Source organism: Geotrypetes seraphini, chromosome 9 (genome assembly GCF_902459505.1).
Source record: "Geotrypetes seraphini chromosome 9, aGeoSer1.1, whole genome shotgun sequence".
NCBI lineage: Eukaryota > Metazoa > Chordata > Amphibia > Gymnophiona > Dermophiidae > Geotrypetes > Geotrypetes seraphini.
In genome coordinates, this window is record NC_047092.1 from 133,814,460 (window position 1) to 133,886,548 (window position 72,089).

The window sequence follows — 72,089 nt, forward strand, 5'->3', positions numbered from 1 at the left end:
AGGACCACCAGCGTATCAGACGGGAACCGGCAGCTGGAGGTCAGGAACCAACAAACACCATGGGAGTGGGACCTAGCGTAGGGTCTGAAAATGCAGATGATGGTACCCAACAGGACCTGGCGGAAGGACCAGCGGAGATCCAGCAGAGCCCGGAGGACACGGACCTGAGACCAGAGAGACATCTGAGGAAGGGGAAATCTGCTGTTGTAGTAGGAGACTCAATCCTGCGAGAAGTGGACAGTCACATTGCCGGAGGAAGGGAGGACCGACTAGTGACATGTCTCCCGGGGGCAAGAACAACGGACGTCATCAGCAGAATTGATAGAATCCTGGAGGGAGCCGAGACAGAGGAGACGGCAGTTGTAATCCACATTGGAACCAACGACGTCAGCAGGAAAAATTTCAACCGGACTACACTGACTGAGCAGTTCAGGATCCTGGGGCGGAAACTGAAGCTGAGATCAAATAGGATAGCCTTCTCGGAGATCCTACCAGTACCGAGAGCAGACACAAGAAGACAGAGCGAACTACAAGTAATGAACGGATGGCTGAGGAGATGGTGCGAGGAGGAGGGATTCCACTTTGTTCGAAACTGGACGACCTTCTTGGGGAAGAACAAGCTCTACAAGAGAGATGGACTGCACCTGAGCACAGCTGGGACGAGGCAGCTGGCAAGAAACATCCAAAACGCCATAGACCTAGCTTTAAACTGAAGAGAAGGGGAAAGCCGGAAGTCGATCTGGCCTCGACACACCGGACATTGGTATCAAAAAATGATACCGAACAAGGACATTGCAAAAGAGAGCTTGGGACCGAGTGGGATCTTTTGGACAAAGGGACTGAGAGAAAATTCTTGGGCAAAGGGACTATGAGAGGCTTCTTGGATAAAGGGACTGAGGGGACACTTTTGGGCAAAGGGACCGAGTGGGAACTCTTGGACAAAGGGGCTGAGAGGGACTTTTTGTACAAAGGGACTGAGGAGACACTTTTGGGCAAAGGGACCGAGTGGGAACTCTTGGACAAAGGGGCTGAGAGGGACTTTTTGGACAAAGGGACTGGGAGGGAACTTTTAAACAAAAGGGTTGAGTGGAAATCTTCAGAAAAAAGGCCCACAGATGCAATGCAGGGGCCCAGTGCACAAACGAGCCTAACAGGCATGGTTGAAAGAGAACAATGGGAGCAAGAGGACCATCCAAAAAAGGAGATACTGGATGGGGGCAAAACGGACATGCCACGGGAGGTGGATGACCGAGTAAAGGCAAGCCAGGTGGGAGCGCCGAGCCATGGAAAGAAAACAGCAGGGCGGGCGACAAATCAGGACCTATATTGCCTCTACACAAATGCGAGGAGCCTCAGGGCCAAAATGGGAGAGCTGGAAATTATAGCCAGTCAAAAAGCCCTGGACATAATTGGAATCACAGAAACGTGGTGGGCTGATGATAATAAATGGGATGTGGTCATACCAGGGTACAAACTTTACAGGAGAGACAGGACACACAAGAAGGGTGGAGGAATAGCGCTATACATAAAAGACTCCATACCCTCAACCAAAATGGAAACAGCAGTAAGGTCGGAAGGCTTGGAATCAATATGGGTTAAGCTACCAGGAGGATCTGGAGCAGACATCAAATTGGGTCTATACTATCGTCCGCCTGGCCAATCGGAAGAAATCGACCGGGACCTGGAGACGGAACTGCGGCAGGTATGTAAGAATGGAAGTGTGGTGGTGATGGGAGACTTCAACTACCCTGGGATAGACTGGAGTATCGGGCACTCAAGTTGCGAGAGAGAGACCAAATTCCTGGAAGCCACGAGGGACTGCTTCCTGGAACAGCTGGTCATGGAACCTACACGAGGAGAAGCTACTCTTGATCTAATCTTCAGTGGATTGGGGGGACCTGCAAAGGAAGTAGCGGTATTAGACCCACTGGGAAACAGCGATCACAACATGATCCAGTGCAGACTAGAACTGGGATCATCCAGGGTGAAAAGAACCACAACAACAGCGCTCAACTTCAGAAAAGGGAATTATGATGCAATGAGGAATATGGTGGGGAAGAAACTCAACGGCAGCACAAGGAAGGTAGAGTCCGTAGAAAGCGCCTGGACCCTGCTCAAGCGTACGGTGCACGAAGCACAGAACCTGTACGTCCCCAGGTTCAGAAAAGAGTGCAAGAAAAATCGAATAAAGAACCCAGCATGGATAACGGCAGCTGTAAAAAAGGCGATCAGTAACAAGAAAGCATCGTTCAAAAAATGGAAACAGGATCAAACGCAGGCCAACCAAAAGGAACACAAGGAAAGCCAGAAGGAGTGCCACCGAGTGGTTAGGAGAGCAAAGAGGGAATATGAAGAGAGACTAGCGGGAGAGGCAAAAAATTTCAAATCATTCTTCAGGTACGTAAAGGGGAAGCAACCAGCGAGGGAGGAAGTGGGGCCCTTGGATGATGGGGATAGAAAGGGAGTAGTGAGGGAGGAAAAAGAAATAGCTGACAAGTTAAATGACTTCTTTACGTCGGTCTTCACGAGGGAGGACACATCCAACATTCCGGAACCAGAGGAAATAGAAAATGGAGATCAAGATAACAAGCTGGTCAAATTAGAGGTGAGCCAGGAGGATGTCCTCAGGCAGATAGACAAGCTAAAGAGCGACAAGTCGCCAGGTCCGGATAGCATTCACCCAAGGGTGCTCAAGGAATTAAGGAATGAAATAGCAGAGACACTTCAGCAAATATGCAACCTATCCCTAAAAACTGGAGAGATCCCGGAGGACTGGAAAATAGCTAATGTCACGCCCATCTTCAAGAAGGGTTCGAGGGGCGACCCGGGAAACTATAGGCCGGTAAGCCTCACATCGGTCCCGGGAAAGATGATGGAGGCACTGATTAAGGACAGCATCTGTGACCATATCGAAAAAAATGGACAGCTAAGGTCGAGCCAGCATGGGTTCTGCAAGGGTAGGTCGTGCCTCACAAACTTGTTGTACTTCTTTGAGGGGGTAAACAACCAGGTGGACAAAGGAGAACCCATAGACATAATTTACCTAGACTTCCAGAAAGCCTTCGATAAGGTACCACATGAGCGGTTGCTCAGGAAGCTATGGAACCATGGGGTGCACGGGGAGGTCCACCGATGGATCAAAAACTGGCTGGCAGACAGGAAGCAGAGGGTTGGTGTAAAGGGCCATTACTCGGACTGGCAAGGGGTCACGAGCGGGGTTCCTCAAGGATCGGTGCTGGGACCGCTCCTGTTTAACATATTCATTGACGACCTGGAGGCGGGAACAAAATGCGAGGTCATCAAATTTGCAGATGACACCAAACTATTCAGCAAGGTTGAAACCACGGTTGACTGCGAGAATCTCCAAAGGGATCTTACGACATTGGAAGAATGGGCGAAAAAGTGGCAAATGAGCTTCAATGTAGGGAAATGCAAGGTCATGCATATAGGGAGAAGGAACCCGATGTTCACTTACAAAATGGGGGGATCAATGCTAGGGGTCAGTAATCTGGAAAGAGACTTGGGAGTGATGGTAGACACGACATTGAAGGCGTCGGCACAATGCGCCACAGCCTCGAGGAAAGCAAACCAAATGTTAGGTATCATTAAGAAGGGTATCTCGACCAGAACGAAGGAAGTCATCCTGCCACTGTACCGGGCTATGGTGCGCCCGCATCTGGAATACTGTGTACAGTACTGGTCACCGTACCTCAAAAAGGACATGGCAATGCTTGAGGGAGTCCAGAGAAGAGCAACTAAACTGATTAAGGGTATGGAAAACCTTACATACACTGACAGACTGAAGAAGCTGGGGCTGTTCTCCCTGGAAAAGCGGAGACTCAGAGGAGATATGATAGAGACCTTCAAGATCCTGAGGGGCATCGAAAAGGTTGACAAAGACAGATTTTTCAATTTGAAAGAAACCACAAGAACAAGGGGTCACTCGATGAAATTGAAGGGGGACAGGTTTAAAACAAACGCAAGGAAGTACTTTTTCACACAGAGGGTGGTGGACACATGGAACACCCTTCCGGAGGCCGTGATAAGAAATAGCACAGTACAGGGTTTCAAGGATGACCTGGATAGGTTCCTGGAAGACAAAGGGATTGAGGGGTACAGATAAGAGCAGTGGAAGGTTTAGAGATAACTGTAGAGGTAGGCAATAAAATTAGTCAGGGACCGCTGACCAGGCAATATGCCTGGTGGGCCGCCGCGTGAGCGGACCGCTGGGCTGGATGGACCTCTGGTCTGCCCCGGCGGAGGCGACTACTTATGTACTTATGTACTTATATGACATAACAATCTAGTGTTGTCAGCTCCAAAGCGACCTTTCAGAAAACCTACTTGGTCTCTATGGATCAGACAAGGCAGAACTTTCTCCAGACGGAACACTAAAATTTTTGCGAAGATTTTATAGTCCAGATTCAATAAAGAAATAGGGTGATAATTTTTCACAAGTTGAGGGTCCCTGTTCGGTTTTGGGAGGACAATAATGTTCGCCTCAAGAAAACGATGGAGTCCATGAGGGTTAGACAGTAAGCCCTGGAAGTAAGAAAGGAGGTGTGGAGTCAGAAGATCTGTGAATGCTTTGAAGAATTCTGAAGTTAAGCCATCAGGACCCGGCGCTTTAGCTGATGGTAGAGAGGAGATGGCAGATGTGATTTCCTCTGCAGAGAGCGGCTGTTGTAAAGAGTGCTGTTGAGAGGCAGTGAGAGAAGGTAGATCCAGTGTTTGAAAAAAATCAGGGATAGAATTGTCTGTTGCAGAAGTCTCAGATGAATAGAGGTCTTCGTAGAAGGTGTGGAATTCTTCCAGAATATCTTTAGTGGAAGTATGAAGGAGACCAGTGGAAGATTTGATGGGGGTGATTCTGTGCTTGGAGTATTTTCCCTTTAGGTATGACGCCAGCAGATGACCAGATTTGTTAGCAGAGGAATAATATGTAGCCGATCATCGAAAAATGGATGCTGAGGCAAGCGAATTGAAAATTTCATTATACTGGAATTTGAGAAGTTGCAATTTTTTGTATATGGATGGGTCATGGCGATGGTAGAGCATAGTTTCATACGAGTGTATGTCTGTTTCTAGTTGAGACAAAGTAGATTTGCGTTTTTTGAGCTGGAAGGCAGCGTAACTGATAACTTCACCTCTTAGCCAAGCTTTGTATGATTCCCACACAATAGAGAAGTCGGAGACTGAGGTAATGTTAGTGTCGAAGAAGGATCGAGATTCCTTTTTGATGTGTGAAAGGAAATCATCATCATGGAGGAGGAAGTTGTTCAGTCTCCAATGTCGAGAGGAGGAAGGTGAAGACCAGTGAAATGTACAAGAAACAGCTGCGTGATCTGAAATTGTAATATCATGGATCTGGGATGATGAGACAAGGTTCAATACATCCTTAGAACCTAAAATATAGTCAATCCTGGAGTGGGATTGATGAGGGGCAGAGAAAAAAGTGTAGTCTTTAGTTGATGGGTGGAAAATTCTCCAGATGTCAACCCACCCATAAAGGTCCATGAGTTTGAGAACAGCAGAACGAACACCTAGCTTAGCTGGACGGCAATTGGAGGATCTGTCGATGAACGGGTCAATGGGAAAGTTGAAATCTCCGGCGAAGATGGTGTGCGATGCCAGGGAGGTTGTACTCACAGTCTGGAAAGATCTGGAGAAAGAGGGATCATCAGCGTTGGGAGCGTAGATGTTGAAGATGTTCAGGGGCTGGCCCGCTATAGAACCCTCTACCAGTGAGTCCGTTAGGATCAAATTTGTGAGAGACGAGCTGGAAATTAAGGGATCTCTTCATCAGGGTAATAACTCCATTTTTCTTACCCTGAGCAGGAGCGGCGAAGCAATGTTGGACCCAGCCTCCAGAAAGTTTCGAAGCTTCTTCTAAGGAGAGGTGAGTTTCCTGGAGGAGACAAATGTCCGCATTCAAGTGTTTGAAATAATGTAGGATCTTTTTCCTCTTTATGGGATTATTTATCCCTTTAACATTCAAGGAAACAAGATGGATCTTAACCATACGGGAAGGCGTGGTATGATGAAATCCAGGTGTGACTGAAGACAATCAGTAGAGATAGCTGAGGTGGAAAGGGAGGGTGACCACTCTGTAGAAAGAGAACAAAAAAGAAAAGACGGAGAGAAACAGCAATTTCATGCTTAAAGTGAACTAGAATAAGATAACAAATGAAGCTCCTGAGATGGGGTCGCATGTTAACAAGAGGAGCTCAGCAAGTCACTCCGCAGCCCACCTTTGTTAGATGCGGAGATATGTGGAACACAGCCCTTCAATGTAGAATAAAGAAAATGATGAGATTGAAGATTCATGTCATAGCACCCACAGAATCATCCAAGTATTTTTGAAGGTCTGCAGGGGTGTCAAAATTTTTTGTAACATTATGGTAGGTCACCCTCATTCGGGCAGGGTAAAAAAGCCCGTATTGCGCTCCAATACTTTTGAGCTGAGCGTGCATTGAGAGAAAAGCTTTTCTTTTTTGCGCTGTTGCTTTTGAAACATCAGGAACAAACATGATCCGCTTGCCATCTACTTTTAAATCAGAGATAGATTTCGCTGATTGCAGGATTTGGATGGCTTGTGGATAGCGTAGGAGTTTCATGACGATGGGTCTCGGTGGCTTTGACGGAGATGGTAGGCCAGAGGGGACCCTGTGCGCACGCTCAATCTCCAATGGAGGGGAGAATTGGATGTTTAATATTGTAGGAATAAAGGAATGCAAAAACACTGACATGTAAGATCCTTCTGAAGATTCAGGGAGACCAATAAGGCGTACATTGCTTCTACGCATGCGGTTGGAAATGTCCTCCAGTTCAGACTGCAGTGAGGAAATTTTGAGATCACCCTGAACCATTAGGTATTGGGAGTCATGAGTATCCATGCGCTCCTCCATGAGGTCAATTCGGGCATTGTGCTGCTTTAATTGAACTATAATATTGCTCATCTCATTCTTGATGTCGGCGGTGGCAGCGAGGTTTTCCTGCATGAGCTCCCTCAGAATGTGCAGGTCGTGCGAGATAGAGAGGTTGTTTTCAGCAGTGCTGGCGGCAGAGGCTTTAGCCGGTGATGGCGGCTCATGTTTGGAGCGTTTGGACGCTGAATGAGGGGAGACCGAGTTCGCGGCAGAGGCGGGATCCGACTTACTAGGTTTGCCAGACATTCTTAGCGAGGTAGGCAGCGAACCGCGATCCCAACTCCCGTGTAATAGGGCTGTGTAGGCGATATTTAGGCTGGGCAGGAACGGAGCAGAAAAGCTAAGCAGCCATCTTGTTTAAAGGCACGTGACGCCCCCCCCCCTCGATTAAAGTTTTCTAACTGCTCCACTTTTCTATTCAACTGAGTTTTATCCCTTATGAGTCCTGAAAATAACTTGAAGATTTTCTACTTTTTCAGAAATCTGTTTCAAGTTGTTAGTAAATTCTTCTTTAGTCCCTTCTAGTTTAGTCCCAAGACGTCAACTGTACTTACTAGGACTGCAACCTCTTGAGAAGGCCTGGACACGGTATCGTTCAGCCTGGAGAGAGCTTCTCAGATACTCTCCAGTGTCACCACTGGAGGCTTAACCAAGTAAGAGCTGACTTTCACGCTGGCTTCCAAGTCTCCCTTCCTTGTTATCACGGCTTCTGCCTCTCGAACTAGGGTTTCCCCTGGTGATTTACTTCAGCAGGGCTCTCCAGTCATAGCCATAATTGAAGCAGGGCATGGTGGTGGATCAGCTTCCGGGGGAGATCATAAAATCTTCAAGACCAAATCCTCCACTTCTCCTCGAGCGGGGAATAGCACCATCTTTACCCCGGTTACCTCCACAGGATTCGAAGTGGTCGCAAACTTCCAAATCGACCTCTGCATTGGGGAGGAAGTTCTCGATATCGAGTGATCCATCTGAACTGTCCCCTTTCGTTTGGCATGTGGCATCTCGGCAAACAGAGGAAAAGTTTGCTGCTTAATCCCAGGTCAGTTCAGGAGCACAAGCACAAAGCTGCCGCAATCTTGATTCTTCTTCCTTTCCCCTGCAAAGTAAACTTTTAGCTTGAATTTGAATACTGCTAGTGATGGAGCTTGACGTAATGACTCTGGCAGTCTGTTCCAGACATATGGTGCAGCAAGATAGAAGGGATGGAGTCTGGAGTTGGCAGTGGGGGAAAAAGATATGGATAGGCGGGACTTACCTGATGAATGAAGTTGATGAGGGAACATAGGGGGCGATAAGTGAGGAGAAATATTGCAGGGTTGCCGAGTGAATTAACTTGTAGGTCAGTAAGAGGAGTTTGAACTGTATTTGGAAGTGAATGGGGAGCCAACTGTATGATGGAGAGGGGTAATGTGAGTACGGCAGCTCTTTTGGAATATAAGTTGTGCAGCAGAATTTTGGACTTGAGAGAAGTAAGTTGCAATAATCTATGCGAGAGGTGATGATAAGGGTTTTGGTAGTGTGCTCAGAGAGGAGAGGTTGGATTTTGGTAATATGATAGAAGAAGAAGCGACAGGCTTTAGCAGTTTGTTGTATCTGAGAGGAGAAGGAGAGAGAGGTGTCAAAGATGACATCGAGGTTGCGGGCAGAAAAGACAAGGAAGATAAGAGTGCTGTCTACAGAATAGAGAATGGGGGATTAGGGGCAGTGGGTTTAGGTGGAAAGATAAGAAGCTCAGTCTTAGCCATATTCAGTTTTAGGTTACGGTGGCTCTTCTGTGAGGTCTTTTGAAGTCTGCTGTGCACAGAAACCTGCCACCTATCCACTGTCTTCCAGCCATCATACTCCCTTTTTAGAAGAGGTTACGGTGGCTCTTCTGTGAGGTCTTTTGAAGTCTGCTGTGCACAGAAACCTGCCACCTATCCACTGTCTTCCAGCCATCATACTCCCTTTTTAGAAGAGCAAATATTAAGACAAACATAACTATCTACGCAGCAAAAAAAAAAAAAAGGAAGACCCAACAATCCACGGTAAAATTGATCCAACGCAAAACAAAAACAGACTATGGATAAGATGTCCTGAAAATGATTTATTTTTCCTTACAACAAAATCATAATGACATGGGTCTAAGAAAGAAGGAAACAGAGCCCTTAAAGAAACTGATGCCAACTCATTTGCAAACTGGGGAATTGCCTGCAGGGAAAGATCTATAGCAGGGGGTGCCTACACTTTTTTGGCTTGCGAGATACTTTTAAAATGACCAAGTCAAAATGATCTACCAACAATAAAATTTACAAAAACACAAAGCACACTGTACGCAGAGAAAATGTTAATTATCATTTGTATTTGGGGTTTTTATCAGAGGTCAAGGCAGATGACTTTAAAATATGCAATGTCACCTCAGTAACAACTATACTGTAAGGTGCTCCATATGGCCAATAAGATACTATTGTCCTTATAAATTCTGGGTAATTTGATACTCACCATATGACATAATCTTAATGGGTTGATACAACAAAACAATACAAACTTCAAATGGTATTATATTCACAAAATATACAAATATTGGAAACCATTTGCACAATATCAAAAATGGACACTGCTTCTATATTCCAACTTTTAATTGAATTTACTTCTTAAATAATTGGATTTAATAGTTTAACTATTAGCTTTTAATCATATTAAGTTAATTAGCTTCTAGTGGGGACAAGCCTCAGACTTAGGGAAAATTGTTTCCCAAAATGGGATTACTTAAAGAGAGAAATACATTGCTCTCTTATCTCCTAGCTGGTGATGTTATAAGGAGATAAGAGAGCAATGTATTTCTCTCTTTAAGTAATCCCATTGTGGGGAAACATTTTTTCCTGAGGCTTGTCCCCACTAGAAGTTAATTAGCTTAATGCGATTAAAAGTTAATAGTTAAACTATTAAATCCAATTATTTAAGTAGTAAATTCAATTAAAAGTTGGAATATAGAAGCAGTGTCCATTTTTGATATTGTCCAAATGGTTTTCAATATTTGGATAATCTTAACGGGGACATAAGCTGCCATTCTAAGTAAAGCCAATCAGCGAGATGTTCCATGAGCCCAGGAAGGATCCAATATATACCCTGGTACCTATAAAAATTTTGGAAATTTAACCTACTCACCGCAATTGGTTTTTGTAAAGATACTAAAGCAATTCTAGCAGTTTTACCCAGCCAAATAAACTTAGTAAGAATTCTATTTAATTTCTTATAAAAGGACCCCTGAAAATAAACTAGCAACATACCCATTTGGTAGCAAACTATAGGCAAAATCATCATCTTGACAGTTTGGACTATCCCCCACCAAGAAAGATGTAAGGGGTTTCATTGCTCACACATTTCTGTAACCTTTAGCAATAAAGATTTTTCATTCAAGTTTCAAGTTTATTCAAAATTTGTTGAATCGCTTATTTAAATTTACTAAGCGATTTACAAAAACAAGAAAAATAATACAAATACGGGGTTAGTTAAAATTTAATACAATGTTAAAAACATAAAGTTAAAATTATACAGACTAACGGACATATAAGGAAAGAAGGGTAAAATTACATATTAAAAAAAACAAAAAGGTGTAAGGTAAAAAACAAGAGGTAAGGGAAGGTAATGTATCTTCCAGCGTTTTTTAAATCCAAATACCTAAATATTTTATACCCTCTTCCTTCCAAAGGAAAGGAAATGTATCAAATAATCCTTTTATACAGTATACATTTAGTGGAAGAACCTCCAATTTACTCCAATTCATTTTATATCCAAATCAGTCAATTAGATCTAGTAAATGTGGAATGGTAGATTCAGGATTCTTCAAATGAAGCAAAATATCATCTGCACAAGCAGAGACCTTATATTCCCAACTTGCATAAGGAATACCCTGTATCTCCTTTGCCTGTTGAATAGCCAATAACAAGGGTTCCAGAACAATATCAAAAAGCAATGGAGATAAGGAACATCCTTGTCTAACTCCTCTCCCCAGTCAAAAACATTCATAAAATGTATCATTAATATATAGCCTGGCTGAAAAGGATATTTCAAAAGAGTGCCCATTAATAGAATGCTCCTTTATGGGTGGATACAGCAACTCAGGTGCTCCAGAAGAAAGGGGCTCAACTGCTCTACAAAAAAGAGGGGTACAGGTGGCAGGAAGGATCTTAATTGTGTTACTCAATACTGGGAACAATCAGTCCCTGATATCAGGCCCACTAGCTAGGAAATTAGGAATTGGGAAGACAGAGGGACTTTCCATGGGACAGTCCTAGTTCACTGTGCCCATGGAAACGTGAAGCTCGAAGTTACATATGAAGTACCAATCACTGAGAAAGGGAAAATCAGGCCTCTAATGATTGTAGTGGTAGAGGAAATCCCCTTCCCTTTAATTTTAGGTAGGGACTGGGAGGGTATGCAGGATATCCTGCCTTCCAAAGTGGTTGGAGCTTCTACCAGCGTAAAAGACTACTTGATCAATAATCCAGAAGCCCTTCAGCTGGGAGATATTTTTCCCTTTTCCCATCTCAAAGTGATAGATGAACCTGAAAAAGATAGTAAGTCCAAAACCTGCCAAAGGGAGGAAAAGTAGAAGGGATTGATTCCCAAATAAGACGAAACTTTAGAAAATAAAATGAATTCACCCAGGACCCTGCCTTGCAAAAATACTGGAAAAAAGCCAAGAGACTTCAAGACATGGGGGGGAGGGGGGATGAACTACTCTTTATTTTTAGTTAAACATAATATGCTATATAGAGTGCATCAAGGGGCAGACCAGCAGGAAAAACATCAGTCATTGGTCCCTAGCCTCTTTAAGCAACCCCTATTAAAGCTAGCCCATGCCTTTGGCTGGACACTTGGCGGAAAAAGCAACATTCATTCAGCTAGCTCCCTGCTTCTTCTAGTCAGGGGTCCATCAAGATGTCAAAAATTACTGTCAGTCCTGCCCTGCCTGTCAAAAAGTACTAGAACAAACTCCCCAAAAAAGCCCCATTAATTCCTCTTCTAAGTATGAGCCAAGCACTTGAAAGAATAGAGATGGATTTCATCAGACTTCTAGAGCCCATGCTAGTGGATGCTGCTATCTCCTGGTAATCGTGGACTATGCTACCAGATACCCTTGGGCTATACCCATGAAGAAAACATACCCCGAACATAGCCCGGGAGTTGCTGAATATATTTTGTCAAGGTGGATTTCCGTGAGATATACTGACTGATAGAGGAACAAATTTCATGTCTGGGATGTTGAATCACATCTGGAAAACCTTTGGAATTAAGCACATCTGACTGGAAGCTTACCGTTCTCAGACCAATGGTATTATAGAGCGGTTCAACCAGACAATTATATGAATGATAAAAAATGTCTTGGTAAGGAGATAACAGACTGAGATAAGGCCATACCTTATCTTCTCTTTGCCTACAGAAAGTACCCTCAGACATCATTGGGATTCTCGCCTTTCAAATTAATATTCAGGAGGCAGCCAAGAAACATGTTGGAAAGAGACCTGGGTGGATCTGAAAAGAACTGGACTGCAATACCAACTTATGCCAACAATTGGGAAATAGACTAACAAAGATTCAGGAAGTGGCAAAAATGAATCTTGAAAGGTCCCGAGAAAAACAGAAATCTTACTATGATAGGAAGTCCTGAGAAAAAGGATTCTACTCTCATGACTGAGTTTTGATAATGATGCCTACCTCAACCAACAAGTTAAGGACCCAGTGAAAAAGCTCTTTTGAAATAACCAGACAGTTAGGCCCAGGAGATTAGAACCTAGGAGATTAGAACAAAACTTCAGAGTGCCTGGCAGAAGCTCTGTCCACTTCTTAGTTTCTACCCTGAAATCCAGTGTGTCTAACCCCAGGTTAGCACATGAAGCAGGAGCTCATTTCCTGGGGCTCAACTCACCCACATTGACTCATCCAGACTTTGGTTAGCTATTTTCTCAGAAAAGCCACAAGGGAAAAAGCATTCTTGCATAGAGATAAATGAACTAATTGTTTCCTCTTAAGAGAAAACATGACATCTGGCAAAATGCAACTTTATTTCTCCAACAAAACTTTTAGTCTTGTATAGTTACTGGAATACAGGCTCCTACCTTTAGGATTTTTAAACTTTTTCTTGAATGACCATGTATGAATGAATAAAAATGTATAAGGCTTTTTTCTCCTTCTGTGTCTTTGAGAACAACACTTAAAAGAATCATGCACACAGTCTCTCATACTGTTGCATCAACAAATAAATAAAATGATGACTTTTTTTTAGAGTCCTGTGACTTTCTGACTCAAGAGCAGACACAAAACAAATTCTATACCCATTTGTTGCAATTCAACATTTTGGGCTCCTTTTACAAAGGCGCGCTAGTGGTTTAACGCGTGTAATAGTGCGCGCTAAACCGCTGGATGCACTAGCCGCTACCGCCTCCTCTTGAGCAGGCGGTAGTTTTTGGCCAGCACATGATGAAAAGTCACATGGGTTAACCCCGCTAGCGCGGCTTAGTGAAAGGAGCCCTTTAAAAATAGAAAAAAAATGAGATCTCAAAATAATGTAACCCTACAATCTGCCACAAGATGATACTCTTTGCCTTGATAAATTTATAGTAACTAATTACCAACATGCCAAAGGCTTACGTATGCAATTAATTCAATGCAGTATTGAACTTACTTCTTCTTTGATCTAGTCTCTATTTTCTCTCCCTATTCTTCCAAGAATAACTTCTTAGAAAAGTCAATGTTCCTTGGTTGCCAAGTACTAAAAATAATCTCTCCACCAAAAATAAAGCTATTAGTAAGTCAAGCATTGTTATAAATATAGTATTTAAAGGATGATCATTTAATGTTAAATTTAATTAAAAGATTCATTTTCTTGGTAAAATAAGCTTCAAGTCTATAAGTCAAATACACTAAAGTCCACCAGTTATCGTAATTAACTTTTGTCAGGTCTGTCCATGAATTCACAACAATCGTTACAGCCAGAGAAAGCAATGTATCTAGAAAAGAACAAAGACATTTATGGAACATAAGAATAGCCCAGTAGCCCCTTCTCATGGTGGCCAATCCAGGTCCCTAGTATCTGGCAAAAACCCAAGGAGTAGCAGAAAGGACTACAGGGTGAAACTGAAAGAAGCCAAGAGAGAGATACGTCTAGCGAAAGCATAGGCGGAAGAACAAATGGCTAAAAATGTAAAAAAGGGAGACAAAAATTTTTTCAGATATATTAGTGAAAGGAGGAAGATGAAAAATGGAATTGCTAGGCTAAAAGATGCTGAGAACCAATATGTGGAGAGTGATGAGGAGAAAGCAAAACAAATACTTCTGTTCTGTGTTCACAGAAGAAAATCCTGGAGAAGGACCGAGATTGTCTGGCAAAGTTACACGAGAAAATGGAGTAGATTCTGCGTCGTTTACGGAGGAGGGTGTTAATGAGCAACTTGAAAAACTGAAGGTGGACAAAGTGATGGGACCAGATGGGATCCATCCCAGGATACTAAGGGAGCTCAGAGAGGTTCTGGCGAGTCCTATTAAAGACTTGTTCAACAAATCTCTGGAGTCGGGAGTGATTCCTGGGGATTGGAGGAGAGCAGATGTGGTCCCTATTCATAAAAATGGTCACAGGGATGAAGCAGGAAACTACAGGCCGGTGAGCCTCACTTCAGTTGTTGGAAAAATAATGGAATGTTGCTGAAAGAAAGGATAGTGTACTTCCTTGAATCTAATGGGTTACAGGATCCGAGGCAACATGGCTTTACAAAAGGTAAATCGTGCCAAACGAACCTGATTGAATTTTTTGATTGGGTGACCACAGAGCTGGATCGAGGACATATGCTAGATGTAATTTACTTGGATTTCAGCAAAGCCTTTGATACAGTTCCACATAGGAGGCTGTTGAACAAACTTGAAGGGCTGAAGTTAGGGCCCAAAGTGGTGAACTGGGTCAGAAACTGGCTGTCGGACAGACGCCAGAGAGTGGTGGTTAATGGAAGTCGCTCGAAGGAAGGAAAGGTGAGTAGTGGAGTCCCTCAGGGTTCGGTGCTGGGGCCAATCCTGTTCAATATGTTTGTATGTGACATTGCTGAAGGGTTAGAAGGAAAAGTGTGCCTTTTTGCAGATGATACCAAGATTTCTAACAGAGTAGACACTGAAGAGGGAGTGGAAAATATGAAAAAGGATCTGCAAAAGTTACAGGAATGGTCTAATGCCTAGTAACTAAAATTCAATGCAAAGAAATGCAGAGTAATGCATTTGGGGATTAATAATAGGAAGGAACCGTATATGCTGGGAGGAGAGAAGCTGATATGCACGGACGGGGAGAGGGACCTTGGGGTGATAGTGTCCGAAGATCTAAAGGCGAAAAAACAGTGTGACAAGGCAGTGGCTGCTGCCAGAAGGATGCTGGGCTGTATAAAGAGAGGCGTAGTCAGTAGAAGGAAGAAGGTGTACAGGTCATTGGTAAGGCCTCACTTGGAGTATTGTGTTCAGTTTTGGAGACCGTATCTGGCGAAGGACATAAGAAGACTTGTGGCGGTCCAGAGGAGGGCGACGAAAATGATAGGAGGCTTGCGCCAGAAGACGTATGAGAAGAGACTAGAAGCCCTGAATATGTATACCCTAGAGGAAAGGAGAGATAGGGGAGATATGATTCAGACGTTCAAATACTTGAAGGGTATTAACGTAGAACAAAATCTTTTCCAGAGAAAGGAAAATGGTAAAACCAGAGGACATAATTTGAGGTTGAGGGGTGGTAGATTCAGGGGCAATGTTAGGAAATTCTACTTTACGGAGAGGGTAGTGGATGCCTGGAATGCGCTCCCGAGAGAGGTGGTGGAGAGTAAAATTGTGACTGAGTTCAAAGAAGCGTGGGATGAACACAGAGGATTTAGAATCAGAAAATAATATTAAATATTGAACTAAGGCCAGTACTGAGCAGACTTGCACGATCTGTATCTGTATATGGCCATTTGGTGGAGGATGGGCTGGGGAGGGCTTCAATGGCTGGGAGGGTGTAGATGGGCTGGAGTAAATCTTAACAGAGATTTTGGTAGTTGGAACCCAAGCACAGTACCGGTTAAAGCTTTGGATTCTTGCCCAGAAATAGCTAAGAAGAAAAAATTAAAAAATTAAAATTGAATCAGGTTGGGCAGACTGGATGGACCATTTGGGTCTTTATATGCCGTCATCTACTATGTTACTATGTTACTATGCTACCGATCCAGGGCAAGCAGTGGCTTCCCATGTCTTTCTCAATAACAGACTTTTCCTTCAGGAAATTGTCCAAACCTTTCTTAAAACACATTATGATAACCTAAAAGATAAACCTAGACAAAAATAAATAAAGCCATTGGTAAACTGAATTGCACTGAAAATTTCTCTCCAGGATTTTTAAAGACTAATTGTGGAAAATGTATTTCCAGGGAAGGTTTTGAGTGAAATTCCAAATTAGTGAATATAAACTAAATATTCAAATCTATATACATTATTTTCTAACACAATTTGGCTATGCTCAAATCAGGTAAATGTCTCCATGACAATTTGTAAAGAGAAAGCCTGTGCATAATCTGTTCATGCTACAATGTATTTCTATACACATATATGATTTTGTATTTGTGTTATGGATTATATGGTAAGTCACTTTGATGTATTTATTAAAGCATGAGGCATCAAAGGGAAATTTTATAACTGGGCACCACCATTTAAGTGCCAAAATTAAGCTGATAGTATGGCTAATCTATTATGGCAATGATGCATGTAATTTTCAAAAGTCAGCATCAATGCACCTATATTTAAGCATGCAATTTACAATAGTCTATAAGGTACACACTTAAATGTCAGCCTCACCTATGTCCTTCCCATGCCCCTCCCCTGTAAATGCAACCTAACAATTATAGACTAAGCCATTTCAGCATATAATCATAGAATAGCACTTAAGGCCTGATTGTATATATCATGACTAAAAAATTGGTGCCAACTAGTGCAATGCTAAGCACAGTTCTATTCATGTTAGCGCAGTGCATAGAATTACATTTAGTGCTGGTTATATACATCATAACTTTTAGGTGCGTTTATTTAGGCCAAGGAAAACCTGAACTCAGTAGCGTAGTAAGGGGAGGACAGGGGCTGGTCCGCACAGGGTGCCGTCTTGCCGGAGGCACTGGCACCCATCCTCCTCTCCACCCCCACTCCTTCCTGACCCCCTCTGCTATGCACATGCACCCCCTTCTCTTTCCTTCCCTCATACCTCTTTATTTTTCCCGGTTCGAGCATCATCATGAACTGTATCGGTTTTGGCTCTCTCTGACATCATTTTCAAGCCCCACGCCTAGGAAGTGACATCAGAGGGAGAGCAGACACGACACATGCAGCAAGCTCATGATGCTGCTCACGCCAGGAAAATTAAAGAGGTATGGAGGAAGGGAAGGGGAATGCATGCGTGACACGGGGTTGGGAAGGAGCGGGGGCAGAGAAGATGGCGCGGAAAGGGCACTACGCCACTGTCTGACCTAAAGGCCTGCACCTAAGTTGTGTAAACATCGGTGCATAAGATAAAACCTTGCACATAACTTAACATATCCTTCTGTTATGAGGATTACTTACAATAATAAAGCTTCACACTATGACAATTTTGAAAGTCTGCAGGATTTTATTAACCAGCATCAACATAACATGGAATAGAACACTAAACCCAGTTCTCAACTGTCATCTTGCTGGAGATTCCATAACAGTTTCCTTTAAAGTGCTACAAGTGATTAATGGTGTTGGAATAGAATGTCTAACCTTTCTGAAAGATGTCATCTTAAACAGAAACAGTGTTTCCTGATCCCTTTGGTCATGATGGGAGCCTTTTCCTTACCTTTTTGGTAGATTAGATAAGAAACACATTTAACTTGGTAACTACCGTATTTTCACGCATATAACGCGCGCGTTATACGCGTTTTTACCTACCGCGCATACCCCTCGCGCGTTATATGCGTGAGCGCGGTATACGAAAGTTTTCAAACATAGTTCCCACCCCGCCCGACGCCCGATTCACCCCCCCAGCAGGACCACTCGCACCCCCACCCCGAACGACCACTCGCACGCGCTCCCACCCGCACCCGCATCCACGATCGGAGCAAGAGGGAGCCCAAGCCCTCTTGCCCGGCCGACTCCCCGACGTCCGATACATCCCCCCCCCGGCAGGACCACTCGCACCCCCACCCCGAAGGACCGCCGACTTCCCGACAATATCGGGCCAGAAGGGAGCCCAAACCCTCCTGGCCACGGCGACCCCCTAACCCCACCCCGCACTACATTACGGGCAGGAGGGATCCCAGGCCCTCCTGCCCTCGACGCAAACCCCCCTCCCCCCCAACGACCGTCCCCCCCCCAAGAACCTCCGACCGCCCCCCCAGCCGACCCGCGACCCCCCTGGCCGACCCCCACGACCCCCCCACCCCCCTTCCCCGTACCTTTGGAAGTTGGCCGGACAGACGGGAGCCAAACCCGCCTGTCCGGCAGGCAGCCAACGAAGGAATGAGGCCGGATTGGCCCATCCGTCCTAAAGCTCCGCCTACTGGTGGGGCCTAAGGCGCGTGGGCCAATCAGAATAGGCCCTGGAGCCTTAGGTCCCACCTGGGGGCGCGGCCTGAGGCACATGGTCGGGTTGGGCCCATGTGCCTCAGGCCGCGCCCCCAGGTGGGACCTAAGGCTCCAGGGCCTATTCTGATTGGCCCACACGCCTTAGGCCCCACCAGTAGGCGGAGCTTTAGGACGGATGGGCCAATCCGGCCTCATTCCTTCGTTGGCTGCCTGCCGGACAGGCGGGTTTGGCTCCCGTCTGTCCGGCCAACTACCAAAGGTACGGGGAAGGGGGGTGGGGGGGTCGTGGGGGTCGCCAGGGGGGTCGCGGGTCGGCTGGGGGAGCGGTCGGAGGTTCTTGGGGGGGGCGGTCGTTGGGGGGGAGGGGGGTTTGCGTCGAGGGCAGGAGGACCTGGGATCCCTCCTGCCCGTAATGTAGTGCGGGGTGGGGTTAGGGGGTCGCCGTGGCCAGGAGGGTTTGGGCTCCCTTCTGGCCCAACTACCAAAGGTACGGGGAAGGGGGGTGGGGGGGTCGTGGGGGTCGCCAGGGGGGGTCGCGGGTCGGCTGGGGGAGCGGTCGGAGGTTCTTGGGGGGGGCGGTCGTTGGGGGGGGAGGGGGGTTTGCGTCGAGGGCAGGAGGGCCTGGGATCCCTCCTGCCCGTAATGTAGTGCGGGGTGGGGGTAGGGGGTCGCCGTGGCCAGGAGGGTTTGGGCTCCCTCCTGGCCCGATATTGTCGGGGAGTCGGCGGTCCTTCGGGGTGGGGGTGCGAATGGTCCTGCCGGGGGGGGGGGATGAATCGGACGTCGGGGGGGGGGGGGGGTGAACGGAGAGTCGTGACAGCGCACGGAGAGGCGGGGCAGTGCACGGAAGTCAGGGGGGTGAACGGAGAGTCGGGACAGCGCACGGAAAGTCAGGGCAGTGCACGGAAGTCAGGGGGGGTGAACGGAGAGTCGGGACAGCGCACGGAGAGGCGGGGCAGTGCACGGAAGTCAGGGGGGGTGAACGGAGAGTCGGGACAGCGCACGGAGAGGCGGGGCAGTGCACGGAAGTCAGGGGGGTGAACGGAGAGTCGGGACAGCGCACGGAAAGTCAGGGCAGTGCACGGAAGTCAGGGGGGGTGAACGGAGAGTCGGGACAGCGCACGGAAAGTCAGGGCAGTGCATGGAAGTCAGGGGGGGGTGAACGGAGAGTCGGGACAGCGCACGGAGAGGCGGGGCAGTGCACGGAAGTCAGGGGGGGTGAACGGAGAGGCGGGACAGCGCACGGAGAGGCGGGGCAGTGCACGGAAGTCAGGGGGGTGAACGGAGAGTCGGGCAGCATGCGCGGTATAATCGTGAGCGCGTTATACCAAAGTTTTTGTGCTTATCATCGTGATTTCTGCGCGCTATATACGTGTGCGCGTTTTATACGGGTGCGTGTTATTTGCGTGAAAATACGGTACTGTGGGAGTGATTTTCATGTGAAATTTCAGTGCCATCTGGTGGATTGACTGATGTATTAAACTGCTAAAGTGCTTTATCAGGAATTCATTTTCCTTTATTATATCTGTCTGTTTTATAAGGAAACTAGCTGATTACCCGGCGTTGCCCGGATATTTATTTATCCCAAAATGTCCAACCCCCTACATGTCCCACCCCCCTATGTCCCACATGTCCCACCACCCACGTTACCCCCCCCCCACACACACACATGTCCCATATGCCTCACCCCCATGTCCCAACCCCCTACCCTCCACATGTCCCAAAGGAATGTCCCTCTCTATGAGGCTGAACTTAGACTTAAACGGCATCGGGAGTGTGGGTATTCATCTCTGCGAGCCCGAAAACTATGGGTTGGACATTAATATCAGTCGCTTTTGATAATTTTAACATATCACCCCCTTCCAACCCCCACAGTATTTTACCCCGTCCCACCTGCACAATATTTTTCACCAGATAGTAAGTCATATGTTTACCAAGTTTGGTTGAAATCTCTCCATGTGTTTCAGAGTTATGCTGAGTATTCATCTGTGAGCCCGAAAACTAGGTCCTTTAAGGTTTTTATGTGGATTACTTTACTTTTATGTGGAAGATTTTATTTTATGTGGATGATATACCTTTGGAACTTTGACATTTTCAAATAAAGTCCATTTAGGAACATCGTCATTCCACAGAGTCTCTTTTGGTTTCCAAAGGTTTATTTGACCCATTCCCTTTCATTTGGAAGGATGAGTGAATAAAATATTTGAGTATTATGATTCAAAGAACTTTGGAAGACACAATGACTGTAAATGAAAAGTCTTTATTGTTGAAAGTCAAAGAAATGTGTGAGCATTGAGCCCAAGACCTCCTGGCCCAGCGACACCCTCTAACCCCCACCCTCCACTAAAATACGGGCAGGAGGGATCCCAGGCCCACCGCCCCTCGAACCCTGATTGGCCCCCCCGCCAACCCATGACCCCCGCCGACCCCATGACCCCCCAACCCCCTTCCCTGTACCTTAAAACTTGTTGGTCGGACGGACGGGTGCCAAGCCCGTCCATCCGACAGGCCTGCCATCTCGGGAATGGCTAGCCTTAGGGCCTGATTGGCCCAGGCAGCTCAAACTCTACCCACAGGTAGGGTTTGAGGCGCTTGGGACAACTGGAATCGACCCAGTTGTCTTAGGCCCCTCCTGTGGGTGGGGCTTTAGGCACATGGACCCAACCGGCCCATGTCCCTACCAACCTGCCCTGTCCCTACCTGCCTGCTAGCCACTAGCCCTATCTGTCCTTTGCCCTGTCCCTGCCTGCCAACCACTAGGCCTGCCTGCCCTTTGCCCTGTCCCTGCCTGCCCTATGCCCTGTCCCGGCCTATCACTAGACCACCAGAGGGGGGACAGGGTACAGAGCCTGGCAGGGAGGGGGGACAGGGTTCAGAGCTTGTCAAGGAGTGTGGGGTTGGGTACAGAGCCTGGCAGGGAAAATTTGGTTCAGAATGGGGTTTTTTTTCTTGTTTTCTTCCTCTAAATTTAGGGTGTGTCTTATGGTCAGGTATATCTTATGAAGCGAAAAATACGGTACTCATTTGCCTTCAATCCCCCCCCCCCCCCAACCCTTTGATGTGGTCTATAGCCCTCAGTCATTATTGGAGGACAACAAAAAAATGGAAAATTGCTGGACTAAGTGTAAAGCCTTCGATGGAGACAGTCCCAGATTTGTTGGTTGAGCTGAGAACTTTTCAGCAGCCCCTCGTACTATAACATGCTAAAACTTGAAAGATGAAAAAGTATAAACCAATTAGTGCAAACATCAAAGAAATTTAAGGCTGGCATAGTTCAGCAACAACCCTCAGTTTCATTTGAAAAGGATGTGGTCATTAGGTTTCATGTAGCTAATAATTCTGGCTTTTCATCCTAGGCTGTAAGAACAACCCCAGCTAAGTTCAGTGTGCACTCTGGTTGCTTGAGGATCCTGAAAAAATCTGTCTTGAAACTGGCTCGTTGGTAAGTGAGGTGAATAGATTTTTCATTTTTGCTGCTGCATGAATAATTTCTGAGCCTTGACTATAAAACAATTCAATGTAGCTTAACAGTTAAACATAACTGGAACATCAAGATATGAGCATTGAGCATATTACTCCATATCTTCGACAATTGCATTGGCTGCCAGTTGTGTATAGAATTCAGTACAAAGCAATTATGTTATGTCATCAATTTCTATATGGTACAATGCCTGAAATTTTTAAGAGTATGATGTCCAGTTATCAACCACTAAGATCACTGCATTCCAAAAGTGCTGCATTGTTGAAAACAAAGGCTAACCCTAAATATGTGGAAATGAATGCCATGACTTTTACATGTGCAGGAGTCAAGCTATGGAATGGCCTTGTTGGCCAGATTTGAAAATGTGGAGAGAGGACCTTATTTAGGAAAATGTTATAGACTCAACTATTTGTAAATGCATTTCTTAGAACAATTGATTTTATGCAAGATTGAATCTGCCTACTTTTGTTCTTATTTGTATTGACTTTTAATATTTTATGTATGTAACTCCCTGTAAACCGTTTTGGAAAAAAACGGTATAGAAATTTTAAAAATAAATAATACAAGATTCATTGTAATGTTCTGCATTTCAATATCAGAAAATGTGAAATATAACTGAGAGATTTTCAGATTTGTGCATATTCTGGAGGTACAATTCTGGAGGCTGCACCTTCAAAAAGATGTAAAAAGGATAAAAAGGATGGAGTCGGTCCAAAGGAAGGCTACTAAAATGGTGTGTGGTCTTCATCATAAGGCATATGGGGACAGACTTAAAGATCTCAGTCTGTATACTTTGGAGGAAAGGCAGGAGAAGGGAGATATGATAGAGACATTTAAATACCTACATAATATAAATGTGCATGAGTCGAGTCTCTTTCATTTGAAATTTCATTTCTACATTGAGAGGGCATAGGATGAAGTTAAGAGGTGATAGGCTCTGGAGTAATCTAAGGAAATACTTTTTTACAGAAAGGGTGGTAGATGCATGGAACAGTCTCCCAGAAAAGGTGGTAGAGACAGAGACTGTGTCTGAATTCAAAAGGGCCTGGGATAGGCACATGGGATCTCTAGGAGAGAGAAAGACATAATGGTTACTGTAGATGAGCAGACTAGATGGGCCATTTGGCCTTTGTCTGCCGTCATGTTTCTATGTTTCTATAAATTGGATATGTAGATAATCAAATAGTTATTTTTAAAACAGTGAGGTAATAAATTGTTGAAGTCTATATCAAATGTACCATGATAAAAATCCTTTATATTAACTTTATGATATATATCAAATATGTAATGTGGATACTCAAGATACTTCATGGTGTTGTTAAATCAACATTACAACTAAACCTCTTCAGAAGAATCATTTTTCTTGTGTGACTGAATAAACTGCATTAGTAATATATGTGCATTATATTTGTAGTTTTATTTCTAATGTATAATACTCTAAATTAATAAAGGAAAAACAAACATTTTCTTTAAAAAAAAAAAAAGAAAAAGAGACAACAATATCATTATCTCTTCTCCCAACATCCCTGTTTCTTATCAGTGTGTTATATAATAGCAATGATGATCTATTCAGTTGTTTGCATTCAGTGCAGGTGATTGCTTTGAATTTATACCACAGCCGTGCAGTGAGTAATTCTATGACAAATATGTCTTTCTTATTCCTGCATGATTAATCATCTCTCTTCTTGAGTCTAGTTTACATTGGTAACTTGATTTATAACAGAAATAGTAAGTTCAAGCCATCACTTAAAATTAAACTGAGTTTTATGTAACCCCTCCCTCTTTGACTTCAAATTCCCACTCTCTTAACCTTTAGTCTTAGGTTACCTAACAAAATAAAGTAAGAATTATAACAAAAAGAGGAAAAAGTTAACATAAAATATAAAATTACTCTAAATAAAAAAATACAAGGAATAAGAGTTTTTGTTGATTTATTGTTACAACTCTAACAAAAGGTATATATCTAAATAACTTTAGAATAAGATTCCAAATAAAGTTTTCCTCAAAGAATTTAGTCCTTTCAAATAATTTTATCCTCACAGAGTTCAGATGTAAATATTTCTCACAGGGTTCCGTTGTTTTATTTACACAGCCGTTGGGTACCAGCGCTTCTTCTTTCCTCTATGGAGATTCAGCTCTAATCAATAGCGTACCTACTTCCTAACTAAAAAAATCAAAAGAAGCAAAACCCTATCACCCTGAAAATTATATTTGTTTCTTTACTTTTTGACTAACTAACCATAGAAAAGAATTGCACATCGAATTTCGTTCAAAATATTACTACTAGTTTTTAAATCTATGACCTATAATGAACCCCAGTTCATTACTAGAATGCTCATCCCATACAATGTTTCACGAACCTTCCGTTCAGCCTCAAGCAATCTATTAACAGTTCCATTTTTGAAAATAATCGGAACTAGAAGACAAGACATGTTCTCAATTATCGCCCCTATGTTGTGGAACTCTATGCCCCAGTACATTAGAGACATAAAGGACCTCTTTTCTTTTAAAAAAGCTTTAAAAACGTATCTTTTCAAGGATGCTTTTAATATATGACCCCCAGACTTAGATATTTTTTTTTCCTTTGTCCATGGGCTTGACATCCTACAACTTTTTTTTTTCTCCTTTTTTTTCTTTTTTTCCCTCCCTTCCTTGAGTTATTTTCCCTTTCATGTATTTCTTCCTCTACAAACATATTGTAACTTCCCCCCTTAATCCTCACGGTTCATGATTGTTCACCCAGTATGTTTTATTTAAAGTCAGTGTATATGTAATTCTATTTTACTTGAATTGTACATCGCTTAGATATTCAATTAACGATTTATCAAGCACTAATAAAACTTGAAACTTGAATGGATAATTGAAATTCCCTAAACTTTTTCCACCCACGATGTATCTTAAACTATTCTCAAGCAACCCCAAACCAACCTGTCTTCCAGACTGATCATTACCCAACTGCTCTCTCTGGCAGTTTTAGAATCCTGACCAGCACTGCTCACTTCTACATGAGATCATCAGACATAATGCAGACATCAGCATTCTAGAATTCTTACTGTCAGTCAGGCAAATACAGCATTAATTTTGCTGGCTAACAACAAAAAAACTTTTCACTTTAAAATATTTGAGAAAAAAAACAACTTCTGTCAGGTCTTCTGCCCTGGGTAAACTATAACATATTTCAAATTTATTTTGTAATCCATGGTCACATTTAGAAAATGTTTTCAAATGTTTATGTATCAACAGGCAAACAAAAAACATTGGTACCTTGGAATCCAAACTTAATCCATTCCCGAACACCGTTTGAGTTCCAAAATGTTCAAGTTCCAAGTCAATTTTTCCCATTGAAAATAATAGAAACTGGATTAATCCGTTCCTTGGTCCCACAAACTCAGATTTTCAAATAAATTTAACAGTAAACACACTGGATTTGTTTTGTAATTCTTTATTCATAACACTCTCAGATATTAACCAATGATAATGCAGTACAGTAAAGTAATGTTCAGTATAGTAATGTAAAGTAACCAATGACAACGAATCATGATGTGGAACCTGAAACAAGAGGAAGATTATTGTTTGGAAGACAAGTCACTTTCCAGATTAGCATCAGGTGGTTCAGGTGGAGATCGAAAGCATGTTTTACCAGGCAGGTGTCTTCATTCTGCTCCTTTTTAGGCTCTTTGTCAAGGTACCACTTGTAGAGGGCTTGGGGTCACCTTCCATGTTGGCATCAAGTGGTTCAGATGGTTCTGGTGTCTGCATTCTGTTCCTTTTTAGGCTCTTTGCCAAGGTACTACTTGTAGAGGGCTTGGGGGTTACCTTCCGTGTTGGCATCATGTGGTTCAGAGGGTTCTGGTGTCTGCATTCTGCTCCTTTTTAGGCTATTTGAAAAGGTACTACTTGTAAAGGGCTTGGGGTCACCTTCCGTGTTGGCATCAGGTGGTTCAGAGGGTTCTAGGGTCTGCATTCTGCTCATTTTTAGGCTCTTTGACAAGGTACCACTTTTAGAGGGCTTGGGGCCACCTTCCGTGTTGGCATCAGGTAGTTCAGATGGTTCTGATGTCTGCATTCGGCTCATTTTAGGCTCTTTGCCATGTTACCACTTGTAGAAGGATTGGGGTAACCTTCCGTGTTGGCATCAGGTGGTTCAGGTGTCTTCATTCTGCTCCTTCTTAGGCTCTTTGTCAAGGTACCACTTGTAGAGGGCTTGGGGTCACCTTCCATGTTGGCATCAGATGGTTCTGGTGGTTGCAAACCAACGTTCCAAAGTGGTCTGATGATGGCGACCTATTTGAACTTTTCTAAAATTTTCAATGATGTTATCATTTAATAAATTAACAAACCTGTTAACAAGGACTTTATCAGGGTGCCACTTCTCTACGACAGCCTGTTTTTGACCACATGCTGAGCAGATCCTTGATTTCAGCAGTGGGTATGGTACCTGTGTCTCCCTTTTCCTCCCCTGAAGAAATTTATTCTGCTACTTCTTTCTACTGCTGCTGGTTGAGATGCTGAAGCTCTTCCGTTGTCAGCTTTGTCTTGTGATCATCCACTAACTCGTTGACATCCTCTTCGCTGACTTCCAAACCCAAGGACTTGCCCAGAGATATGATGTCAGGAACAACAGGTGGTTCAGCCTTCAATGTTCCTTTCAGCAACACATTCTGGCCAGAGATTTTTCCAGGCAGAGATCAATGTCCTCAAAGACACTTCCCTTCATGCTTTCTCAATGATTCTTAGGCAATGGAGGATATTGTAGTGATCCTTCCAGAACTCTCGGAGTGTCAGTTCCGTTTCATTTGTAACTTTAAAACATCTCTGGAACATAGCCTTGGTGTACTAGTTTTTGAAGTTTGAGATCACTTGCTGGTCCATGGGCTGTATAAGAGGAGAGGTTTTGGGGGACAAAAATTTTATCTTGATAAAGCTATATTCACCCACCAAGTTATCCACTAGCCCTGGTGGATGTGCAGGAGCATTGTCGAGGACAAGGAGAGCCTTTATCGGGAGGTTTTTCTCCTGCAGGCAAGCCTTTACATGAGGAGCAAACTCCTCGTGTATCCACTCAGTGAAGAACTGCCTGGTAACCCATGCTTTCACATTCGATCACCACATAACATTAAGTTTGCTGTTAATGATGTTATTCTTCTTAAAGACCCATGGGTTTTCTGAATGGTTTACGAGGAGAGGTTTGATCTTGCAGTCCCCACTAGCATTACAACACACCAACAGAGTAAGGCGGTCTTTCATTGGCTTATGGCCTGGTACAGACTTTTCTTCCTTTGAGATGTATGTTTGCCTGGGCATCTTTTTCCAAAAGAGGCCAGTTTTATCACAATTGAACACTTGGTTCGAAACATAGCCCTCACTGATCACAAACTCCTTAAACTCCTTTACAAACTTTTCAGCTGCTTCCAAATTAGAACTGGCTGCCTCCACATGTATAACAACGCTATGGATCCCAGTCCTTTTCTTAAAGTTCTCGAACCACCCTCTACTAGCTTTAAACTCCTTCTTTTCATCAGTAGTATCAGGCAGGCCTTTCACTAGATCATCGTGAAGAACCTTGGCTTTCTCACAAATGTTTGTATCAGAAATCATATCACCAGCAAGCTGTCTTTCATTAATCCAAATAGACAGCAGTTTTTCCATCTCTTCCATACTTTTTGATCTCCTAGAAGTCAGTGTAGTAACTTCTTTGGCCACATCAGCTGCTTTGATAGCTTCTTTATTTTTCAAAATTGTACACACGGTCAATTTAGGCATCCCAAACATAGTAGCAAGATCAACCACACATGTACTGCTTTCATGCTTAGCAATAAGCTCTTTCTTAACTTCAATTGTAGCTCTAACAGCTTTCCTCTTGCTCTTATTTTCCGCTGGACACATGGCTAATATAGATGGCCTGAGGGCTGTGCAGGTACAAGATCAGGTCCCCCTGGCAGAAACAGCAAGATCGGGTCCCCTGGCAGAAGCAGCAAGATCGGGTCCACGTGGCAGAAATAGCAAGATCGGGTCCCCCTGGCAGAAACAGCAAGATCCGAACTACAAGCATTGCTCAGCACAAAACTTCCCTCCCAGGCAGAAACAGGAAGCTGCGTCAGAGGGGAAGCTCTAAGCTGAGCAATGCTTGCAGTTCCCATACGTTCGGATTCCAAAGCAGAGTTCGGATTCTGGGGCAAAATTTAATAATAAAAAAAAAAGTTCTGATTCCAAGTTGTTCGAGTTCTGGTGTGTTTGGATTCCGAGGTACCACTGTAATCAAATTTCACTGTAACCAAAATGCTAATCAGAGATTCTACTTACCTATTTTCACTTGGAGGCCACTTATGGACAAAACTTTTTTTAAAGGGATGCCCATATTGGCAGGACCAGCTGAAGGGACTGTGGTGCCCTGAGCCAATTTTTGCATCAGCACTCCCTCCCCCACTCACAAATCCCATATCTTTCCCCTTCTCCTCACCTGAGATCCAATATCTCTTCCTCTCTCTCAAGTTGCTCCCAACCCAACTTGATAAAGGGTGCTAAAATTCCAGTTTGGCTTCTCTCCTTCTTTCTTCCCTTCCTCCTATCCTGCAGATACCGAATTGCAGACAGACGGAGGGAGAGGAAAGGAAAAGAGAGAGAGAGAGAGAGAGATACTAGACTGGGATTTTGGCACCCTTCACCACTGGTACCCTGAGCCAGTGCCTTACCTAGTCCACAGGTTGAGTCTGTCCTGCATATTTGTAAACAAATAACAGGAAGCAGTTTTTGGTTTATATTTTACATTTAATTACTTGCCTTTTCCAAACCTGAGCTCAGGTTATTTTCCTGCCCAAGTTGGCTTAAAATCTAAATTGCATCTGAGGCAATGGATGGTGAAGTGACTTACTCAAGGTGAGGAAAAAGTTCATACATAGATCTGCCCCTATAATTTTTGCAGGCAGTTTTCCATGTAGACTTGCTCACATACTTTTAGAAATTCATAATTATTAGTGTGCTCCTTTATCCAACAAGCTCTCTTTCCCATGTTTTTAGGAATTCCATCATCCTTCGCATGTAAAACCAGGGAGCACTTGTATAATTGGGTGCATCCATTTAGGCATCCCAGTGCCATGTGATGAGAGTCTATTCAATTGGAGTTTTGCCTAACTGTATAGATAGTGATATTCTGCTGCTATCCATATAACTATGCAATTTAAGTTTAGGACAGAAAAAAAAAATCTGCTCAGCTATATGGTTACCATAGTTAGTGGTTGAATATAGCCACTATTTGCAGAGTGGTGTTGGTATAATGTATGTATTAAATAGTGTCATTTCTGTGGATAACAACACGGAATACATGTACAGTATTTAAACACTGCAATCAGTGTCAAAATAAATATTATCCAGGAGGGCAAATATTTAGAGCTGTTTAAATGGACTAGAGAGGCTCTGGCCCATTTAAATTGACTCTCATTGCCCAACCACCAAAGTTCAGTGGCATTTAACTGGGCAGTGCCACTTTATACTGAATATAGTGGGCCAGTCAGGTGTGCCAGGGGGTGGTACAGGGAAAGAGCTGGGGCTTATGTGGGTGCCAGTGATATTCAGCTGAGGAAAGCATAACCTAAGTGGGTAAATTTAGGACAGCACAAAAGTTATCTTAAATTCACTTACTTAGCTTACACAGGCCTTGGTTGAATATTGGGCCAGGATCCGTATAACAGTATCCCCCTCTCTCCCTCCTTCTCCCTAGCCTATGACCACAAGACATTCCCCATCCTGAAATGCCCATACCTTCCCAGCCCCCCAATGTCTAGGTACATGTAGGCCTCCCCAGGCTTATTTCTCTCTCTGATTCTCAAAACATCGTGTTAAAAACTGATGGGCCGCTGTTGCAACCATTATTGAAGTGATTTCAAAAAAGCAAATCATTCTCCCCAAAACACCCATGTAAATGAGGTTGGTGGAGAGTAGCGAAGGTTCGCTAAATTTGAATGTGCCTATTGCTGGTGATAGCGATCGGCACATGTGCAGAATATACGCACAAAAAAAAAACAATTGAAGATCGGCAGGAAGGATGTCCACTCCATCCCGCCGCCAAACAACGCCCCCCTGGCAGCAGGATGCCCACTCCCTCCCATCACCAAGCAACACCTTCCCCGACACCCCCTTACAATGAGAGAGATGCCCAGTCCCTCCCACCACCAAGCAATGCCCCCCCCCCGACACCCCCCTGGAAGTGGGAGAGATGCCCATTCTCTCCTGCCATGTCACACAATCTCCCAACACTGCTAACTCCCCCAGCAGTGGGAGAGATACCCACTCCCTCCTGCCACCATGCAACACTCCCCGACACACCCCAACAATGGGAGAGATGCCCACTCCCTCCCACTGCCAAGCAACGCCCATGTTACCCCACAGCAGGAGAGATGCCCACTCCCTCCCGCTGCCATGTAATCCTCTCCCGACACCTCACCATGTCTCTGACGACCCACCTGTCACTCCCCCTTACCTTGCGTACAATGGCTGGCCAGAGGGATGCCTAATCCCTCTGGCCAGCAGACCCGCCTCTTCAAAATGGTGGTCCTTCCCCTCCCTGGTGCATCCTGGGTTTTAAACAATCTGGGCCAATCAGAGCCTTGGGCCCCTCTCCGGTACATCCCAGGATACACCAGGAAGGGGAAGGCCAGCCATTTTGAAGAGGCAGACCTGCTGACCAGAGAGAGTAGGCATCCTTCTGGCCAGCCATTGTTAACAAGGTAAGGGGGAGGAGGCAGGGGTCATCAGAGGCATGGGGGAGGGTATTGGGCGGTTGTGTGGTGGTGGGAGTGAGTTAGCATTTCTCCCACTGCTGGGGGGATGTCATGGGGTGTTGCTTGGCTGTGGGAGGGAGATGGCATCTCTCCCGCTGCCGGGGAGGTTGTGGGGGGGCTTTGCTTGGTGGCAGGAAAGAGTGGTCATCTCTCCCACTGCAAGGCGGGAGGGGTTAGCAGTGTCGGATGATTCTGTGACATGGCGGGAGAGAGTGGGAATCTCTTGTCGATCTTCAGTTTGGGGTTTCTTTTTTATTTTAATTTGTGAGGGGTGGGAAGGGGCTCTGCGCTGTCAGACCTTACTTTCCTGTCTGAGCCAATTAGTGCTCAGGGACTGATCAGAAAATAAGGCAATAACAGCTCAGACTTATCTGCAAATTTTGGCCACTGATGTGGCACAACGAGGTTAGAGAATCACTCTGCAATTAGAGAATCGCTCAGAGTGATTTTAATATTAATGACCTTGTTGTACTACATTTGCATGGCAGTATCGGAGACTGCTATAAAATTTGGAAAAGACCTCAGTAAGCCATTTTGATAATCTGTTGCTAAAATACATGCATGCTAAAACAGTTGGAACCGGTTTAGCAAACACGTTAAAGGCAGATTTTAGTTTTGAGAATCTGCCTTTGAGTATGCAAAATCCATAACATTTAACTAAAAGGGGTGTGAATCTAGGAGGGGCATGGCCAGGTCAGAGGCATGCAAAGCACTTACAGTACATGCATATGTTCTAGAACAATGTTTCTCAACCCGGTCCTGGAGTACCCCCTTGCCAGTCAAGTTTTCAGAATTTCCACAATGAATATGCATGAAAGAAATTTGCATATAATGGAGGTAGTGTATGCAAATCAAGTTTATGCATATTCATTGTGGATATCCTGAAAATCTGATTGGCAAGAGGGTACTCCAGGACTGAGTTGAGAAACATTGTTCTAGATTACTCGCAGTTAAACCCCTAGTAGTTAGGCAAGAACATTTAGATCAACCATTGAGCTAGTATTAGTGCTTGCGCCTAAAGTTAAGCATGTAACCGCAGCCTTACACTAATATTCTGTAACGGCAATTATACGCATAATTTCCAATATAGAATTTACATTTAATTTGCACCATCTTGGAACTTAACTCTTGGCAACCTGTAGAGACTTACCCGCTATTTGTGTGTCATGTTTATAGGGAAACTAATACAATTACAGTGCTTTTAGGTCATGGGCAGCCATAGCTTCCCCTAGAAAGGCAGCAGAACCTTTTTTTCATGATAAAACTATTTACTAATTAAACAATAACTCATTTAATGTAATTTTTACTTCAGTGAGAAAATACATTTACCAGCTCTCTCATTTTCAGTGGTCAGTGATTTTTAAACACTTTCCATTGCCAGCTAGATTACTACTAATATTTCTATAGCGCTAACAAACGCACGCAGCGCTGCAGAGTCACAAAGAATAAAAACAGTCCCTACTCGAAAGAGCTTACAATCTAAACAGGCAAGACAAACAAACAGGATGTCATGGATACAGTTAAGGGGAACGGTTAATCAGCAGGCTACGTTAGAGGGCAGAGGAATAGGGTTAAGGATTGAAAGCTATATCAAAAAAGTGGTTTTCAGTCTGCTTTTAAACAAGGGAAGGGGCTTGATGGACAAACTCAGGTAATTTAGTCTCTGGCACTGAATATTGGGGGCTAAATGTCATGGGGATGGTCAATGGAGACTATGTGAGTTCCATTTGATACTCAGCCAGGGCCTTCATAAGACAGTTATATAACCCTGACTTAATATCAGCCAAGACCCACATAATTATATAAGAACATACGTAAGCTAATTTTATATCTGAAAGCCCCCATCCTCTTCCCATTTTCCAAATAGCCCCTCCCTCCTACCTCTATTCGTCAATATTTAAAGTTACTCCCCTCTCCCCAGAACAAGACTTCCCCCCCCCCCCCCACCAGGTTCCACTTGATGTCCTTGGTAGTTGGTGAGTCTTTGAAGGCAGAAATGAAGCCCCCTTGCTCCTGCTTCTTGCAGTAGGCCCATAATTCTTATACTTTAATCAGTGGATAGATTGTGCTCAGAGACGTGGAGGAAAAAGGGGACAGAAAGTCCCCAAAAAACCTCACCACCCAATCATAGCATAACTTCCACCTTAACACACTTTTACATGTGCATGACTTGAAAGATTGTATTATTGAAAAAGCACTTATCTTTTGTATATAGTTCTTTGGCCTCAATGTGCCACGTTTCAAAATTTCTTCAGGAAGCCAAATGGTAACAGCGAAAGACTCTTAAGTCTTCCAGAATGGGTGTCAGTCTCTGGTCTAGCTTGAAATTCAGCTTTCGGTGAATTTCCATGCACATATAAAAGTGTGTTAAGGTGGAAGTTATGCTATGATTGGGTGGTGAGGTTTTTTGGGGACTTTCTGTCCCCTTTTTCCTCCATGTCTCTGAGCACAATCTATCCAATGATTAAAGTATAAGGATTATGGAGTTCCAAGAGGACTTTTAAGAAGTTACAGCAATTACACTAGCATGTTTTTTGTTTATTTTCTTGAATTTTTTCACGCTTTTTGATTTTTTAAGTTATTTTCCTCCTGTGTAGTTTTAACTCCTAAATCATGGCAGATTTGCAGGACTTTGTTGTGCTGTAACGCTTTGAGGTTGTGTTCAATGTGTAAATTTTTTTTCTGAATAATAATGGTAAAATTCTCTTTGTACATTTTAGAAAAGATATGAATGCAAGCAACAGCTGCTCCTTTCGTGATGTTGACAATTTGATGAAGTACTTCCATCTTGTGATTTACATTCCTACCTTCATTTGTGGCTTGATTCTCAATGTGTTGGCCTTATGGGTGTTTTGCTACTCTCTAAGGAAATGGACAGAGTCATCTATCTACATGATGAACCTTGCAGTTGCAGACTTACTGCTCCTACTATCCTTCCCTTTCAAGATTCACTTTTCCACTAGTGATCATCAGGGGCCGAAGCTGTTATGCGCTTTCATGGAGTCCATCTATTTTGTCAACATGTATGGGAGCATTTTTATCATCACTTGCATCAGTTTAGACCGATATGTTGTCATAAAGCACCCCTTCAAAGCAAGACTTTTGAGATCACCTAAAAAAGCACTGCTAACTTGCTGCTGTATTTGGATGGTAGTTTGGCTTGGAAGTATTCCTATCTATGATTTTCATGGGACTAATGACCAAACAATTAGATGCTTTCACAATATTTCAGATAAGTCATGGAATGCACCCATCATTTTTTCTTTGGAAATCTTTGGCTTTCTTATCCCTCTAGCTATAGTAGCCTATTGCTCTATCCAGATCATCAAAACTCTTGTGCATCACAGAAAAGTGGAACAAGAAACTACAGACTATACAGAATGCATATTCATCATTACTGCAAATTTCGTTAGCTTTGTGATTTGTTTCACTCCAAGTCATTTGGGTATTTTTCTTCAGTTCCTGGTGCGACAACATGCTATCTCAGACTGTTCCATGATGCAAAACATTAGTTTATTCATTCAGATGACAATGTGTTTGGCCAACATCAATTGCTGTCTTGATGCCATCTGCTATTATTTTGCTGCAAAAGAATTTCGGGTAGGAACTGATAGAGGCTTGATCTTAAAGAAGACAACCTCTGTTGTTAATTCTAGTACTGGATGAGTACTCCATATATCATGCACCCTGACACAACAGGATTGGACAAATAAATTAATCATGTAATCATGGGTAACTGAGCTGTGTGTAAGGTATGTCTTAATATTTAGACACCATAGGGCAAGGGTGTCAAAGTCCCTCCTCGAGGGCCGCAATCCAGTCGGGTTTTCAGGATTTCCCCAATGAATATGCATGAGACCTATTTGCATGGACTGCTTTCATTGTATGCTAATAGATCTCATGCATATTCATTGGGGAAATTCTGAAAACCCGATTGGCTTGCGGCCCTCAAGGAGGGACTTTGACACCCCTGCCATAGGGGGTAATTCTCTTTAGATTACCTAAGGTTTGGTACCAAGATGATGTGCACTAATCATAAATTCTATATCATAAGAACTTAAGAATTGCCATATTAGGACAGACTGAAGGTCCATCAAGCCCAGTATCCTTTTTCCAACAGTGGCCAACCCAGGTCCCAAGAATCAAGCAGAAACCCAAAAAGTATCAACATTCCAAAGCTGGGATTGTGATGTCATAATGCCTCATTCCACCAATGCCTAAGAGCCAAACTCATCAGTGATGCCACAACAGCTTGATTGTCCTATACTTGGCTTACATAAGAACATAATAATTGCCATACTGGGACAGACCAAAGGTCCATCAAGCCCAGTATTCTGTTTCCAACAGTGGCCAACTCAGGTCCCCAAGTACCTAGCTAGATCCCAAGTAGTAAAACAGATTTTATGTTGCTTATCCTAGGTATAAGCAGTGGATTTCTCCCAAACTATCTCAATAATGGTCCATGAACTTCCTTTTTAGGAATTTATCCAAACCTTTTTTAAACCCTGCTAAGCAAACTGATTTCACCACAATCTCTGGTAACTAGTGTAAGTTCACAGTTAAGTGCCTAACAGTAGGCAATTAGGCACATAAATGCTAATATTCTAAAAGATATCACGTGTATAAGTGCTAGGCACACCCCTTATCGTTTCATGGTACATGGACCGCTTCCTCAGGGCAAATTGGACTTTCCATTAACACAAATGTAGAGTATGGTGTGGTTTTCTATTCCTTCCATATTCTGTGGGAAACCACACCACATTCTGCATTGGTGTTAATGGAAAGTCCATTTTGCCCTGAGGATGCAGTCTGTGTACCATGAAAAGTTGGTTTGGAATATATGGACTATGAATTGATTAGCAATAAGAAGTGTTTTTTCAGGATTGGTTTTTCTAAACTTTTTTAAACCAAATCTGAGCATTTTCATGGTATTTTGTATGGCGTTCATCACTCTGACGAAAGCTTTATACGTATGTCGATGATGTGGATAGTGGTGGCTGTGCCAGTGTGTGCTCCCCAGTAACTCAGGCTTTTTCTTTCGTCAAGAGTGTGAGCTCAGAAACCCAGTGGAAAGTTATATTTTTGTATAGTGTTATTGTTTCCTCCATTCCTCATTTTTTTGGCTTTATTCACAAATAATACATACGAGTGTGCATGCATTCATGAACAGTTGACACTGTTTACAACATTACATCTGAGATGGGGGGAATAAAAGCAGAGCAAAATAAAAATGAGTACCAACTAAACAAAATGAATATGTTGCCCACATACCCTTACTGAGCATTAGTGTTATCTCTGAATTTCTAAATATTAAACCATAATATAATACGGTATTATGGTTGGCATAATAATAACAAACAAGTATCATTTATACCTAAAAAAATAAAGTGGTATCACAAACAAAAATGCGCTTGTGAATATAGAACTTTATGATATCAAGGAATAACTATTTTAATGTTTATTTATATTTCTGAATTTACAAAATAATATCACATGCAATTTTGCTGTAGAAAAAGAGGATATCACATACAATAAATCTAGTTAATTCTATAATGTAGAAAGAAACATCAGGGGTGCTAGGTGTGAGGAGAGAAACATTGAAGGGTGCTGAGTATATAGGGAGAAATATCTGGGATGCTAGGTGTAAGGAGAGTTATCAATTACAACTGTATACTCCCAATTATAGATCCTCAGTGGGCTCTAATTCCATGTGTATGGTTTTCATGCTAACTTAGCACGAACCGTTGTCTTCACTGGATCCTTATTTATAATTTTTTAATTTAATTTTATAACAAGTGCAGTGAACTTTAAAAGTTATAAACTTATCTTGTATGTGGGGGGGGGGGGTCTTCTTTTTTTTCTAATCAGGGAGCACCTCCACCGACATGACCATGTTTCATTATTATTTTATCAGGGTCGAAGCTCCCAACGTATAAATTATCAAGTGCTCATAGCGCGCTCCAACTTGTTTCATTGCCAGATCTCACAGTACATGCCGGCAAATACACTCATATGTTTACCAGTGTCCTCATACATATTTCATAAAAGATACTGCATTTCTACCTAAACATCCTATCTAAAATGGAGATTCACACATGGAAAAAAAAAAAGACTTAAACCATATACAGGGTTCATTTCTTAGAGCTAAGTACCTGTTATACCTGACAGAAAAAAAACCTTTGACATCTCTACTGAGAGCTGGTGTTTACAGTTTCTTCATCCATCATTTTTATTGTGTGTACTTTATTTGATTCTGTTGCAAATTGCAGGTTCAATATGCAAATTATTACTCTAGATCTGCATTTTAGCTGTTGTCAAAAAAGACATTTCTTTAGTTGTTGTCAGCAAAGACATTTCTTTCTGGTATATGTGGTAAGAGATTTTCTCTATTCTAGGTTCAAGGTTGAATTTTTTCCTGTTGCAGATTGTGACATCAATATGTAATGCATTACTTTATCTCTGAATTGTAGCTGCTGTTAGCAAAGACGTATTTCGGTTTGGTATATGTGGTAAGAAGTTTTCTCTGCAGTTTAAACCATATGTTTGCTCAGCATCTAACACTGATAATGGTTTTGGTTCTAAAATTTACTAAGTGGAAAGAGGAAGTACATTATTTTTAACATTTAATAGACTTTACTATAATATAAGTAAACTTAAAAAATAAATTGAACTTTCTTGAATAAAAATTTCTACTACAATATATAAAAAACATTTACAGAAATCTTATACCCAAAAGACAGGATGTTTCATGGCCAGCACAGAAAATGAACAGCAGATTTTCCAGGACTGAACTGGAAGCAGTCACACATCTTTGTTATGAAGTGCTTACTTCAGAATGCTCCAGGTACCATAGTTAGATTGTGAATCCACCAAGACAGATAGGGAAAATACTTAGGGCTACTTTTACTAAGCTGCGGTTGTGTTTTTAGTGCGCGCTGCAGATTAGCACACGCTAAACCCCTATGCTAAGCGGAAAAAACTAATGCCAGCTCAATGTCCAGCAGCTTCCCTCCAGGTCCAGTAGCAGCTGTCCCTTTTTTCCCTTGCCCAACAGCTTACCAGACTCCTTTCCCTCCACCCCTCCCAGCAGCATCTCTCCTCCAGTAGCAGCTGTCCCTTTTTTTCCCTTGCCCAGCAGCTTCTCAGACTCCTTTCCCTCCTCTCCTCCCAGCAGTATCTCTCCTTCTCCCTTTCCAGTAGCAGCTGTCCCTTTTTTTCCCTTGCCCAGCAGCTTCCCAGACTTCAATAGTGGCTTTCTCCCCTCCCAGCAGCTCTCCTTACTTCCCAGCGCAGCGATTCATGAAGGCAGCCTTGGGTCCTTTGTTGAGTCGCGCCGCCTCTGAGGAAAGAGGAAGTTGCATCATCAGAGGCAGCCGCGACTCAGCAAAAGCCCCGAGGCTGCCTTCGTGAATCGCTGCGCTGGGAAGTAAAGTAGAGCTGCAGAGAGGGGAGAAAGCCACTGTCGGAGGCTCCCCAAGATCTCTCTGGCCCAGCGCGGTCTTCAGCTGTTGATCTTGCCGGCCCTGCACGGACCGGCAGGAAATTGAATTTAGTCAATCTTGCCGGCCCTGCACGAACCGGCAAAAATTTCCTGCGGACCGGCACCAGTCCGCGGACCGGCAGTTGAAGAACAGTGATCTAGCAAGTGTGTTGTAATAATTTTGTACTGAGTTTCATATATGTATTTGGATATTTTGTGAACAATATTTAGTTATTGCTGCTGGCTTTTGAATTATATTTTTCTATTTACATAATAAAAGTATTTCTCATTAGCCTGGGTCTGGTGTCATGTAAGTAGGCAAAAAAAGCTGAACCTGGAGGAGGTATTATGGTCTTCCCTAGAAAACTAACAGGCACATATTTGTTTATGTAACTGATTAGTGGACCATAAATCTTTCTACAGTTCACAATTCATTTTCACAAGGTAGTGTTGTGGTGCGGTAGGAAATATTTACATTTTACATCAACTTCATTGAGGACATGACACACTAAATTTCATATGAATCAAACGAGTTCTGTGGAAGATATTACAAAAAAACATTTTGGTGTGGGGTTTTTTTCAGTTCACAGTGTACAATGCAAGTGTAACCTGGCTTCAGCACATCTAACATTTAAATGTCCACACTTACATCAGCCATAGAGCACATAAGGATATGCAAATCTTAAAATATTTTATAAGTTACATGTGTAAGTAGGAGCTCTGCCTATGATCTATCCATGACCTGCCCTTGTGTACACCCTCCTGCAAATATGTGCTATGTACATTACTCGGGTATTTGCAAAATAATGCTTAAGCCCTCTGCTAGCATTTACATGGATATGTGCACACATAGGTACAAAAAATACCTCAGTTAAATGTATAAGTCCCTTCTCCATTGTTTTTCAGTGGAACTATAGGAATAGGTCAGTCAAAAATCTCTCTAACCGGCACCCATGTCAGCAGCCGCCTTAAAGGCATCCACCGATCGCTTGTTAGTCACGTAACAGTGCCGGTTAGAAAATCATGCCTGATTAATGCAAAGGTAGGAGGCTGAAATGTAGGCTAGAAAACCCTGGCCTACATTTCAGTTGTCTATCTTGGCTGGGAGATCTTGAAACTAGACCGCAGCTTGCCATCAGCTGATCATGGCAGGGAATTTCCCCCAATCAGCTGACCCAAAAGAACTCCCTAAAACCACAGCTTTGGGGAGTTCTGCCGGCTCAGCTGATTGGGGGAAATTCCCCTGCCATGATCAGCTCAGCCAGTTGTGGTGGGCAGAATACCCCTTCCCCAATTGACAGAAAGGATGCCTACTCCCTCCTGCCTGAACAAACCCCCAACACCCGAAATTAGCAGGAGGGATGCTCTCTCTCTCCTGCCTGAACAACCCCCTCATGACACCCCCACCCTCTGTCACCCCTCATACTTTTCAGGCATACTGGCAAGAGGAATGCCCACTCCCTTCCGCTGGCAAGCCCACCTCTTCAAATTGGTGGGCCTTCTTCTTCCCAGTGCATTCTGGGATGTACTGGGAAGGTGCTGGTTGGGCTTAGAACTTTTTTGTTGGTTAGTTTGCAATCAGAAAAATTGAAATTGGCAATCAAAATGAATTTTCCTAAGAACTTACCATTTTGTGGGCAAGTAGTAACAATATTTCCAGATGTTGCTAGACCAATAAAACTTCATAGGAAGGCTTTTCTGCAGCTAAAGTCAAAGGTTTGAGCTGTGGGAGCTTCCTTTTTCCTAGTGTTTCATTGTAAGTGTCTAATTGATTATGAGAAGAATCATTAAGTTTTCTTGGAGCCCACCTAGCTGGGAATAATTTTGGTTAATAAACCTATTGTTAAGATGGAATGGGAAAATGACATTTATCTGCTACTAGGGATATAATATAGGCTCTAGTTAGAACTGATTAGCCTATATTTTGTCTGTCTTGACTAGATTGTAAGCTCTTTTGAGCAGGGACTGTCTCTTCTAAATTTTGATATGCAGTGCTGTGTGTCTAGTAATGCTATAGAAATGATAAGTAGTAGTGGTAGTAATTTTCAGTAGTATGTTTTCCTTATTTTTATTATATATTGTTCTCCTCTGTTTATACGTATGGGTTGTCTCCAAGATGTGGAATAGTTGATACCCTCAGAAATCAGACTTCAGAAGTCATCATAATACAGAATCTCTATTGTCAGCCCTTACTGACGAAATCCTATGCAAGGCTGAATTGGGCTTTAATGCCTTATGGATCCAACTTGACTTGACTGCAGCTTTTGATACAATCTCTCACCTGAAATTTCTGCATAGACTTAGGGAGACTGGTTTGAATTCCACTGTCCTACAGTGGTTTTCTTCTTCTCTAATTGTTCCTGTCCAGTTTATTGGAACAATGAAAGGACTAAAAACAGACCTGTTATATCACCAACACTTTTCAACTTGTATCCAGTCCCTTTAGTGAAATTATTAGTCTTGGAACATCAAATTTCACATCTTTGCAACTGACCTTAATAGCAAACTGACAGACCTTAACATCTGGCTAGCTGACAATAGTCTAATTGTTAATGCATACAAATCATACATCATGTGGTTATCACGCAGCCAATCTGGCCTATGCAAACTTCCTGAACTCGCTGGTAAAACCATCCAAATCAGGCCCGAAATAATGACTCTAGAAATGTGCTGCAACTCCAATCTGAGCTACAAACCGCATATAAGCCATGCTATAAAAATGTGTTTCTACCACCTAAGACTACTGCGCCAACTAAAACCTGTCCTGACCACAAATAATCTAACTAAACTAATTCATGCATTTACTAGTCGCCTAGACTACTGTAACACATTACTCCTAGAGTCAAGCTTAGACAACCCGTCACACCTGCAGTTAATCCAAAACACTGCAGCTATATTCTTAACACGTATGCCCATTAATGATCACATTACACTGATTCTATTTGATCTGTACTGGCTGCCAACTAAATGGATCGAATTCAAGCTACTTTGTCTAGTCTTCAAAGACTGGCATCTTCAGCTTCCTAATTATATGTATAAGTCCCTGGCCATATATTAACCTAATAGAACTCTGAGATCATCACATCATGATCGATTTGAAGTCCCTGGAACAAAATTAATAAAACTACAAACAACTAGAAGGAAAGCTTTCTCATTTTCAGGTCCTAACCTTTGGAACTCCATGCTTCATGGCTTCCTCGAGGAAACATCCTACTTCTTTTGAAAACTATTGAAAACAATTCTATTTCATCAACACTATGGAAAATCTATGTGATATTCTCCATAATCCACAAACGAGCATCTCCCACTAGCTGAAATTTCTCCCTCCAACTATTCATACTTTATTTTGTTTTTATTTTGCTGGGTTTGTCTTATTTTATTTTTTCTATTTCTTTTATCCTGCCTGATATAGTAATTTATATTTATCTTGTTACATTTACTATTCTATCTTTTTCTCTACAACTCTGCTTCACTTTCCCCGATTTTCTACATCTCTCTGGGGCTCCTTCTTCCTTCTCACTTTCTTTCTATTTTTATCTTTAATATAATGATGTTCTTTTTCTCTTAGGCGCTTTAGTTTAGATTGTGAGCCCGTTCAGAACAGAGAGTGAAGTCCAACTAATATATTTAGTTTTGTAAACTGCTTAATACTCATGTACAAGCGGTATATCAAATATAATAAAAACAATACAATTCAGTGGAGTAAATATTCAATCAGTGATGGTCAATGTTCTTTTGGCTGCTGCAGGCACCAGCATTGAATATCCAGGTTTATGTGGCCAGCTAAATTCAGCACTTAATTGCCTAGAGCAGGGGTGTCAAACTCAGGCCTGCGGGCTAAATTTGGCCCACAGAGTAATTAGATTTGGCCCTGTGTTCCTTCCCTCCCTCCATCCCAGCTTCACCTTAAAAGCAGCCTGCAGAGGATCGCCGGTCGGCTGTAGCAAACCTAGCAGGCTGCTGTCGACCTCCGCAGTATGATCCCTCTGCCACGGTCCCATAAGTCGGAGGAGGGGGCGGGACTGCGGCTGAGGGAACGTGCTGTGGAGGCCGACAGCAGCCTGCTAAGTTTGCTACAGCACCGGTGATCCTCTGCAGGCTGCTTTGAAGGTAAGACTGGGAAGCCTGAGGACGCTAGAAAGAAGGTGGGCCCTGGTGTAAAGAAGGGGAAAAACATTCAGGCATTCGGGGGGGAGGGGTTAGAGGTGGGTCCTGGTGTCGAAGTACACGGAGAGAAGGAAAAAGGGGTACAGAGACGTGCATATGCCAGACTGAGGAGGAAGGGGGAAGAAATAATGGGTCTAAAAACAGAGGACAGGGAGAGAGATAGTGGACAATGGGATGGAAGGAGAAAAAGAACAGAAAGGGAGAGAAGTTGGACACAAGGGATGGTGTGAAGGGGGGATAGAGATACTGGATAGGAGGGTAGTTGGGAAGAGAAAGGGAGAGATGGTGGACCCTGGGGTGGTAGGGAAGGAGGGAGAGATGATGGATGAAAGGGTAGTTGAGAAAAGGAGAGATGGTGGATCTGGGGATGGTGGGGTCCATCACTATATCTGCTTGGATAGAGACAAAAAAAATAAAGATAATAAAAGCCCTCAGGTTTTGGAAGTCAAATAGCTCTGATATTCAGTTGTATTTTCTTTTTTATGGAGGTATCCTATTTTCAGATTTAAAAAAAGGAAGTGATCCAAGGCAGGCACTGAATATTCTTTCTCCGGAGTCTAAGAAACAGCAGTTCAAAAGCATAACTGCTGATCTCAAGACAAGAAGGAACAAAGAAGCAGTGTAGGGTGGGAGGACACACAGAGCACCCAAAACTGCCAGCACTGGTTGCCACATGGATTTCCAAGAGCCATAGAAAAGGCAATCATGGGTTGATTTTGTCCCATGTGCAGTAGTTTAGACAAGTTCCTGGAGGAAAAGTCCATAGTCTGCTATTGAGTCAAAGATGAAGGAAGCCACTGCTTGCCCTGGGATTGGTAGCATGGAATGTTGGAACTATTTGAATTTTTGCCAGGTACTTGTACTTTGTTTACCACTGTGGAAATAAGATTCTGAGCTAGATGGACCACTGGTTTGACTCAGTATGGCTATTACCGTATTTCCCAGACAATAAGACACTGTCTTATATTAATTTTGGGCCCAAAAAAGGCACAAGGTCTTATTTTCAGGGTAGGTCTTATTTTGTTTTCATGTACAATGATCATCTCTCCCTTCCACTCCTCCACCCCAATTCTTCCTATTTCCTTTCTCTCCACCACATGTGCAGCATCTTTCCTCCCCTCTTACCCATCCCCTTATGCAGTATCTTTCTATCCCTCCCTCCCATCCCCCTGTGCAGCAGAACCCTTGAAGCTTCTTTCCCTCCCTTCCTTCCATTCCCCCTGTAGCATCTTTCTAGTACCCTTCATCGGATCTCCTACTCTTCACCTGATCTTTCTCAGGAAACAACTATGTATGCCTACATGCTCCTCTTTCGGGCTTCTTCTGTTGGGCTAGACTGCCTATCATTCTACCAAGAAGGCACAAGACCCAATTCCACCCTCCCTCCCCCCTCCACCGCCGCCATTGTTGCTGCACACACACACACACACACCCATGCCCAGCACTGGCTCTCCCTCCCATCTGAACCCTGACCGCAAGCCCAAAATACCCGATAAAAAATGGCTGCATTCCATGCCGCATTGCTGATGACATCATCAGTGATGTGGCAGAGCAACGCCCAGGCATGAGAAGGCCGCGATGCAGCCTGTGCTGCCGTTTATTACCAGGTATTTCGAGCTTGCGGCTCACGGTCAGGATTCAGATGGGAGGGAGAGATGAAAGAGTCAGCGGCGGGAAGGTAGGGTGTGTGTACACAGTGATGGCGGGCAGGCGGGGGAGAGTTGGGTCTCATGCCTTCTTGGTAGAATGATAGGCAGTCTAGCCCAACACAGGGAGAGATGGAAGGGTCAGCGGGGGGGGGGGGGGAGTGCTGCTGTCAAGTGTAGAGACTGCAGCTTGGGATGAAGCAGAGATCCTTGACTCTGTGTAAGCAGAGAAAGAAAAACTGGTAGAAGGTATGGCTCCCTGCTGCTGAGTTGAAGTAGAAGGGAGTACCAAGGTTGTCTTGGCCACTGAGGAGCAATTAGAATCATGGTAGCATGATCGTTCTTCAACTTGACCAGAGTCTTGAGAATGAGAGGGAATGGTGGGAATGCATAGAGGAAGAGATTCATCCATTCCAGAAGAAAAGCATCTGCCTCGAGGCGATGAGGAGAGTATATTGAGGCAGTTTGTAGTTGTGGGGAGCTGCAAAGAGGCGTTCCCCACTGTGAAAAAATGTGATGAAGAGGGGAGGTTTCAGTAGACAACTCAAGTTGTCCGCCAAGCAATTCTTCGCCCCTTGAATGTAGACAGCTTTGAGGAAGGTGTTGTGGCGGATTGCCCAGTCCCAAACCTTCAGAGCTTCTTGACAAAGGGAGGCAGACCCCATCCCTCCCTGTTTGTTGACATAATACAAGGCGACTTGGTTGTCCGTCTGAATGAAGACTACTTGGTCGTGAAGCAGATGTTGAAAAGCATTGAGAGCTTTGAGGATTGCTCTGAGTTCCAATAGATTGATATGACACTGATGATCCATACTGGTCGAGGCCTTGAGTACGGAGACCATCGAGATGAGCGCCCCAAGCGTAGGTCGAAGAGTCTGTCATGAGGACCTTCTAATGGGGGGGGGGGGCGTTTGAAAAAGCAAGCCTCTGGAAAGATTGGAAGAGAGTATCCACCAACGGAGAAACTGCTTCAATGAAGGAGTGACTGATATGTGTCAAGAAAGAGGGTTGCAAACTTGCGTCCATTGAGATGCCAGGGTCCACTGAGGAATTCTGAGGTGAAGTCTGGCAAAAGGAGTCACGTGAACTGTGGAGGCCATGTGACCCAGAAGTACCATCATGTGTCTCGCTTTGATGGAAGAGCGGGAAGACACTGTATGACAGAGTTGAAGAAGAGCTTCCATTTGTTGTTGTGGAAGGAATGCTCTGAGTTGGACAGTGTCTAGAACAGCTCCAATGAATTGTAGATTCTGTTAGGGCTGAAGTTGAGATTTGGAAAAGTTGATTTCGAATCCTAAACTTTGTAGGAACCAGGTAGTCCGTTGGGTCGCTACAAGAACCCCTTGAGATGTGGAATCTTTGATGAGCCAGTCGTCGAGATAGGGAAATACTTGAAGACCATGATTCCTTAGAGCTGCTGCTACCACTACCAGGCACTTGGTGAATACTCTGTGAGATGAGGTCAGGCCGAAGGGTAGTACTCTGTATTGATAATGCAGATTCCCCACCCGAAATCTGAGGTATTGATGGGAGGCCGGATGAATGGGGATATGAGTGTAGGCCTCCTTGAGATCCAGAGAGCATAACCAGTTGTTCTGCTCGAGAAGGGGATAGAGGGATGCCAGGGACAACATTCAAAACTTTTCTTTGACTAGAAATTTGTTGAGAGCCCTGAGATCCAAAATAGGCCGCAGATCGCCCGTCTTCTTCGGAACAAGGAAGTAATGGGAGTAAAACCCCCTGTTCTGCTGTTCCAAGAGAACTGGTTCGATGGCATGGAGATGAAGCAGAGCTTGAGCTTCCTGAAGAAGAAGGGCAGTCTGGGATGGATTGGAAGGATACTCTCTTGGAGGAAGCTCTGGTGGAATCCGAGAGAAATGAAGAGTATCCTTCCCTGATGATGGTAAGTATCCAGAGGTTGGATGTAATTGTCGTCCATCGATGGTAAAAAAGATGGAGACAACCTCCTATAGGGGGAAAAGAAGATAGTCAGAACAGTGGAGGTTATGCTCTGTTTTAAACAGTCAAAAAGGCTGAGTAGCCTTAGGTGCAGCAGAAGGTTGAGGTTTTTGTTGCTTCTGAGGCTGCTGTTTCTTTAGAGGAAGGCGATTATAAGGAGCCGTCCTCGGAGCAAAATGCCGCTGATAGATAGGAGCAGGGCGTGCAGGTTTGGCAGGAGCTGGCTTAGGCTTGGGTCTGATAATAGAAGCAAAGGATTTTTCATGGTCAATTTCTTGGTGGCTGCCTCGATGGATTCATCGAAGAGGTCATTGCCTTCACAAGGGATATTAGCCAAGTGGTCTTGAAGATTAGGGTCCATGTTAATGGTACAAAGCCAGGCAACATGATGCATAGCTACAGAGCATGCAGCTGCTCGGGCAGACAACTCGAAGGCATTATAAGATGACTGTAGGAGATGTAATCTGAGTTGAGATAAAGAAGCAAGGACTTCTTGAAATTCAAAGTGCTTTTGAGTATCCAAATAAGACAAGAACTTTGGTAATAGAGAAATGAGGAATTCAAAATAAGTAATACACTGAAAATTATAATTGAGGACTTTAGAGGACATCATGGCATTTTGATAGATGCGACGTCTTAATTTGTCCATCGTTTTCCCTTCCCTTCCAGGAGGAACTGTGGCATAAACCTTGGAAGGATGGGACCTCTTCAAGGAGTACTCGACAAGCAGGGATTGATGAGATAACTGTGAGTTGTCAAACCCTTTGCGATGCACAGTTTTATACCAAGAGTCCAATTTTCCTGGAACAGCTGGTATGGAAAAAGGTGTTTCCATGCATTGACCAAAAGTCTGATTCAAAAGCTTATGAAGAGGAAGCTTAAGTGATTCTGCCGGAGGTTGAGGAAGATGCATGACTTCTAGATACTCCTTAGAGTATTTGGAGCCAGTATCTAATTGAAGATCCAAGTCCACAGCCATATGATGAAGAAAAGATGAGAAAGATAGCTGATCTGCCAATGCTTTGCCTCGAGAAGGACTCGAGGACGTCGAGGCAGCCTGGGTCGAAGATGAAGCTTCGGCAGGAAAAAAGGCATAAAAGGAATATGGTGACTTGGACGAGGCAATCGAAACCGGGACATCCTTGAGGTCCGGCATTGGAGACCTCGAACGAGGAGTCAGTGGTCTAGTTGAAGTTGGGGTAGATCGAGGCTTAGTTGAAGAAGGTCTTTCTTTAAAAGAAGAACTATGCCTGGAAGGATGCCTCGATGAAAACCTTGATCGTCAATGAGAATTGTGCCTGGAAGCAGATCTCGAAGATCGAGGAGACTTCGCCTCGGAGATGGAAGCAGCCGATGGTATCAAAGAATGTATAGGACTGGAGGCTGTAGATCGAAGCTCCAGAGGCTTGGTGGAGGAATCTCGATGCACTCCCAAAGACTCTGCTCCTTGTATAGAGTGTGAGGATTCTTTCCGAGACACTTGCAAAAATTCTGCTCCATGCTGTACGTGATTCCAGACCAGACACTCGCAGAGACTCTGCTCCCTGAAAAGAGTGTGTAAGCTCAGACTGAGGCAGGGGAAGCGGCTCGACTTCGCGGGAGTCTGCTGAATGTTCAGGCTGGATAAGAGGAAGAAGCTTCGGTCCCATATTAGTAAGGAACTGAATAAATTGCTTCTTCAACATGGTCTGGAAAGAAGCCAGCAAGGATGGATCCGCATCTGAAATCGGACCACCTGCTTTGGCTGGAGGTTCCCTCGAGGTAGTGTGAGTGTGCTTCGACTTGGAAGTCTTAGGCACTTTAATCACTATTGCTGGAACTGTCTGCTGAGCTATCTGACCTGAGGAAACAGGGGAAGATACAGCAGATGTCGTCGAAGAAAGAGCCGCTGCAAACGACGAAGGTCTGATGAGGCTCAAGGTAGAAGCAGTAGAAGCAGGAGGAACCTCGGTAGGAGTCGAGGCCAAGGTTGCTATTGATGTCGAGGGATCAGAAGAAGAATCCATATCAAAGAGCTAGTCCACCAAAATACAACGACGATTGAAGGCTCGAGGCTGAAGCATAGCACAGCGCAGGCACGACCTCGAATGTTTCAGCCCAAGGCACTTGAGGCAGCGACGGTGTGGGTCCGTAAGAGAAATCGCGCACTTGCACTTGCTACACTTCTTGAAGCCCGTGACAGGCCGGGACATAGAAGTAAAAATAGTTGCCTCAAGACTGAAGCCCTCGGGCTGCGGCCGAGCGGCCTGTCCCAGGAAACGGATGGAAGAGGAAAAAAAATTTTTTTTTAAATTGAAAATGAAAGAAATAAAATAAGAACAGCATTTCGTGAGAAAAAAAATACAAACTGCGGTTCAGAGAAGGCACAAAGTAATGAAGTTAAATGCAGAGAGTCAAAGACGGACTTCTCGGCTTTGCGGAAAACTGAAAACTGAGGATACGCGCCCTGCGCTGGGCGGGAAGGCACTCGCGCATTAGCGGTGCAGGCGACTCGAAACTTCAAGTTTCTTCAAGCAAGTCTGCTTGTGAGGCGACTGCATCCGGGCTCCGTCGATGATGTCACCCATATGTGAAAATACCTGCCTGCTTGTCCTAGGATAAATGATTTTACTTTCAATTTAGTGATTGAATTGTGTCAGTTTTGAGAAATTACATCTGCTGTCTATATGGACTATTTGATCCTTCAATCCCTCTATGCTGGAATGCTATCAGATCCTGTCATTCAAGGTTTTCAACAATTTATAAATTATCATTTCTATCTTCTAGAGCAGAGTAGATCGCAAAGGCTACGCAAGTTGATCGTGGAGCCCATCCCAGGCTCTGTGATAGACTCACATTGCCTTCACGATCTACCGGGCCGATCAGTCTTCCTCTCCAACGTCAGAATTGACGTCGGGGAGAGGAATGCTGGTTGCCCTGACACTTCTGTGTTGAGAAGCAGGGAGAGGTTGGGTCGTCAGTGGCTTGGGGGCCTGTTCCCTGATGGCAGCAGCAGTGGCTTGGGGGGAGGGCATGGAGAAAGAAAGGGGGCAGGCAGGGAGACAGAAAGAAGGGGGGTCAGGGAGACAGAAAGAAAGGACGGAAACAGAAAGAAAGGGGAGACAGAAAGAAGGGAAACAGAAAGAAACAGGGGGTAAGGGAGAAAGAAAGAAAGGGGAGGGGGCAGGGAGAGAGGAAGAAAAAGTGGGGGAAGGAATGAGGTCTGGAGGAGAGAAAGCATACAGTAGGCTGAAAGAAGGGAAGAAATATTGGATGCAAAGTCAGAAGAAGAAAGTATAACCAGAGACTCATAAAATCATCAGACAACAAAGGTAGAAAAATGATTTTATCTATATATATAAAATCGGAGGTATGTGTGTATGTATGTGTGTATGTGCCGCAATCACTAAAAACGGCTTGACCGATTTGAACGAAACTTGGTATGCAGATCCCTCACTACCTGGGATGATATGTTCTGGGGGTCTCGCGGCCCACCTGCACACGTGGGCGGAGCTACAAACAGAAAATCAGATTTCACCCATTCACGTCAATGGAAAAAATGTAAAAAGCTGCCATTCTCACAGTAATTCAAAAACGGCTTGACCGATTTGAACGAAACTTGGTATGCTGATCCCTCACTACCTGGGGTGACATGTTCTGGGGATCTCGCGGCCCACCTGCACACGTGGGCGGAGCTACAAACAGAAAATCACATTTCACCCATTCATGTCAATGGAAAAAATGTAAAAAGATGCCATTCTCACAGTAATTCAAAAACGGCTTGACCGATTTGAACGAAACTTGGTATGCAGATCCCTCACTACCTGGGGTGATATGTTCTAGGGGTCTCGTGGCCCACCTGCACACGTGGGCGGAGCTACAAACAGAAAATCGGATTTTACCCATTCATGTCAATGGAAAAAATGTAAAACGCTGTGGGACCGATTTGAACGAAAATTGGTATGCAGATCCCTCACTACCGGGGGTGATATGTTCTGGGGGTCTCGCGGCCTACCTGCACACATGGGCGGAGCTATAAACAGAAAATCAGATTTCACCCATTCAAGTCAATGGAAAAAATGTAAAAAGCTGTGGGACCGATTTGAACGAAAATTGGTATGCAGATCCCTCACTACCGGGGGTGATATGTTCTGGGGGTCTCACGGCCCACCTGCATACGTGGGCAGAGCTACAAACAGAAAATCAGATTTCACCCATTCAAGTCAATGGAAAAAATGTAAACAGCTGTGGGACCGATTTGAACGAAACTTGGTATGCAGATCCCTCACTACCTGGGGTGATATGTTCTGGGGGTCTCGCGGCTCACCTGCACACGTGGGCGGAGCTACAAACAGAAAATCAGATTTCACCCATTCAAGTCAATGGAAAAAATGTTAAAAGCTGTGGGACCGATTTGAACGAAAATTGGTATGCAGATCCCTCACTACCGGGGGTGATATGTTCTGGGGGGTCTCGCGACCCACCTGCACACGTGGGCGGAGCTACAAACAGAAAATCAGATTTCACCCATTCAAGTCAATGGAAAAAATGTAAAAAGCTGTGGGACCGATTTGAACGAAACTTGGTGTGCAGATCCCTCACTACCTGGGGTGATATGTTCTGGGGATCTCGCGGCTCACCTGCACACGTGGGCGGAGCTACAAACAGAAAATCTGATTTCACCCATTCAAGTCAATGGAAAAAATGTAAAAAGCTGTGGGACCGATTTGAACGAAAATTGGTATGCAGATCCCTCACTACCGGGGGTGATATGTTCTGGGGGTCTCGCAACCCACCTGCACACGTGGGCGGAGCTACAAACAGAAAATCAGATTTCACCCATTCAAGTCAATGGAAAAAATGTAAAAAGCTGTGGGACCACTTTGAACGTAAATTGGTATGCAGATCCCTCACTACCTGGGGTGATATGTTCTGGGGGTCTCGCGGCCCACCTGCACACGTGGGCGGAGCTACAAACAGAAAATCAGATTTCACCCATTCAAGTCAATGGAAAAAATGTAAAAAGCTGTGGGACCGATTTGAACGAAAATTGGTATGCAGATCCCTCACTACCGGGGGTGATATGTTCTGGGGGTCTCGCAACCCACCTGCACACGTGGGCGGAGCTACAAACAGAAAATCAGATTTCACTCATTCAAGTCAATGGAAAAAATGTAAGAAGCTGTGGGACCGATTTGAACGAAACTTGGTATGCAGATCCCTCACTATCTGGGGTGATATGTTCTGGGGGTCTTGCGGCCCACCTGCACACGTGGGAAGGGTGGGTTCACCCAAGAATGTATATGTTCTTGCTCCTGGAGGTGAAACTAAAAATGTTGTTTATAATCAAGTTTTGTGTTAGTTGTATTGTATTCATTTTGTCAAATATTTCACATTATAATTTGATTATTGTACTTTTTATAAAGTTGTAAAAAAATATTTTCATTCATCACTATAAAGTATCTTTATTTGAATCCATTTACAGTGTTATTGCTATAATTAAATACCCGTGCAACGCCGGGGCATCAGCTAGTTTTCAATATAGTGATCAAAATGTGTCCTTTTTGAGAATTTTCATCTGCTGTCTATATTTTGCACTATGACCCTCTTTTACTAAACCACAATAGCGGTTTTTAGCGCAGGGAGCCTATGAATGTCGAGAGCAGCACAGGGCATTCAGCGCAGCTCCCTGGGCTAACTGCCATCGCTGTTTAGTAAAAAGGGAGGGGGGCATATTTGTCTATTTTTGTATAGTTGTTACTGAGGTGACATTGCATACAGTCATCTATTTGCCTTGACCTCTTTGAAACCCCCCCCCCAGAATATAAATGATAATTAACATTTTCTCTGCGTACAGTGTGCTTTGTGTTGTTTTAAAAAAATTTATTGTTGGTAGATTATTTTGACTTAGTTATTTTAAAAGTAGCTCGCAAGCCCAAAAAGTGTGGGCACCCCTGTTCTAGTGCACAGTTCTTCAACCGCCGGTCCACGGACCGGTGCCGGTCCACAGAAAATTTCTGCCGGTCCGCACAGGACCGGCGAGATCAAGTCGGCAGTTAAATTTCCTGCCGACTGCGGTTCCTCCTGACTGCGGTTCCTGCTGATTAATGTTCCTCCCAGCCTCAGGCGATCAAGATAGGCTGCCAACGTCGGGGCCTTCCCTTTGTGAGTCTCGCCTGTTCGGAAACAGGAAGTTGAAACAAAATAGGCGGGACTCAGAGAGTGAAGGTCCCGACGTCGGCAGCGTGTCTTGATCACCACCCCTGCCGAGTTGCTGAAGAGGGCCGCGGGGAAGTTGCGATTAGACCGGAGAGAGCTGCAGATTCAGGTGCAGGTGGAGGGAGATGGTCAGCATGTACGAACAAGATCCTATGGAGCCTTCACAGTGGCTGTCTCCCCTCCCACCAGCTCTCCAATTTGCCAGGGCAGTGATTTACCGGCAACTTCCTGCAGGCAAGTACCGAGAGCTGCTGGAAGGGGAGGAAGCCACTGTAGGAGGCTGGGAAGGTCTGGAAAAGGGAGAGCTGTTACTGGACTTGAAGGGAGTTAGAAGGAGAGATGCTGCTGGGAGGGAAGGAGGAAAAGGGATGGGAAGAGAGTTAATGTTGGATAGAGGGAGGAGGGAAGGGAGAAGAAGGAGAGATGCTGATGGAAGGGGAGGAGGGAAAGGTATGGGAAGAGAGTTAATATTGGATAGAGGGAGAAGGGAAGGGAGAAGAAGGAGAGATACTGCTGGGAGGGGAGGAGGGAAAGGGATGGGAAGAGAGTTACTGTTGGATAGAGGGAGGAGGGAAGGGAGAAGAAGGAGAGATGCTGCTGGGAGGGAGGAGGGAAAGGGATGGGAAGAGAGTTAATGTTGGATAGAGGGAGGAGGGAAGGTAGAAGAAAAAAAAGGAAGGAGGGTAGGGAGAAAGAAAAAAGGAAGGAAACAGCTGGCAGGGAGATTACAGGAGGGGAAGGGGGTCAGGGTGGAATGGAGAGATCAGATGAGAGAAAGGGGAGAGAGAGGAATGAGAAAGGGGGTCAGCAGAGAAATGAGAGAGGGATAAAGATGCTAGATCTGGTGTAGGAGAGATAAAAATGAAGAAGGCAGTGAAGCTGGAATGAATGATGTAAAAAGGAGAGAGGAGGATGGACAAGGAAGAGGGGCATAGAAAGAAGTCAGATACATATGGAAGGGGGAGAGGGAAGACATTGGATGGAACGGGCAGATGCTGGAAGGAAAAGAGTGAAAAGAAGATGAAAGCAGAAACCAGAGACAACAAAAGGTAGAAAAAAATAATTTTATTTCTATTTTGTCATTAGAATATATCCTGCTAGAGACATAACTGGGGACTGCAGTATTCTGTTAGCATGATATTTCTATGTAGCATTCTATAATAACTTGGCTTGTTCAGTTTTCTTGATAGTAGAGGGGATATATGTAAAGGGGAGGGGAGACAGGGGTTTTGTTGGTCCGTGCTCTGTATATTTGTATTTATAAAATCACAATTGTTCAGAATATTATTTCTTTTTATACTTTAATAAAATACGTTCAATATAAAATCATAATTGCGGCTTGTGCAGATGGGATCAGATGGTTTGCGGGGACCGAGCTCGCGGAGATGGGGCGTAAACGGGGTTTTAAAATTTTAGTCCTAGTAGTTTGCCGGTCCACAAAATAATTTTTATTTCTGCCGGTCCATGGGTGTAAAAAGGTTGAAGAACGATAGAGAGAGAGGAGAGGAGTCAAGATGGCGGCAGCGTGAAGCTTGCGATTATACCAGCGGTCCGGGACAGCTTCTTTACTTACGCCGTGATGCCTCATTCTAAACGGAAGGGTAGCATCCGAGCCGAGCCCTCTGTGGCCCGGACGTCTACCCCCATTCAGCGTTCTATCCTGGACTTTGCTGCAGCTTCGTTTGGCCCCGTAACTCCAGGAGGTAGTCTCGGGCTCTCTCCGGCCGGAAGAGCGGCTGGGGACTTCGGGCAGGAGGTTTCTCTCTCCCCTCCGGAGCCTGCTCCGCCCCCGCACCCTGCTTGCATCCCCAGGAACAAAAAAGAGTTCCGCTGCCTATGGTGTACACCAGCGGTGCCCACACTTTTTAGGCTTGAGAACTACTTTTAAAATGACCAAGTCAAAATGATCTACCAACAATAAAATTTTTAAAAAACACAAAGCACACTGTACGCAGAGAAAATGTTAATTATCATTTATATTCGGCGGGTTTTCAAAGAGGTCAAGGCAGCTGACTTTATGCAATGTCACCTCAGTAACAACTATACAAAAAATAGACAAATATACCCCCTCCCTTTTTACTAAACCACAATAGCTTTCTGTCTCCCTGCCCCCCTTTATTCCTGTATGTCTCTTTCTCTCTTCTTACTTCCTGTCTGTCTCCCTGTCTTTCTCTCTCCATGCCCCCTTTCTGTTTGTCTCCCTGCCCTCTCCCAAGACACCGCCGCAGCAATCAGGTAACAGGCCACCGCCATATAGAGGACACTGAAGCGCCGGTACAACCAACCTTCCCCACCCGATGTTAATTCTAACGTCGGAAAGGAAGCTCCGGGCAAGCCAGGCAGCAATTGGCTGGCTCGGAACTTCCTCTCAGACATCAGAATTGATATCAAGTGAGGGGAAGGGGTAAAACGCGGACCTCGCGGACCTTACGGACCTCGCGGATCTAAACCTGCACGGCCTTAAAAATTCTTCCGTCATTCGTTGACAACTGCGGTTTCAAATTTCATGATTGCAGGGCCGGCTTTTCCACCACTATAGCTGTTACTGAGATGCCGGCAAGTAAATTTAATATTGCTCCCCTCATCCTGGACTTGAACCCGTATTATTAGTCTCATAAACAGCTGCACTAACCTCTACACTATGTTCTTAGCTCGTAAAATTGTACGTTTTATAACTTATATTTTCTGTACAGGTTATCAGTCTCTCACTCCTGCCACCTGTCAGAATCCATTTGCTAATTTGTCTAAAAAAAACCAAAACCAGAAGCCCACTCTTTTCTTATTCTTTTACCTATTCTCAATAAAATTGCAGAAAAGTGTGCTTTCCCCTGGTCTTGAACCCAGCCCATCGGGGTCCCAGTCCGCTGTCCTAACCCCTAGGCTAGAAGACTAGTTTGAGCAGTTACAAAAAATTTCACTCTTTTAGTCTCTGCATATCTTATGGCCCTTTAACTCCCACGGACCTCCATTACAGTTTGACTCTGACGGACCCTAATGCTATGAAGGGTCTAAAAGGGAGGATCCGTGATGTAAAACATAATTGTTTCAATGCTGGGGAGAAAAGTGTGCTTTCCCCCGGTCTTGAACACAGCCCATCGGGGTCCCAGTCCGCTGCCCTAACCCCTGACTCTGACGGACCCTAATGCTATGAAGGGTCTAAAAGGGAGGATCCGTGATTTAAAACATAAGTTTTGGGGAGAAAAGTGTGCTTTCCCCGGTCTTGAACACAGCCCATCGGGGTCCCAGTCCGCTGCCCTAACCCCTGACACTGACGGACCCTAATGCTATGAAGGGTCTAAAAGGGAGGATCCGTGATGTAAAACATAATTGTTTCAATGCTGGGGAGAAAAGTGTGCTTTCCCCCGGTCTTGAACACAGCCCATCGGGGTCCCAGTCCGCTGCCCTAACCCCTGACACTGACGGACCCTAATGCTATGAAGGGTCTAAAAGGGAGGATCCGTGATGTAAAACATAAGTTTTGGGGAGAAAAGTGTGCTTTCCCCGGTCTTGAACACAGCCCATCGGGGTCCCAGTCCGCTGCCCTAACCCCTGACACTGACGGATCCTAATGCTATGAAGGGTCTAAAAGGGAGGATCCGTGATGTAAAACATAAGTTTTGGGGAGAAAAGTGTGCTTTCCCCGGTCTTGAACACAGCCCATCGGGGTCCCAGTCCGCTGCCCTAACCCCTAGGCTAGAATCCTATCTTGAGCAGTTGCAAAAAATTTCACTCTTTTAGTCTCTGCATATCTTATGGCCCTTTAACTCCCACAGACCTCCATTACAGTTTGACTCTGACGGACCCTAATGCTATGAAGGGTCTAAAAGGGAGGATCCGTGATGTAAAACATAATTGTTTCAATGCTGGGGAGAAAAGTGTGCTTTCTCCCGGTCTTGAACCCAGCCCATCGGGGTCCCAGTCCGCTGCCCTAACCCCTAGGCTAGAAGACTAACTTGAGCAGTTGCAAAAAATTTCACTCTTTTAGTCTCTGCATATCTTATGGCCCTTTAACTCCCACAGACCTCCATTACAGTTTGACTCTGACGGACCCTAATGCTATGAAGGGTCTAAAAGGGAGGATCCGTGATGTAAAACATAATTGTTTCAATGCTGGGGAGAAAAGTGTGCTTTCCCCCGGTCTTGAACACAGCCCATCGGGGTCCCAGTCCGCTGCCCTAACCCCTAGGCTAGAAGACTAGCTTGAGCATTTGCAAAAAATTTCACTCTTTTAGTCTCTGCATATCTTATGGCCCTTTAACTCCCACGGACCTCCATTACAGTTTGACTCTGACGGACCCTAATGCTATGAAGGGTCTAAAAGGGAGGATCCGTGATGTAAAACATAATTGTTTCAATGCTGGGGAGAAAAGTGTGCTTTCCCCCGGTCTTGAACACAGCCCATCGGGGTCCCAGTCCGCTGCCCTAACCCCTGACTCTGACGGACCCTAATGCTATGAAGGGTCTAAAAGGGAGGATCCGTGATGTAAAACATAAGTTTTGGGGAGAAAAGTGTGCTTTCCCCGGTCTTGAACACAGCCCATCGGGGTCCCAGTCCGCTGCCCTAACCCCTGACACTGACGGACCCTAATGCTATGAAGGGTCTAAAAGGGAGGATCCGTGATGTAAAACATAATTGTTTCAATGCTGGGGAGAAAAGTGTGCTTTCCCCCGGTCTTGAACACAGCCCATCGGGGTCCCAGTCCGCTGCCCTAACCCCTGACACTGACGGACCCTAATGCTATGAAGGGTCTAAAAGGGAGGATCCGTGATGTAAAAATAAGTTTTGGGGAGAAAAGTGTGCTTTCCCCAGTCTTGAACCCAGTCTTGAACCCAGTCAGCTGTCTTAACCCCTAGGCTAGAAGCCTAGCTTTAGCAGTTACAAAAAATTTCACTCTTTTAGTCTCTGCATATCTTATGGCCCTTTAACTCCCACGGACCTCCATTACAGTTTGACTCTGACGCAGTGGCGTACCAAGGGGGGGGCGGGAGGGGCGGTCCGCCCCGGGTACCAAGCCCTGAGGGGGTGCTCCCGGTCCGGTCCAGTTTCCCCCCCCTGCGCCGGGTGTCGCGTCTGGAAACAGCCTGCAGCAAGATCGCGATGCCAGAGATCTTTGCCTGCTTCGACTGTTTCCTCCGCCACGGTCCTGCCCCTCCTCTGATGTCAGAGGAGGGGCGGGACCGCGGCGGAGGAAACAGCCGAAGCAGGCAAAGATCTCTGGCATCGCGCGATCTTGTTGCAGGCTGTTTCCCCAGGGCAGTAGCGTACCAAGGGGGGCGAGGGGGAGGTCCATCCCGGGTGCCGCCTTAGGGGGGGGGGTGCACAGCTGGCCCGGTCCCTATCGCGCTCCTACCCTCCCAGCGAAAGCAGCATCGGCGCCATTATCGAAAAAGGTAATGGCGCCAGGCACCAAGGCAGACCGCTTCTCCCCCCTCCCAGCCGAAACCCTGCTGACCATCCTATCTCTCCCCCCCAAGTGAACCTTTCCGACCCTCCCAGCGAAAGCAGCAAACCTCCCTCCAGTAGCGTCGGCTTTATCCTCCCTCTGCCGCATCACTGATGACGTCATCAGTAACGCGGCAGAGGGAGGAGAAAGCCGCGAAGGAGGTTTGCTGCTCTCGCTGGGAAGGTCGGAAAGGTTCACGGGGGGGGGGGGGGAGATAGGAGGGTCAGCGGGGGTTCGGCTGGGAGGGGGGAGAAGCGGACTGCCTCGGTGCTCCATTACCTTCTTCGGGCAGCAGCAGCGTTTACAATTCGCTGCTGTTGCCGGCTTCAGGCCTTGTTCTCTGCCGGGTCCTGCCTACTTCCAGTTTTCATGAAGACAGGACCCGACAGAGAGGAAGGCCTGAAGCGGGCAACAGCAGTGAATTGTGAATGCTGCTGCTGCTGCCCGATGAAGTTCAGGACATCAGGACATCGGGGAAGGAGCAGGGAGAAATCGGCTGCTGGCTTGGGGGTGAGGGTAGGGAAAGAATCGTGGAAGTGGAGAAATCGGCACGATGGCTTTGTGCAGGCTAGGGGGAGAGAGAAAGAAAGGAAAAAATAAAGAGGGGGGGCCAGGGGGAGAGAGAAAGAAAGGCAGAAAGAAAGAGGGGGACCAAGGGGAGAGAAAGAAAGGCAGAAATAAAGAGGGGGTCAAGGGGGAGAGAAAGAAAGGCAGAAAGAAAGAGGAGGGCCAGGGGGAGAGAGAAAGAAAGGCAGAAAGAAAGAGAGGGACAAAGGGGAGAGAAAGAAAGGCAGAAATAATGAGGGGGGTCAAGGGGGAGAGAAAGAAAGGCAGAAAGAAAGAGGGGGGCCATGAGGAGAGAGAAAGAAAGGCAGAAATAAAGAGGGGAGCCAGGGGGAGAGAGAAAGAAGAAGGACCAGAGACTCATGAAATCACCAGACAAAAAAGTAGGAAAAATGATTTTATTTTCAACTTAGTGATCAAAATGTGTCCGTTTTGAAAATTTATATCTGCTGTCTATATTTTGCACTATGGCCCCCCTTTTACTAAACCGCAATAGAGTTTTTTGCTTATGGACTGGGAAAAAAGACTGTTCAAGCAAATGTCTCCAGAACTGCTTTAATGGAAAAATGTGATTTTTTTTTTAAGTACTTTGTGAAATTTATTGTTGTTGTGAAATTTATTGTTATACTTTGTTTAAACTTAAAAAGCGGTGTCATTAACAGTGAATCTAATCGAAAAATCGATTCAACAGGGTGAATCGAATCGAATGAAATATTTTTCTCTGAATCAGGCAGCACTATTGGCTACCATGAGAATGGGCTACTGGGCATGATGGACCATTGGTGTGACCCAGTTAGGCTATTCTTATGTTATGTTCTCATCTGTAGGGGCCTTTGTTTTCACTTCTTATTTTAATGTATTTTTTTCCTGGGAACTTATCAGTGTTTTTTTTATAATGGGAACAAAAATGGAAGAGAATTAATGTGTGTGGAATGGGGGGGTAACTAATTTCTTCAGCTAAATAATTCAATCCACTTCAAAAAGACATAGGAGAACTCACGCACCATTCACACACCCTCCAACCAAAAACGTCAAAAGAAAAAAACTGTTCGACAACCTCCTAGCCATTCGAGCTGCAACACTTGACCCCCAACTCTACAACCTATTGACCTCGACCACAAACTACAAAACCTTAAAAAAAGAAATAAAAACCCTTCTATTCAAAAAACACATAAAACCAAACTAACATAATCAGAACTGTCCCAAGCATCACCTGCAACTACTCCATATGTACTTCTGATGTCATGACAATTCCGACATAATTTATGTTATGTTATGTTTGGAATAATGGTTACATAAATGAGGTTCAATAAAAGAAAATTTTCACTGCCTGTTTCTATTCTGACCATTTATTCCATTTCATGGTTATTGCAAAAAAAAAAAAAAAAAAAAATTTTCCATGAGGGGGGGGGGGGGGGTGTCAAAAAATGATGGGCCCCGGGTGCCACATACCCTAGGTACGCCACTGCTCTGACGGACCCTAATGCTATGAAGGGTCTAAAAGGGAGGATCCGTGATGTAAAAATAAGTTTTGGGGAGAAAAGTGTGCTTTCCCCGTGAACCCAGCCCATCGGGGTCCCAGTCTGCTGTCCTAACCCCTAGGCTAGAAGACTAGCTTGAGCAGTTACAAAAAATTTCACTCTTTTAGTCTCTGCATATCTTATGGCCCTTTAACTCCCACGGACCTCCATTACAGTTTGACTCTGACGGACCCTAATGCTATGAAGGGTCTAAAAGGGAGGATCCGTGATGTAAAAATAAGTTTTGGGGAGAAAAGTGTGCTTTCCCCGGTCTTGAACCCAGCCCATCGGGGTCCCAGTCAGCTGTCTTAACCCCTAGGCTAGAAGCCTAGCTTGAGCAGTTGCAAAAAATTTCACTCTTTTAGTCTCTGCATATCTTATGGCCCTTTAACTCCCACGGACCTCCATTACAGTTTGACTCTGACGGACCCTAATGCTATGAAGGGTCTAAAAGGGAGGATCCGTGATGTAAAAATAAGTTTTGGGGAGAAAAGTGTGCTTTCCCCGTGAACCCAGCCCATCGGGGTCCCAGTCTGCTGTCCTAACCCCTAGGCTAGAAGACTAGCTTGAGCAGTTACAAAAAATTTCACTCTTTTAGTCTCTGCATATCTTATGGCCCTTTAACTCCCACGGACCTCCATTACAGTTTGACTCTGACGGACCCTAATGCTATGAAGGGTCTAAAAGGGAGGATCCGTGATGTAAAACATAATTGTTTCAATGCTGGGGAGAAAAGTGTGCTTTCCCCCGGTCTTGAACACAGCCCATCGGGGTCCCAGTCCGCTGCCCTAACCCCTGACTCTGACGGACCCTAATGCTATGAAGGGTCTAAAAGGGAGGATCCGTGATTTAAAACATAAGTTTTGGGGAGAAAAGTGTGCTTTCCCCGGTCTTGAACACAGCCCATCGGGGTCCCAGTCCGCTGCCCTAACCCCTGACACTGACGGACCCTAATGCTATGAAGGGTCTAAAAGGGAGGATCCGTGATGTAAAACATAATTGTTTCAATGCTGGGGAGAAAAGTGTGCTTTCCCCCGGTCTTGAACACAGCCCATCGGGGTCCCAGTCCGCTGCCCTAACCCCTGAAACTGACGGACCCTAATGCTATGAAGGGTCTAAAAGGGAGGATCCGTGATGTAAAACATAAGTTTTGGGGAGAAAAGTGTGCTTTCCCCCGGTCTTGAACACAGCCCATCGGGGTCCCAGTCCGCTGCCCTAACCCCTGACACTGACGGACCCTAATGCTATGAAGGGTCTAAAAGGGAGGATCCGTGATGTAAAACATAAGTTTTGGGGAGAAAAGTGTGCTTTCCCCGGTCTTGAACACAGCCCATCGGGGTCCCAGTCCGCTGCCCTAACCCCTGACTCTGACGGACCCTAATGCTATGAAGGGTCTAAAAGGGAGGATCCGTGATGTAAAACATAAGTTTTGGGGAGAAAAGTGTGCTTCCCCCGGTCTTGAACATAGCCCATCGGGGTCCCAGTCCGCTGCCCTAACCCCTAGGCTAGAATCCTATCTTGAGCAGTTGCAAAAAATTTCACTCTTTTAGTCTCTGCATATCTTATGGCCCTTTAACTCCCACGGACCTCCATTACAGTTTGACTCTGACGGACCCTAATGCTATGAAGGGTCTAAAAGGGAGGATCCGTGATGTAAAACATAATTGTTTCAATGCTGGGGAGAAAAGTGTGCTTTCTCCCGGTCTTGAACCCAGCCCATCGGGGTCCCAGTCCGCTGCCCTAACCCCTAGGCTAGAAGACTAACTTGAGCAGTTGCAAAAAATTTCACTCTTTTAGTCTCTGCATATCTTATGGCCCTTTAACTCCCACGGACCTCCATTACAGTTTGACTCTGACGGACCCTAATGCTATGAAGGGTCTAAAAGGGAGGATCCGTGATGTAAAACATAATTGTTTCAATGCTGGGGAGAAAAGTGTGCTTTCCTCCGGTCTTGAACACAGCCCATCGGGGTCCCAGTCCGCTGCCCTAACCCCTGACTCTGACGGACCCTAATGCTATGAAGGGTCTAAAAGGGAGGATCCGTGATGTAAAACATAAGTTTTGGGGAGAAAAGTGTGCTTTCCCCGGTCTTGAACACAGCCCATCGGGGTCCCAGTCCGCTGCCCTAACCCCTGACACTGACGGACCCTAATGCTATGAAGGGTCTAAAAGGGAGGATCCGTGATGTAAAACATAATTGTTTCAATGCTGGGGAGAAAAGTGTGCTTTCCCCCGGTCTTGAACACAGCCCATCGGGGTCCCAGTCCGCTGCCCTAACCCCTGACACTGACGGACCCTAATGCTATGAAGGGTCTAAAAGGGAGGATCCGTGATGTAAAAATAAGTTTTGGGGAGAAAAGTGTGCTTTCCCCAGTCTTGAACCCAGTCTTGAACCCAGTCAGCTGTCTTAACCCCTAGGCTAGAAGCCTAGCTTTAGCAGTTACAAAAAATTTCACTCTTTTAGTCTCTGCATATCTTATGGCCCTTTAACTCCCACGGACCTCCATTACAGTTTGACTCTGACGGACCCTAATGCTATGAAGGGTCTAAAAGGGAGGATCCGTGATGTAAAAATAAGTTTTGGGGAGAAAAGTGTGCTTTCCCCGGTCTTGAACCCAGCCCATCGGGGTCCCAGTCAGCTGTCTTAACCCCTAGGCTAGAAGCCTAGCTTGAGCAGTTGCAAAAAATTTCACTCTTTTAGTCTCTGCATATCTTATGGCCCTTTAACTCCCACGGACCTCCATTACAGTTTGACTCTGACGGACCCTAATGCTATGAAGGGTCTAAAAGGGAGGATCCGTGATGTAAAAATAAGTTTTGGGGAGAAAAGTGTGCTTTCCCCGTGAACCCAGCCCATCGGGGTCCCAGTCAGCTGTCTTAACCCCTAGGCTAGAAGCCTAGCTTGAGCAGTTGCAAAAATTTCACTCTTTTAGTCTCTGCATATCTTATGGCCCTTTAACTCCCACGGACCTCCATTACAGTTTGACTCTGACGGACCCTAATGCTATGAAGGGTCTAAAAGGGAGGATCCGTGATGTAAAACATAATTGTTTCAATGCTGGGGAGAAAAGTGTGCTTTCCCCCGGTCTTGAACACAGCCCATCGGGGTCCCAGTCCGCTGCCCTAACCCCTGACACTGACGGACCCTAATGCTATGAAGGGTCTAAAAGGGAGGATCCGTGATGTAAAACATAAGTTTTTCAATGCTGGGGAGAAAAGTGTACTTTCCCTGGTCTTGAACCCAGCCCATCAGGGTCCCAGTCAGCTGCCTTAACCCTTTCAGGACCATAAGGATCGTAGGCCAATTTTTGTGGTTTTGATGACATTTTTATGGTAAAAAGGGCTTGCAGATGCCAAAAAATTGATTTTTTTTGTGAAATATCATTATTTTTATTTAAAAAAATCACACTTCTGGCTTATGGACAGTGTGGCAAGTGAATCTTCTCGTCAATCTAGCAACGACGCTAATGAATGAATGTCGGAACCAGTTTGTTTACATAAAGGCAGTATCATATGGAATCCGTACATATCAAATTTAGAACTGTAGACTATCCCAATCAAAATTTATAGGATTTTAAAGTTATGGGACAAATATGTCCCTTGGTCCTGAAAGGGTTAACCCCTAGGCTAGAAGCCTAGCTTGAGCAGTTGCAAAAAAACTTCTATCTTTTAGTCTCTGCATTAACAGCGGAAGCTGGAGTGGCCCGCTTCCCCAATGCATACCTTTAACCTTAAATACCAATCCAAACCCTTCACCAATAAAAACATAGACCTGAGTGGATAAACCTGGCCGCAGCACTGTTTATTGTAAAACATATTTAGATACAATTTACATATAGTAAACAACATAATAAACATCATTACATAACCTATCGTCTAATTAAACCGCCACAATGGAACCCACCATTGTGACCCCTGATCCCGAGCTACCGGCATAGATGAAGATGGCCCCCGACCCTGCCGTCTAAGCAAGGGTCCGAGGGGTGGCATGTCCCCACATGCCCCATTGTCCAGGGTCATCCGACCCACCGGCACGGCTCCCAGCCGGCCTACCACTCATCCCATGATGAGACCAGCCGCCAGTAGCTCGGGATACCGTCATCAAAAAAAACCAACAAAACTCACCACTCTACCTCGCACTGAACTAACGGGCGGGAGGGCGGGAAAGCTGCCTCGGAGGACCGGAAACCGTTACGGTCCTCCGAGCCTACAGCTTATATACCCCCCCACCCTACCCCACCCTGCGGCCCCAATTTGACCTTATAGGAGGTCCTTCCCACGGTGTGAAAGACCTCCTTCCCTCTTTAAAATTTTTTACCTATCCCCCTCCTCCTATCCACCCCCCCCCCCCGACGGACGGCAAACGCAGGCCACCCAGCTCCGCGTTAGAGCCGTCCATCGAGACTAGCTCTCGGACTTTTTAATCTTATGGCTCCTTCACTCCTGCCGCCTGTCAGGATACGTCTATTAAATTATCCAAGCAAAATCCCTAATTAGCAGATCACTGATGAGACAGTGTTAGAGAAACAAACAATGGAGAGCAGAGCAAATTAGTAAACTAGGGTTGATGGTTCACTTTTCACAGCAACTACTTTCACTCTTCAGTTGCCATAAGCATGAGTGAATTCAACAGTTTAAATTTACTTAAAAACCAGAAGTCTCAATCCATTATTCTTTTTCAGGAGCCGTATGGTAACCTTACTTCTGAGAAGCTAACAGCGGAATCTGGATAGGCCCGCTTCCTATATATCTCAAACCCTTACCCCTCCCCTACATTCTCCCACAAAAACTCAACACAAATTATGGTGAAAAAATAGCCGCAGCCCTGTTTATTGGTCATAACAGTTTGTTAAATAACATATCAACGTATAAACAGCATAAACATTATAACACAAAATTATTTCGAGCTACTGTAAAACAAGTTATGCCCCCGACCCCGCCATGAAGCAAGGATCTGTCCCCCACATGCCCCATTAACCCGGGTCACCTGACCCACCAAGCACGGCTCCCAGCCGGCCCACCGCTCATCCCCTGATGAGCCCAGCCAGTAGCTCGAGATACCACCATAGGGCCTGTAAACCCTTACAGCCCCCCCCCCAATGAACAGAGCTGCGACTAAGACAGCGCCCAACGCTCACAACCCGACGAGAAATCATCCAACAGCAAATCCCAGCCCACGTCAGACAAATGTACCCGATCCCTCGCAAACAAACCCAAACAGGACACATTCACCCATTCGTGTCGTAGTTGCACCCCCCCCTAGACTCCACCCAGCGCCCAACCTGACGGTTAACCTTGCACAAACCCCTGGTCCATCTCCGGGACTCCAGCCGGCGTGGTCGGGGAATAATGTCCGATCACAGCAGCGTCGTGCCAGGGAACCATTCCAAAACTATCCTAAGATCACCCAGAATAGAGTCAATCAGGTGCTTCCCCGTCTGGGAATCCACGTCGTTACCACCCAAATGCAGCAGCAGGACATCCGGACAACGAGGGCGACGATGGAAGTCAGCCAGCAACGGTAACAGCTGATGCCATCGCATGACCCCACCAGGACACGCGAATGCCCAAGTGCTGCAGACCCAGGTGCTGACCCCCAGGCCGGATCACGGCATGCTCTCCCGCCCAGTGGACGAAGGAGTGCCCGACAATCCACACCGTACGCTGTCGCCGCACCGCATCTGCAAGGCAAACCCAGCAATCAAACCCAGCCCAATTGGAAAAACAAAACCCCAGTTAGTAAAGTGTCAGTCCTGAGCATGCACCAACCAGCTATAGCCACACACTCCCCCAGAACCAAGGTATCCATCTGTGGAAACCAGAACTGATCAGCCCAACCTAGGTCCCTCCCCGATCCAAACCCCGTGCCACCCCGTAAGGCCGAATGTAACTCCTGTAACTTCCCGAGGACCAATGGCCCAACTGTTGAATACCTTCACACAGCACCCCAGCCAGAAAGGCGCAAGTGGCAACCCCAATCCGAAATGAATGAGTACCATATCGCGCCGGGTCTTCACCACATTGGCGCAAAACTAGACGCAGCACGGCTAAGAACTGATAATGTGTAAGGGGCCTGCCATCCTCATGCAACAACAAGGCCAACCCCAACGGGGGACGAACCGCCATATAGGCATACAGAGCCGTAACCGGGCAAGTAACACAGCCCACTATCTTATGCAAAACCACCGTACGGCCCCTGCTCAGCTGGTCCGTCTTGGATCTGGCAAGATATAAACTAACGGAGCTGTCTCCACACTGCACGTGCCGCAATAAGAGGCCATGCGCACCTGCAGAATCAGCTGGATGCACTAGTAGTTCCCCGATGCAGAAGGCTCCGAAAAACGCTAGCGAAAAAGCAGCAGTAAACAGCAGCTCCTCGTATCGGGACCGAGCCACCGCCGGCAACTCCGCGAGCAACCTCACCAACAAGTCATGAGATATTGTCCGTAGGGCGTCGGGTTGCTGTGGCGCAATCCGAGCCATAGCCGCCAGAAGTCTACGCACCAGGAAACCCAAAGACGGGCAACGCCACCCCAAGGCCTTGGAGAAGAATGCAAAACCAGCTAAGTGGCCAGCCACAACTCCCCGCGACAAACCCCCATGATGTGAAACCAGTACAAATTCCGCCAGCAGGGTCTCAGATACTGGTCCCGGGGTCCAACCCCAGGAAGACAGAGAAGCGGACAATCGACGGAATCCAGCATTGTAGCGAGTCCAGGTGGTAGGAGCCACCGACTGTCTCAGCAAGTCCCAGAGCCCTTCTCGACCAGGCTCCATAAATGATCCGGCATCTGCAACCCCCGGAGCTGCGCGTCTGGAGCCAGCCAACGAAACTGTGAAAAGTTAAAGCGAGAAAGAGCATCAGCAATACAGTTGCGACTCCCTGGCCTAGCCCTAATGTACAAATTGAGCTGCAGACAACGCAGAACAATCTCACGCATCAACTGATTAACATTTAGCGGCATGCCGATTAATGACCTCCACAACCCCCTTATTATCACACCTAAATACTACGCGCTTATTACACAGCCGAGCAGGCCAAAGTTCGCAGGCGACCAGTAGCAGGAAAGCTCCAAGAGAGTCACATTACGCGCAACACCACTCCGCTGCCAGGCAACAGGCCACGGCGCTGCACACCAGTCCCCCTGGCAGTAAAGGCCGAAACCGAGGCCACCGGCCGCATCCGAGTAGAGTTCCAAATCCAGGTTAGACAACTCGGGCTGCTGTATCGGAAGCGTTCCATTAAACCGCGTAAGGAACACGATCCACATCCTGAGATCTGCCCGAATACCAGCAGAAATACGCACGAAATTACGACGATCACGAACAAGCAAAGTGGCAGCAGCAAGCCGTCAAGCAAAAGCCCGTCCCATAGGCAGTACCCGACAAGCGAAGTTAAGAGACCCCAGCAGCGATTGAACTTCTCTGAGGGTAGCCTTGCGGGACTCAGCCATCCGAGAAATCTGCAACAACAGGAGTCTCACCTTACCCAGCAGCAACCTGGTGACCATTGCTACAGTATCGATCTCTATACCCAGAAAAGTAAGCACCGTAGTTGGACCTTCTGATTTATCCGCCGCAAAAGGAATTCCGGATTCAGCGACCACGCGTTCAAATGATGCTTTCAAGCGGGAACACACCGCAGACCCCACCACTCCCACGAAGAGAAAGTCGTCCAGATAGTGCACAACCAAATCTGCCCGCGCTATGCGGACCATAACCCAGTGCAAGAACGTACTAAACATCTCGAAGTAAGCGCAAGAAATGGAGCAGCCCATCGGTAAACAACGATCGTAATAGAACTCACCCTCGAATCGAAAACCAAGCAGCGGGTAAGAGGAGGGATGGAAGGGCAAAAGCCGGAAGGCAGACTCAATGTCCACCTTCGCCAATAGAGCACCATGCCCAGCCTGCACAACAAGACGCTGCGCACAATCAAATGACGAATAACGAACTACACACAGGTCACGAGGGATGCCCTCGTTGACAGAGTGGCCCAAAGGCCAGGACAGATTGTGAATCAAACAGAACTTACCAGGGTCTTTCTTGGGAATAATTGCCAACGGGGAGACCATCATAACCAAGAAAGGCTGCTTCTGAAAAGACCCCGCAATACGTCCAAGCCCAATCTCCTCCTGCAATTTTGACCGAACCACCTCCCTTAGGCTAGTCACTGAGGATGCATTGGGAACCCGCACCGGAGCCACCGGTTTCTCGTACGGGATGACAAAACCCTCACCAAAATCCTTCTCCAACAGTACTGCTGCCCTCCGATCACCATAACAGCTCAACCACGGCCGGAGGGCCCCCGCCTTAATCGGGGTGGGCACCGCAGAGGAACCCACCTCATTTTTCCGGCCCCGAGGGCAAGACCGCTCTTTATTTAGGGCATTTAATCGCTGAGTGACCCTGCCCACACAGAGAACAGGCATGCCGGAATCTACAATCCGTAAATGGGCACGTCGCTTTGTTGAATTTCCAGCAGAGGTCATTCCCTCCCCCAGAACCCTGACCCGGTTGCCCTGCACCAGAGCGAAAGGAACGACTCACACCCATTGATCCCTATTGCATCGATCGTACCGCACCACCTGCAGCAGCGCCCCCTGGCCTAGCCATATGCGTTAACCACAAATTGATATCTTGGGTACCCCAAGACATGTGCCTGTTTTTTTCCATCTTATCTCGAAAAGCCTCATCATAGTTGAGCCAGGCCCAACCACCGAAGCGCTGATAAGCATCGAGCACAGAATCAACGTACGCCAAAAGCAGGCCATAGTCCTGAGGACGAGCCTGGCCCCAGAAGCTAGCAAGCCGAAGAAACGCCCGCGTCCAGTTGACCATATTACGGGAGACCTGACCCGATTTAACCTTACCCTCCTCCTTCTTACCCTTCTTTTTACTCCTACGCACTGCCCTCTAAAAGCCGAAAAACATCAATGCACGCTCGCTTCCTAATTTTACGACGCAACCATAAGAACATAAGAACATAAGCAGTGCCTCTGCCGGTCAGACCATAGGTCCATCCTGCCCAGCAGTCCGCTCCCGCGGCGGCCCAAACAGGTCACGACCTGTCTGAATCACTAGAAGGGGCTCCCTTGCCACCTTGGTATCTCGTTTAAGTCCTGCCTTCCTATCGAAGTCCTAGCCCTCCAGTCTTGCACATGCACGACCTGGTTGGTTTATACTCATTACCTGGTTAACATTCTATACTTGTGTTACATCCCAGCTCCTCCCTCAGTATCCCACGATCCCTTTATCCGTCAGGAATCTGTCCAATCCCTGTTTGAATCCTTGGACCGTGGACATCCCAGCTCCTCCCTCAGTATCCCACGATCCCTTTATCCGTCAGGAAACTGTCCAATCCCTGTTTGAATCCTTGGACCGTACTCTGCTTGATCACTTCCTCCGGTAGTGCATTCCAAGTGTCCACGACCCTCTGGGTGAAAAAAAACTTCCTTGCATTTGTTTTGAACCTATCTCCCTTCAGTTTCTCAGAATGCCCCCTTGTATTTGCTGTCCCCTTTAGTCTGAAGAATCTGTCCCTATCCACCCTCTCTATGCCCCTCATGATCTTGAAGGTCTCTATCATATCTCCCCTGAGCCTCCTTTTCTCCAGAGAGAAGAGCCCCAGCCTTTCCAGCCTCTCGGCGTATGAGCAGTGTCCAAGCCCTCTTACCATTTTCGTTGCTCTCCTTTGGACTCTCTCAAGTACCGCCATGTCCTTCTTGAGGTGTGGCGACCAATACTGAACGCAGTATTCCAGATGCGGACGCACCATCGCTCGATACAATGGCATGATGACTTCCCGTGTTCTGGTTGTTATGCCCTTCTTTATGATGTCCAGCATCCTGTTGGCTTTTTTCGAGGCTGCTGCGCACTGTGCAGATGGCTTCAGTGATGCATCCACCAACACACCCAAGTCTCTCTCGAGTCTGCTGTCTCCCAACAATACCCCCCCCAATTTGTAGCTGAACAACTGGTTCTTTTTCCCTATATGCATGACCTTGCATTTGTCCACGTTGAAGCGCATTTGCCATTTGTTTGCCCAGTCTTCCAGCTTGTCCAGGTCCCTTTGTAGGTCCTCACACTCCTCCCTGGTCCTAACTCTGCCGCACAGTTTGGTATCGTCTGCGAATTTTATAACCTCACACTTTGCCTCCTTTTCCAGGTCATTTATGAATATGTTAAAAAGCAACGGCCCCAGCACCGATCCCTGTGGCACACCGCTCGTGACTCCCCGCCAGTCAGAAAATTGAACCTTTACTACAACCCTCTGCAGTCTACCCGACAACCAGTGCTTGATCCATCTGTGCACATCCCCTCCCACCCCGTGGTTCCACAGCTTCTTAAGTAGCCTTTCATGTGGCACCTTGTCGAAAGCCTTCTGAAAATCGAGGTAAATGATGTCTATGGGCTCCCCATTGTCCACCCGACTGCTTATTCCCTCAAAGAAGTACAGAAGGTTCGTTAGGCACGACCTTCCCTTGCAGAATCCATGCTGGCTTGTTCTCAGTAGGCCATTCCTCTCGATGTGCTCGCAAATGGCGTCCTTGATCATAGCTTCCACCATCTTCCCTATAATTGAAGTTAGGCTCACCGGCCTGTAATTCCCGGGGTCACCTCTCGATCCCTTCTTGAAGATGGGTGTGACATTTGCCAATTTCCAGTCCTCTGGTACCTCACCCGTTTTCAAGGATAGGTTGCAAACATGCTGGATTGTGCCCGCTATTTCCTGTCTTAGTTCCTTCAGAACCCTTGGGTGGATCCCGTCCGGGCCCGGTGATTTGCCGCATTTTAACCTGTCTATCTGTTTGAGGGCATCCTCCTTACTTACCTCTATGTGCTCTAGTTTCTCAGCCTGTTCCCCACTCATGAGCTCCTCTGAGTCCGGTATATTAGATGTGTCTTCGCTCGTGAAAACCGACGAGAAGAACGTGTTCAACCTCTCAGCTACCTCTTTATCCTCCTTAATCACTCCCTTCCTGTCCCCATCGTCCAACGGCCCCACTTCCTCTCTCGCTGGTCGCTTCCCCTTTACGTAACTGAAGAATGCCTTGAAGTTTTTCGCCTCCCTGGCCAGCCCCTCTTCGTATTTCCCCTTTGCTTTTCTAACCTCCCGGTGGCATTCCTTTTGGCATTTCCTGTGCGCCTGGTGATTTTCCTCCGTTGGATCCTTTTTCCATCTCCGGAAGGATACTTTTTTGTCCTTTATCGCCCTCTTTACTTCTATTGACATCCAAACCGGGTCTTTTGATCGCTTGTTCTTGCAGCCTTTCCTGAAATTGGGGATGTACATTCTCTGTGCTTCTTGCAGGATGTCCCTCTAGGTACCTTCTCCCAAAGCTCGGTGAGCGCCATCAATGCCGGAGCTCCCCTATCCTGGCTCTCCTGCCCCGCCTGCTCACCCAACGCCCTCGTCCGAGATCGGGAGGAAGACGAAGAAGAAGTGGAGGTTAAAGAAGAAGAAGACGAAGAAGAGGAGGAAGCCCTAGCCCTCTGCTTGTGCTTGCACTTACTCCTCCCCTTCCCCATACCCTGTTCTCCACACTCAGCAGCCTCTAAGGCCATGTTACCCATGTCCTATGCTCCTCCGGCGATGATTGGTCCGCTCGACTCTCCAGCGGCGCCATCCGCAACAGCCACCGTGTGTGGACCCCGCTGTCCGGACATCGCAGACAAGATTCCTCCGCCAGTAGCGCCATTAGCAGCAACCACGCGACCAAGGCCACTCCGCCCAAGCTCCGCTGTCCGAACTCCTCCGGAACTCAGCACTTCCTCTGGGGGAAAAGTTGCCACGGCCTCTCGTCTCACCGAAGAACCAGCGAAGGCCTGTGAAGAAAAATCCGAACAAGGACCAGACAACTGCACAGCACCAGCAGGATGAACCCCAAAGGGACCCCCAGAACCCCCAACTCCCCCGAGGGCCAACCAATCTGCAGGACCACCACTGCGACCAGCCCCACGGCCCCAAGCGGATACATGTTCAGACAGGCCAGCACCCCGGCACCTTCCCCGCGGTCGGCAATACACGCCCCAACGCTGCCACAGCACCACCCTGACCAGAACCACCGGATTCAACCCCCCCCTCCGGGCCCTCCCACCGGACCTCGCGACTTCCACGCTACCTCCTCCCGCCTCCAACGCGATCGATTCCCGGGCGACCGCACGAGAACGCTTTGGCGGCAGGGAATGCTCCCGGTCCGGCGTGGTACTCACCAGCTCCTCCTCCTCGTCGAAGGAGCTACCGGCCGCGAAGGAGAGCTCGGCCACACTGCCACCGGTTCACGAACCCAACTCCATGCTGCTAAAGCCACTTCGGAGGACCAGGAACGCCCTTAGTCCTCCG

General features: G+C 45.7%; 1 protein-coding gene across 1 annotated transcript; it reads left to right on the forward strand.

Annotated features, from left to right (window-relative positions):
* The first annotated feature begins 21,911 nt into the window (after positions 1-21,911).
* Positions 21,912-34,441, forward strand: LOC117366577 (G-protein coupled receptor 55-like). The gene is made up of 2 exons (XM_033958077.1): positions 21,912-21,957; positions 33,485-34,441. Exon 2 carries the CDS (start codon positions 33,492-33,494, stop codon positions 34,428-34,430), a length of 939 nt encoding a protein of 312 aa, XP_033813968.1. The 5' UTR covers positions 21,912-21,957; positions 33,485-33,491; the 3' UTR covers positions 34,431-34,441.
* The last annotated feature ends 37,648 nt before the right edge of the window (positions 34,442-72,089 follow it).

Excerpts from the sequence above, each read along its gene's own strand:
- LOC117366577 (XM_033958077.1), top strand. The coding sequence starts at position 33,492 with ATGAATGCAAGCAACAGCTGCTCCTTTCGTGATGTTGACAATTTGATG.